The following is a 72089-nucleotide window of genomic DNA, read 5'->3' as shown; positions in this document are numbered from 1 at the left end:
TGATGGATTGTGGGAACATTACGGCTATCGTAGGCAGGAGCCTCGCGGAGTGATACGTACTGTGCTTCAACATAATATTACTGTATTGTGTGTGTATAACCTCTTTTTAAGTTTTGTGGATATTATACATGGTTATGCTGAGGATATGTCAGCCAATTTCCAATGGAAATGTCTTTTGGTTAAACTGTCAGCAAGGAATTTGCACTGTTACATTTTTATATAACTTAAATGCACATAAAAAAAACAGCTGCTTGTTTAAGTGAAAATACATTGATGGGGTTTTTTGCACCAATAAAGTTGTGGAGTTGTAAAGTATTTTGTCTAGTGTCAATTATATCGTTATCGCAAATTTTCAAATGTATATCGTGATAAATATTTTTGGTCATATCGCCCTGCTCTATTCACAATAAACTCTTAACGGACCGAGAAGAGCAACAGAAGAGCTCATTCAGGAGCTGTTGAAGTTCTTCACGGATTCTTTTTGATGGGAGCGACCAGGCGGATAATTTTATTTCCAAAATCAGACATCTTTATTAGCGCTGGAAGAAAACGAAATACAGATGCATCTGCAGATCATCCTATGAAGTCCTATTCTAAAGGCTGATTTCCCTCTCCCAGGCTTGTACCTGTGGCTTCATGTCCTGGGGGTTGGTTGTTCTCCTGCCCTGCACCCCATCCTTTTGTTCTTACCCTCTAGCAACCGTCATATTCTAACGTTGCAAGCAATCACAAACTCTACAGTCTGTCTAACTCCAATGTATACGAAGCAATCTATTATTCTCAACAGAGATAAACTCAGCATAAACTGAACCCACATTAAAGTTAGCTCGGTGCTTACCTTTAGATGAGCTCACAAACCGAGAGAGACTCCGTGATGAAGCTTAAAGTCTTTCCAAACAGGAAACAGATCAGGTAGCAGAGACCCACGTGGTTCACGCTGATCTCAGCTAGGATCCAGGAGCCAAGGGTGTGCAGATCGATGCAGATATCGATCCAAACGTTGGTAGTGGTATATGTTCCAGTAAGTTTACTACTTTACTCCCGTTTCATGAAAAAGCAGCTCTCTCTGCTCGACTCCTCTCCTGCACACACACTTTGCCCCGCCCCCTTTATTTGGCTCCGCTGTGATTTGTTGCTGTGCGACCACGTGACTCAGCTAAACAACGTAACCACGCGGGGTATTTCAAAATTAGGGCCTATCTCCTTTTCCTAAACTCTTTTCCGTGGCTCGAGGAAAACGTCATCGTGGGAAGGAGAATTGCTAAGGACTCAGGGAAAGAGAGGAGCGGTGCTGAGAATTGGAACAGCCTTACACTCGTCTCTCTGTAACAACGTGACACCGGATGTCCGCCTGTTGAAACTACAGAAGATGGCAAGGGCGTAGGCTGTGTCCCAATTCAGGGTCTGCACGCTTGAAGTACGCGCTCTACGCGCACTACGTACGGCGCGTACTATAAGTACGAGAAGTGCGGAAGTGAGAGGCTTGTGAAATGGGACGGTATACGCTTTGTCGCGCTGTTAGGGTTGCCTAGCAACCATGATACTAACCGCGAGACACGTTACATACAGCATTTGTTTGACAGAAATGAAGGAGAAAAATGTTTTGTTGGTAATTCATTTTTGTCATGACATCACTTTGATTAGTTGAGTATCTGAGGCTGAGACCACAGGACTGTAAAACATGATTGTTGGGCTTCATTTCTGTGCTGAACAGTCATTTAAGATTAGTTAGTAAATAACAATTAGTTAATGTTGTTCATGAGACTAAAGTCATCTCACTGTGGCAATGTGAATATAATATGGCCAATATTACAGTATTGTCAGATTATTATGATATATATCTATATCTACACATCTCTCTCTCTCTCTCTCTATATATATATATATATATATATATATATATATACATATACATATATATATATATATATATATATACACACACACACACACACACACACACACACACACATATATATCACTGACTTTCAGCTTGTTGTGTTTGTGGATATATAACTGACTTTAATTATTAAACATTCGCACATAAATAAGTGACATCATATTCAGTACTTTTGACAGTTCACTCTTCGGCTGCTCCATGTTATTAGGGAAATTCCAAATACATAAATGTAAATTTCAAAACTCAACCCCATCATTTAATTTGTTTTTGATTGAAATTGAATATTACTTAAAATCTCTTAAATTAACTTCCAATAAAAAAGGTTTATCATTGATTGAAATTCATTCAGAAATGTTTAACGAATGAGCTGTCACAACTTAACTTTCAAGTACAAAGTTGTTATGAAGTCTGTCACATTCCCCCCTCTTTTTTTCTTTTTTATCCTTTATTTATTTATCCTTCTTATTTCATTGTACTGTATATTGTTACTCTTATTTGCCTTGTATGTCTACTGTACAAACTGAACTGGAATGACTGACTGTTCGCTTTATGATTTCAATAAAGTTTGGCCGTATTTTGGCCGTATTTTGCGGCAAAATTATCCACACCCACTGCCGCGCTATGAATTGTGGGATATATGGGACCATGAAGCATGCACCGGACCACGCTTGATATTTGGGGAAATCGACGGCGCATTTGGAGTATGCATTTGAAGTACACTTCGAATTGGGACAGCCGTCGTCGCATGGCGATGACATAATCGCACTTAAAATGCGTACTTCAAGCATGCAGACCCTGAATTGGGACACAGGTGGGGACGGATGATTCAACCACCAAACCCTGCCCTATTTCTTTTTTTTCTTTTCCCCCCCCTTTTTGTCTTTGCTTCTTGATAAAAAAAGGAGAAATATACTTGCCTACATATGCTATTCTACATGCTTTTAAACCATTTAAAATTACAATTCATATTTTTTACATTTGAATTATCCCATATGGAAAAGAAATAGTAAAAACTTATATGTGATTACTCATGAAAGTGGCCACTTTCATGAGTAAATCATATAAGGCTTACATGATTTACTCATGAAAGTGGCCACGTTCTCATTACTTTCATACATTGTTTTAGTAAGTATCCAAAACATACAAGTTTCATTATATAATTTTTCAAGGGATCTTATATGTGTTTTTACTCTCATATGCTTTTCATACAAGTTTCACACAAGACAGATACAAACTTTATAAGATTTATATATATCTTTTCCATATGGGATATAACAAATGTAAAACTAAGTATTTTAGACTTCAGTTTACTTCAGCCATATTTCATATAAATCAGGTTTCATACAAACATAAAAATAGCTTCAAATACAGTCATGACAATAAAAGAATACGACTTTAAGGACTTAACAACATTACTTCAGTTATAGGACACCAACATCTGTTATATTTTTGCACTATGGGCAACTTTGCCTGTGGTAGAATGTATACAATGCATCAAAAAATCTTTACTGCAGATACTAATTTTGTGTTGTAAGATTTATGTTTGTGAAGGTTCCCAGTCATCCAGGTCATCATAGTCAAAGGAGCTTGCAAAGAAAAGCGTCTGGACTTCTTTAAGTTACTTGCAAGTAACTTAAAGAAGTCCAGACGCTTTTCTTTGCAAGCTCCTTTGACTGTAAGATTTATGAGTTTCATGCTTTCATAGTGGTCCTTGGGAGAGCTTGACATTTTTTAATCAGGTGGTCCACACTGTAAAAAGTTTGAGAAACACTGATAAGCGTATGTGTGCTTTTGGAAAACATTTAAAGCTGCAGTACAGAATCTTTGAAACAAGCTTAAAACATTTTTAGAATATAAACAGAGTACTCTGGTTCTCTCTACAGCTCCTCACTCCACCAGGGCTGTTTGGCACTTTCTGATAGTGTGCAAATGTGATGTACGTACTGCGGCAGTTATACAGACAACTGGACGGTCCAAAAGTTGGCCTACCTATTACTGGCTGAGGTTTTAGTAGAGTTGTGGCTGAACCACATAAAAATATATCATTAATTTTAATCTCCCCAATCAATTATAATGTTATACGAATATGAGTAAATCTGTTTTTTTTTTCCCTTTGTCAGTTTAACAGTTTCTGTTTTGCCTGTCACTGTTCCCTGTCCGTTTTCTTACCTGGTTCTTCCTGACCTTGCAGTTTCTCCTCACGTTCCCCTCTTTCCTCTCTCCTTCTTCAGACTGACAATCATACACAAATAGATTGTATTCAATTAGATGAAAAATTAAATTAATATAAAAAATACTATTAAGATCATGTTACGAGTTCAAAATTAGGGATGGAGACAAGAGAAAAAAACCACAATAACAACACTGGTCCGGCCGGGTTAAGTCAAACGATGATTTTAATAGTCACACGCGTGGGAGATGGACACTGTATGCAGACAGCCTCAGATCTCAAAATGGTGGAGCATTGATCAAACTCTTATAGCCTCTAGTGGCCCCCACCTTATCATAAAAGCCCAAACATTCACATGCTTTTCTCTCACACGGCGCCTAAGCTACGACCTTGGCTCCCTGTTTATCTGCTCCTGCTGAGATGGGGCAGAAAACTCCAGCATGTTCTGTTCTCTTCTAATCAGACAAATAAGGCGATGACTTTCTGCAAACAGTATTTCTTATAACATCATAAAACAATATCATTCATCCACAATAAATCAGCAGTCGAATGTAATGCAAATCAGTTTAACTAACGCAATAGTTATCAGCTTCTTCTAATTCAGGAGAATAATGCAAACTAAAACTACATAATAATTCACAATCTTTAATTAGGGGTATAACATGGCATAAAATAATATTATAATTTAACAATCACTAACAAAAAGTCATCTCTCAGTCTATTTTCAACCAAAAGGCAAATAACCAAACCACATGAACACCTAATAAAATATATAAATATTGAAACACTGATCCAACATTATTCTTGATTAACGGATCATTTGATTTTACACTTTTACCTGAATGTGGCTCCTTTTTTGAAAAAACTTCCTTATATCCATTATTAACCTGGCTGCCTCTCTGTACAAAACACACACACACCGGGAGTTATAAGGTTAATGGGCATTCAGTCAGTTAGCTAGTTAGTATCCATTTCAAACAGGACAGCGGTAACAACAGCAGGCTACGGACAATTCTAAGTTTTAGATTTTAAATAGGCTGTATACATTTCAATGGGAGCAACAGGATGGTCATATGTCGCTGATTTTACTACAGAGCAGGACGGATTGTAGGGTAGCAAACATCGTCGGAAAACGTGTTTTCAACACTGCAGGTTACCTGGTGTGTAATGTTCTTATTCCTCTATGAATAAAACATCAAGAATTGCTCCTGGTGCTAGCTTCAGCTAGCTGTTTATTATTCTTTCTACCACGATCACTTCTTCTTCTATTCTGTATATCTTATTGATTCCAGAGCGCCCCCTGTGGGTAGCTTCAACAATTGCAACTATCATTACATGGTGTAATGCTTTTCAGCTAAAAAGAAACATGATCTGACTCCTACCTAACTATATAAAGAGTAACTGAAGGTTAAATGCAGCCAACATGTCCTGTTTTCAGCCAGGCACTTACACCTCCGCTCAGCTGCGTCTCAGCCACCATCGCTCTGACAGCCAGGATGCTAGAGCCAGAATAGGGGAGAGGCGAGCTGGAACAAACCATTTTGGGAGGGGGGGAGGTTATCTATACTTTTGTTGCTAAAGTGTTACGTCTCAACCAAGTACTGTATGCTTTTTATATTTTTAGTAGTGTGTCACACAAACAGCAAATATTGTCAAAAAAGTAAGAAATCTTTGCGGGTGATTTGATTCATTTTGGGGGTGCTGAATGAGACACAGACTTTCACAATAAAACCGGAAACAAGAGATCCCTCTAGGTCGCAGACTAGACACAGAACTAAATACAAATACAGGCCATTTACCACTATAAATACATTTTACTTACTAACTATAAAAGAACAAACTGAGAAAATATTCAACTACTACTAGAGAATTATCTTGATTTTTTATAACAAGTTGAACAAATAAAAACACTTTTTCACCATGTCAGTGGCTGCTGGTTTGTTTCCAAACACAAACATCCTGCACTGAAGGTCAGACACTGAATGATGTGCCTGTTATCAGGCTGAGGTTGTGGTTTTATCTTTATTTTCATGTCAATTCAATAACCAAACCACAACAAAATAAAATTTCTGTCCCACGCCTTTATCCTGTACATCAATGATATATGTAAAAAATCTGAGATTTTACAGTTTACACTTTATTTGTGGATGATATAATATTTTCTGTGCTGGAGAGAATTTACAGCAGCTTTTGGGAATTGTCATAAGTACCGCATAGTTACAGAATTGCCTATGAAAAATAATGTTGACACCAGTTGACATGATAGTCAGTCACATTAAAATGTAAATAAAAAGTAGAAAAATAATCCTAAAAATGGTAAATGGCCTGTATTTGTATAGCGCTTTAGTACTCCCTAAGGCTTTACACATTCAGTCATCCACACATTCACACACAGGTGATGGCAAGCTACAATGTAGCCACAGCTGCCCTGGGGCGCACTGACAGAGTTCCTAAAAGCAGATGGCACCACATCACATTTACTGTCACTCATCTGAGAAAGAAAGTGTAACAACACTCAAAAGTATATGAAACACACAAGTTACAACTGAGCAAGATTTCAATTTTAGATAAAGAAGCAAAAATACAATTTAATGTTGTAACTTTGATGTTCACCTTCATTCTAACCTCATAAGAGGAAAAGGAAGAGAAAATATATCACATTTGACATTAACACCATCCTCCCTCATGGTTTACATATGGCCACTAGAGGGAAATGTTGTGCTTTAAACACTAACATGGTTACAAATAGATCATCAGTGTTCTCTCATTTCTCCCACTGTGACCCAAAAATCAGGGTCAGTAGGCCATGTTGTTGTACATGTTGTATTATGTATTAGAAACACATGTGCAGAACAGAGAAGACAGGAGGATGCACAGGTGATCCTTTCCAGAAGCTTCTTTAATGTATCAAAGAGGTGTGACACACCGGTACAGCATACAACCATGGAGGGAGAAAGGAGGGAGGAAGACTCTTTAAACAGCGTGTCAAACTGTCTGTCTTTCAAGGTCTGTAACTTTGGTTCATACTGTCAATTTAAAGTGAGCATAAAATCAAATGTGAAGAACACTGTAACACTTTGTTTCCTTCACTCCTCTCCTTACATCTCCAGTTAGTGGTTCCCGAACCTTTTTTTTTTCTTGGCCCCCTTTATTTTACAAGAAAAAATGCCTCTCTGTGCAAAATGGGTTTAAAAACATAAACAACTGTAGGATACTGTTTGTCATTGATTTGAACCGGGGGAACAAATCGTGGCAGGATCAGCCTGATATTATTTGTATCCCACTGTAACTTTACTGTATAAAGAGCTAACATCTCCAAAATGTCAGGAGTAGTTAGTCATTACAACAAGTGTTTGTGAACTAAAAATCAAGAATGTGGGATACTGTTTGTCTGTGATTTGGATAGCCCAGCATGTGCTCCCGACGAAGGGAAAACCAATTCTACAGGGGAGACCTACCTTGGCACTTGTGCAGGTGATCCAGGAGAGACAAACAACTGCTGTCTAAGCGAAAACCTGTAGTGATCCTGTATGTGTCAGGAGTATCAGAACATTTGAGACATTTTTTTTCTAAACACTTTGTCTCTGTGGGTTTTAACCCCAAAACATGCTGCACCAAAAATTGGTCTTTTTGTCTCTGTCACAGCTGAATTACAGATGTAAGTCCACACAGACTCCAGCCAGCCTAGTGTCTCCTTCACACACACTGAAACAATATGAAAATGGTTTTGTTAGTAACATGTAAAGCAGAGTTGTTTATTCGTCTTTATCTCAGAGACAGTTTAGTTTCTAACAATTAAATGTTACAAGAAACACGAAAAAAACAACAAACATCAAAGTGGAGCAGAGTGACACTGTTACAGCAGAGATACAGGTTCTGTAGTTCTGCTGATCTGACTCTTATTTTGTCATAAAATGTTTTTGTTATTTTCAGTGAATAACAGAATCAGAGTTTCAAACTTGACTCAATGGGATTTAAATAAAGTTTCCAGTAAAGCTGAAAATGACAGATGATGGTAACAGATCTCGCCGACCCTCCAAATGCGCAACACCAAAAAGAGATGATTAAAAGTGTTTCTATACGCTGCTGTTCTTTAACCAGCTCCATGGAATAAAATCAAGTCCTGATAACTGAATTTATTATTCAGAATATACAAGAGAAGGACTTTATTAGACTCTGAGTGACCCCACCCAGTCTCTACACACGGGGAAACTGAACCAGTATGAAAGAAACTCTGCTGCAAACTGTTTGTCTCACAGGAATCGCCCATGGCAAGCAGAAGCTTGTAAAACGTTGCTTATGTAATCAGCCTAGAACTACACTTGTAGTCAAGACCGCCTAATCCGAGACCAAGACAAGACCAAGACCAAGTTGAGACGAGACCAAGACCGAGACCAAGTCCAGATGAGACTAAGACCAAGACCGAGACCATGCTGCTATGTTTACGGGTGTCAGGTATATTTATGTGTTTTTGCTTTCGCACAGCCCTCCTCACCGCTGTTTACTGTGTCACTCACTTACTGAGAGGACAGACGGATGCTCCACTTGACTGTCGTGTCTCTCACCCTCTCTGTTTTTCACATAATGATATTATCCTATATCCTCGCATGTGATTGGCCACAATATGGTGGGATTGGAGCCCAACTGAGCCACTGTATGAGAGCTGAGCATCAAAAGGAAATTAAGTGAGGGTAGAAATGACTGAAAGATTATTAGGCTCTGTTTTGAGTTTTGTTCAAAAAAGAATGACTTCATATAGGAAAAAATAAATATCACCTTAAACTAGTTTTTAATCAAGCAGCAAGGCAGAACAAAGTCGGGCTGTATCAAGACACAGTGACTAAACTCCAATTCAACCAGACCCAGAACTGATCCAGAATTAAAACAGGACTTACACCATTTCAAAATCAGAACTACTTAGAACTTAACCAAAACCCAACCAGAATCAAAACTAGATGATAGTAGCACTAAAAATCATCATAGACCTGCACTACACTTATTTTTTAATTATACCAAAGTCCACTATTTAGATTCAGAAAAGTTTATATAATTATTTAGCCTTGTTGTGCAAACAAGCCTGCAGAACTTAATAAATATAGAATTTGAAAAGTAACAAATGGTATCTAAAAAGAAACACTAGGTACTAGATACATGTTCTGATGAGTTTTGGCAAACAACCATTTGACTAACATGTGTGTCTCACCTGCTCTTGTTCCACCTCTGTTCTTTCCTCATTCTCCATCTCCCTCTCTGCTCCTCTCTCTCCCTCTTTGTGCTGACAATCAAGCCAAACACCAACATCATCAAATATACAGTTGAAACCAGATATTTACACACTCTTCAGATAAAAACACAAACATTGTAACATCAAATCAGACTAAATGTTTATTTTTTTAGATTGATAAAAAACATTTGTTAACTTTTGTATTTTGTATTCAAAATTGAGCCACACTTATGGAGCTCCACAATCCTTTTCCTGGTGTTTTGGTTGACATCTCTTGATTTTCCCATGTCACAGAAACAGGCTCTGTGTTTTGCCTTATATGCATCCACAGCTGTGCCACCAATTTACTCACGTGGACTCTACTAACCTATCAGAAGCTTCTTCAGCTCAGAATGGAATCGTCTGGAGTTTTCTTATTAATTAACAATAAACTTAGTGTACATGTACTCCTACATTTGATGAAAGTGATTAAAATAGACCGCTCCCTCTTTTTATTTTGACATTTAACTTATTCAAAAGATATTTCAACATTTATCTATCTAAAATAAAACAAGTTTACTCTAAATTGATGTTTAACAGTGAATTTTTTTTAAAATGTTTTCTCCATAAAGTATATGTAAACATCAGTATATTCACTGGTTTATAAAACATCAGTATATTCACTGGTTTCAACTATGAATATACTGCTGTGTATTGAAATTCCTCTTGTTTTGCATAGACTGAACAACATACAAAGCATAATATATAAAATAACATCTACCTGAGTTTTTTCTTTGAAAGAAGCTCCTTATGTCCATTTTTGTGTACATCAGTACACCATTGAAACCGATTTAGAGTTTGTTTAGCCGTGGAAATGTAAGCTAAGACTCTAAAAAATCAGCATTGTCGTTCGTCTTTTGATTTATCCATTTGTTGATTCACTTGAAGAGCAAGTAACGCAACCAAGTGATCAGTTTGATATCAATCTTTTGTGATACACCGTCATACGAATTCGTCAATACGAATGATTTTCTTTGGTACCTGGTCAAACTTAAGCTCTCCTCTGTAAACTCGCAGGCAGCAACTTCTCTCCCCTCACTCACATGCGTAAGTGCTGTTCTCAGTCGGCCCAAAATTCTGACTCTGCAGGAAATCCTTCTACCCTCTCCAATCTTAGAAGAGGTTTACAAGTTTGTGGACAAGGCTCAGCGCGCCCAACACTCTAAAGGAAAAGAAAGACAATGCAGGAAATTTCACACCTTGCTTTCAAAAACACATACTCCTCGTTCTGAACCTACAAAACTCACAGAAGAAAACACACCTGAAGACAGTCAGGAGAAATGGGTAAAGAACTTTTCAGACCGGAGTCTCACTGAACCTGAAAAGAGAGTTTTAGCCAAAGCAAGGGGGTAAATTTGGCATGGACGGAAGGGACATGTCCCCACCAATAATTTGATCTCTTTGAGTAAAGAAATCAAACCCGATAGAAGGAAAAAAATGATCTGTCAGCGTCTCATTCACCCAGCGGTGCAGAAACAGTTAAATTACGTTCTCTACTGGAGTCCTACCTCATGTGACAAATATGGCCAATGTGATTGGCTGTGCCTTTCAGGGAGCTCTGTTTAGCTTTAGCAGTGGCAAGCCTGCGCTGCGAGGACCTGCGAGGAGGATGGCAGCAAAAAGGAAGAACCTGGATATAAGAAAGTATTTTTCAAAGAAACCTGTAAGTCACTTAAAGTCAAGTTCACTCATAAGATGTGTCCGTCATAATAACGTTACAGGCTATGCTAGGCTTTGGCCCACATCAGTCTAAAAGTGTATGTAACCATGAATAACGTATTTTGGACTAACTGCACAACACGCAGCACTATTAGTTATCTCAGTCTCAGAGCAGCATTTCTAATTTTGATTGAAACTTTCAGAGAAAACGGCTGCTTTGAGCAAGCCAGGATATTAGTTTACAGAGGCTGTACCATGTACACCAGGTGAGACTGGACAATATAGATGTATGCCAGCAGTTTATCTCAGTTAACGAGAGGAGAAGGCATGTGTTTGGCTCCTTCACATAGTGAACATACAGTTGTTGTGTCCATGTCTGTTGCTGTAACAGTAGTTCATGTTTAGAATAAAAAAATGCCAGCTCACTGATTTGATAGTGTGTCTAAAATGTTGCATAATTTTGCTGAGAGATCTTTTACTTTGTGGTAATCTTAGATGAGTAGTTTTATTGACAAAAACCACCAGATCATTCAGTTTTCCCTTAGTGCTAATGTATAAGACATGTTTGTGTATTATAACTGAAGTAATGTTGTTAAACCCTTAAAGTCATATTCTTTTATTGTCATTACTGTATTTGAAGTTATTTTTATTTTTGTACGATACCTGATTTATATGGAATATGGCTGAAGTAAACTGAAGTCTAAAATACTTAGTCATTTGTTTAATAGTAATTTAACATTATATAATTCACATATAAAACTATTAATTGTAATTTTAAATGGTTTAAAAGCATGTAGAATAACATATGTAGGCAAGTATATTTCTCCTTTTATCACGAAGCCAAGGAAAAAATAGAAGAAAATAAAAGAAAAAGGGCAGGGTTTGGTGGTTGAATTATCCGTCCCCACCAATGCCAAAACCAAATCTACGACCTTGAGCCAAAGGACTCAATTTTGCCATTTCTCCACAACAGTTGCCCATAGTGGATGTCATCAGAGCCACAGAAACCACCATATGGATTAATAAATTATCACAGACAGAAGCAGAGCAAATCAGGATGAAAGTCTCAGCCACTCTCTCAAGTGCCAAAGTCCCTCCGTCCAACCTCACAATACAGGAAAAGAAAGCCGTCACTTCCCCGAGCAAAGACCACAACATCACTATTTTACCAGCTGATAAGGGAGGATGCATCGTGGTCCTAAACACTACAATTACCACACAAAGATCACTACTCTCCTCAGTGACAACAATACCTATGGAGCCTTAAACCGAGACCCCACAAGCAGCTACAAAAAGAAAGTTATAGCTTGCCTCTACCTTGAAAAGGACAAAATGATTGACCGCCTTACATATCACCGACTTTATCCAGGGGATGCTATTAACCCCGATTCTTTTGTCCCCATGATAGAACAGAGGACCTACGATCCGTTGATTCATTGATTACTTTTAAAAAACAGCTAAAAACTTATCTTTTTAAAATTGCTTTTTGTTAACTTTGTTTGTTTTTTGTCTTTTAATCTGTTATATCTGTAAAGCACTTTGTGATGTCTATCTAGAAATGTGCTATATAAATAAAATTTTACTTTACTTACTAGAGAAAACAGACTCATAGCGTGTTAAAACATTTATATTTCTTTTTATTTAATCATCTTCCGGAAGACAGAGACCCCTGCACAGCCCAAAAACCAGTTGCAGGATCTCTAACATTAGAATCATAAACTGTGTTATTTTGGTACTTTATACGTCACAGTTTCGATACAAACATTGTTTATATGGCAAAATTTCTCTATTCTGTCTGGCTTCCTGTATTTATTAATATGCTGTACAGCTCTACACTTCCTGTTTGCAGTCTGGCTGAGCACTTAGTTTATGAGTCAAAAGTGGCCTTGCTTTACAAACCTTCATGATTAAAGTGAATAAAACAATATAATGAGAAAATAAGGATACTAAGGATAATAATTACATGACAATGCGATACCCTGCATTTACGGACTTCCTAAAATCCACAAGGAAGGTGTCCAACTCAGACCTATAGTCAGCAGCATAAACTCTGCCACTTCAAATCACCCATTTTTAAGTAAGATCATTGAAAAAGCAGTTTCTCAACAGCTCAGTTACTTCTTAAAACAGAATAACTGCTACGATGCCTTCCAGTCAGGTTTTAGACAGAACCACAGCACTGAAACTGCTCTGACCAAAGTGTTTAATGACATATGTCTGAATACAGACAGTGGAAAAATGTCAGTCTTAGTTTTACTGGATCTCAGTGCAGCATTTGATACAGTTGACCACAACATATTACTCAAACGACTGGAGAACTGGGGCCCGTTCTTCGTACCTCGCTAAGTAAGTTAGCTGGATTAGATTGTTGACGATTTCACGTGATCCTGGATCAGTCGGTTCCCCGAAGCTCATCCGGGACTTGCTGTCATAGCAACAGAGCCGTAAGCGTAAACCTGCTCGGGAGCAGGTTTACTTTATGTAAACAGGATTAGATCGCGGCCACGCAGGTATGTCCGCGTCATCATACGAAAGCAACAGCGACATTCCGCCACCGTTTCACCACAAATAAATAACATCAATGTAACCAAAGATAATGCAGCACTTGATCCTTTTATTGATGTCACACAGATACATACAGGTCATTTACTAAAAAAGGGAAATGTACTATTAACATTCTATTACATGTATGTGATTATTACAGATGTAATTCATATTTCAGAGTAGCAATTGTAAATTACTTCGTGTAATCAAGATGAGAGACCACGGCTATAAAAGCGAAGGTGGATTTGGGAAGCCTGTCGCAGCCATGTCCTGTCCGTATACGCGAGCAGCCCATTGCGGAAGGTGCAAGATTGATAAGGAGAGTCCTCAGAATTCAGCGTATATTGCGGGACAGACAGGATCCTTTAGCTCAGCGCGACAGTGTGCTCATAGAGAGAGATCGAGTTTCCCGTGAGGATATTATTTACTTAACCAACTTGTTGACGAGGGGGTGCAGGACCACCACCTGTCTTTTTTTGCTCTGCCCTTTTCTTGGTTGCTGTTATGAACAAACTAACAGATTATTTCAGGGTCTCTTTCCAAGAGACGAAAAGCAATATAAGTGATAAATATTACCATTCTGTAGCATATTCTTATATTTCACTTTTACTTGTTCCCATGTTCTAGTGGGTCCTGTTGTGGCTCTAATGTGAAAGGGGATATAATATGACAATATAATATAATGTAATATAATATTGGATAATATAGTGTAATATAATAAATCTATAAATAGGCTAAATAATAAAGTGACTGAATAGTGGTATTGTCATGCGCTTTGGGTGCCTTGAAAAGCGCTATATAAACCCACTCCATTATTATTGTTATTATTAAATTACTTACGAGTTTGATTTGTCAGCAACTTTCTGCCAGCCCTCTCTCCTTGCTTTTGCAGCCTTTGCAGTGTTCCCTTGCGTTTTAATTAAACTCTGAAACTCCTGAAATCCCGCACTCATGAGTTCTTGCTCTGCTGCCGGAAAATACCGAGCACGCCCCTTCGACATTTTCGCCGACCAATCAGAGGCTTGCCGATCACTGTTTCTGCTATCGATGCGTAGCCCCTTTTACGACACCCAGTGATCGCGCATTACTTCATCCAGCTGTAGTAATCGTCAACAGCAGGTGTGTTCGGGGAACCGGATTAGCGAGCTCACGGTTAGCGCGATGATTTGATCTTGGATGTGTCATTTGATCTTGGATGTAGTAAGCGACGTACGAAGAACAGGCCCCAGGACAGGTCTTTCAGGAACTGTACTAAACTGGTTCAAAACATACTTAGAAAACAGGAAATACTTTGTATCAATAGGTAACTTCACATCTGAGCAGACAAGTATCACATGTGGAGTTCCCCAAGGTTCCATCTTGGGACCCCTTCTGTTTAACATTTACATGCTCCCACTGGTACAGATTATAAAGAACAACAAAATAAACTACCACAGCTATGCAGATGACACACAAATATATATCACAATGTCATCAGGAGACAGAGGCCCTGTACAGGCTCTTGGTAAATGCATTGAGGAAATTAATGACTGGTTGTGCCATAATTTTCTCCAGCTAAACAAAAACAAAACTGAGGGTAATAGTCTTTGGCACCAAAGAAAAACAATTACAGGTCACCAGAGAACTTCAATCTATACACCTGAAAACCACAAACCAGGCGAGAAATTTGGGTGTAATGATGGATGCAGACCTAAACTTAGAAAAACACATTAAGACAATAACAAAGTCAGCTTACTATCACCTCAAGAATATATCAAGGATAAAAGATCTGATGTCTCACCAGGACCTGGAAAAACTAGTCCATGCATTCATCTTTAGTAGGCTTGATTACTTGTATGGTGTCTCTACTGTGTGGATTTGCTTATTCTTGTTCTTTAAGCTCATGTGCAGTGGTGACGGATGACCCACACTGGTCACAGATGTGCTTTTTGAACACACTGTGGAATAGTTCATGTATTTTTAATGCACGTGTGTGGAAACCTCTCCCACATTCTTTGCAGTAGTTCATTTTGTCTCCAGTGTGTCTACGTTGATGTGGTTTTAGGTCCCGTTGATGATTGGAGGTTTTTCCACAAAAGTCACAGAGAAACGTTTTCCCACCACCACAGTGACAATAGGGTTGAGAACTGGATCCATCTGTGTTGCTCTGCTTCTAAACAATGACAGCGTAAGTGATCTCTGCCAATGTCCAATTACGTTTTACTGTTTACATTAAAACACTCAGCTTACCGAGCGAAAATGATTTTTCATTTTCCAAAACAGTTCATTCAGAATAACTCCATAGGTTTACTGATCAGACTTGTTCCAAACAATCAGGTTAAAATTACAAGATAAAAAAATCAATACATCCTCACAGTAACTGCACTTGTAGAGTTACTTTCTGGTGTGGATCTGTTGGTGTTTTTTCAGGTAATGTGGAGATTTAAAAGTCTTCTCACACCGGTCACATTTATAAGGTCTCTCCTCAGTGTGGGTAAACATGTGTATTTGTAACTGTGCATCGGTTGTAAACAGTTTCCCACACTGATCACAGTAGGAAAGATCATTTCCAGTGTGAATGCGTAGGTGAATATTTCGGTACCTTTTTTCACTGAAAGTTTTTCCACAAAAGTCGCAGCTGTACGCCTTAATTCCAGAGTGGGTAACTAGATGCTTCTGTAAGTTTCGACTTTGACCAAAAGCTTTACCACACAACTCACAGCTGTAAGCTTTAACTCCACTGTGGATGAGTTGGTGTTTTTTTAAGTCTCCAGCCCGGGTAAAAGACTTTCCACACAACTCACAGCTGTAAGGTTTAACTCCACTGTGGATGAGTTGGTGTTTTTTTAAGTCTCCAGCCCAGGCAAAAGACTTTCCACACAACTCACAGCTGTAAGGTTTAAATCCACTGTGGATGAGTTGGTGTTTTTCTAAGTCTCTGGCCCAGGTAAAAGATTTTCCACACATGTCACAGCTGTAAGGTTTAACTCCACTGTGGATGACTTGGTGTTTTTTTAAGCATCCAGCCCGGGTAAAAGACTTTCCACACAAGTCACAGCTGTAAGATTTAACTCCACTGTGGATGACTTGGTGTTTTTTTAAGCCTTCAGCCCGGGTAAAAGACTTTCCACACAAGTCACAGCTGTAAGATTTAACTCCACTGTGGACGACATGGTGTTTTTTTAAATCTCCAGCCTGGGTAAAAGACTTTCCACACAAGTCACAGCTGTAAGATTTAACTCCACTGTGGATGAGTTGGTGTGTTTTTAAGTTTCTTTCCCGGGTAAACCACTTTCCACACAAGTCGCAGCTGTAAGGTTTAACTCCACTGTGGATGAGCTGGTGACTTTTTAAGGATCCAGCCTGGGTAAAAGACTTTCCACACAAGTCGCAGCTGTAAGGTTTAACTCCACTGTGGACGACATGGTGTTTTTTTAAATCTCCAGCCTGGGTAAAAGACTTTCCACACAACTCACAGCTGTAAGATTTAACCCCACTGTGGATGATTCTGTGGTTTTTTAAGTCTACAGCCTGGGTAAAAGACTTTCCACAAAACTCACAGCTGAACGCTTTAACTCCACTGTGGATAAGTTGGTGTATTTTTAAGCCTCGAGCCCGGGCAAAAGACTTTCCACACAACTCACAGCTGTAAGGTTTAAATCCACTGTGGATGATTCTGTGGATTTTTAAGTTTCCAGCCTGCAGAAAAGATTTTCCACACAAGTCACAGCTGTAAGGTTTAAATCCACTGTGGATGCGTTGGTGTGTTTTTAAGTTTTGAGCCAGAGTAAAAGACTTTCCACACAAGTCACAGTTGTAAGGTTTAAATCCACTGTGGATGATTCTGTGTTTTTTTAAGTGTGCAGCCTGCACAAAAGATTTTCCACACAAGTCACAGCTGTAAGGTTTAACTCCACTGTGGATGAGTTGGTGAGTTTTTAAGCTTCCAGCCTGGGTAAAAGACTTTCCACACAACTCACAGCTGTATGCTTTAACTCCACTGTGGATGAGTTGGTGAGTTTTTAAACTTCCAGACTGGGTAAAATCCTTCCCACACTCATCACAGCTGTAGGTTTTCTCTCCCTTTCTTCTGTGAGGTTTGTCGGCCTCCTGAGAGCGCTGACTTCTTGCTCCATGTTGGTCCTGCAGTGACAGAGATACAAACAGAGGCAGTGAGTGAAATGCAGTCCTGGGGCCCATTCTTCGTACGTCGCTTACTACATCCAAGATCAAATGACACATCCAAGACCAAATCATCACGCTAACTCTGAGCTCGCTAATCCGGTTCTCCGAACACACCTGCTGTTGACGATTAGTACAGCTGGATGAAGTAATGTGAGATCACTGGGTGTCGTAAAAGGGGCTACGCATCGATAGTAGAAACATTGATCGGCAACCCTTTGATTGGTCGGCGAAAATGTCGAAGGAGTGCGCTCGGTATTTTTCGGCAGCAGAGCAAGAACTCTTGATTGAGGGATTTCAGGAGTTTCACAGTTTAATTAAAACGCAAGGGAATACTGCAAAGGCTGCAAAAGCAAGGAGAGAGGGCTGGCAGAAAGTTGCTGACAAATTAAACTCGTAAGTAATTTAATAATAACAATAATAATGGAGATATAGCGCTTTTCAAGGCACCCAAAGCGCTTTACAATGCCACTATTCAGTCACTCTCACATTCACTCACTGGTGGAGGCAGCTACGGTTGTAGCCACAGCTGCCCTGGGGCAGACTGACAGAAGCCAGGCTGCCATATTGCGCCATCGGCCCCTCTGGCCAACACCAGTAGGCGGTAGGGTAGATTTATCATATCACACTATATTACCCAATATTATATCACATTATATTATATTATAATATGTTATATTATATCCCCTTTCACATTAGAGCCACAACAGGACCCACTAGAACATGGGAACAAGTAAAAGTGAAATATAAGAATATTCTACAGAATGGTAATATTTATCACATATTGCTTTTAGTCTCATGGAAAGAGACCCTGAAATAATCTGTTTGTTTGTTCATAACAGCAACCAAGAAAAGGGCAGAGCAAAAAAAGACAGGTGGTGGTCCTGCATCCCCTCGTCAACAAGTTGGTTAGGTAAATAATACCCTCACGGGAATATCGATATCTCTCTATGAGCACACTGTCGCGCTGAGCTAAAGGATCCTGTCTGTCCCGCAATATACGCTGAATTCTGAGGACTCTCCTCATCAATCTTGCACCTTCCGCAATGGGTGGCTCGCGTAAACGAACAGGACATGGCTGCGACAGGCTTCCCAAATCCACCTTCGCTTTTATAGCCGTGGTCTCCCATCTTGATTACACGAAGTGATTTACAATTACTACTCTGAAATATGAATTACATCTGTAATAATCACATACATGTAATAGAATGTTAATAGTACATTTCCCTTTTTTAGTAAATGACCTGTATGTATCTGTGTGACATCAATAACAGGATCAAGTGCTGCATTATCTTTGGTTACATTGATGTTATTTATTTGTGGTGAAACGGTGGCGGAATGTCGCTGTTGCTTTCGTATGATGACGCGGACATACCTGCGTGGCCGCGATCTAATCCTGTTTACATAAAGTAAACCTGCTCCCGAGCAGGTTTACGCTTACGGCTCTGTTGCTATGACAGCAAGTCCCGGATGAGCTTCGGGGAACCGAACGATCCAAGATCACGCGAAATCGTCAACAATCAAATCCAGCTAACTTACTTAGCGAGGTACGAAGAACGGGCCCCTGGAACAAACTGAAACTCCCTCCATTGGTGGAATCAAACATGTCAACAAACACCTTGTTTGTGTGTTACCATCACCAGAAGGTGATGGTGTCACATTACAATGATGTGACACAATGAGAGGTACAATTAAAATGACATTAGGAAATATTGATCAGCAGAGAAAATCTTTTATGTCATAAAAATTTTTTGAGTTCAACTGATGATATTGTTGTTTCAATGTGTGTAGATAAAATATGATCTTTGTATTTTCTTGTGACTTCTGTGGTTTCTGATTTTGAATGTAAATTCGGTATATATGGAGGAGCCCAGGATGTAAGCTGCTCTTAACAGAAAACTCTAATACTTTTCTCACCTTTTGTGTTGAAGACATTGTTTCCACTGTAGTGTGGCTGAGCTGAGTCCAAATGGCTGAAATTGTTCCTCTCCTGCACCACCAGACTCATCTCCTGTTAATCAGCAAAAAAGAAGTATATATATATATATATATATATATATATATATATATATATATATATATACACACACACATACATACACACAAACATACGTATATACACACACACACATATATTAGGGGTGCAACGATACACAAAATTCATAGTTCGGTTTGATACTTTGGTGTCAGGGTTCGATATTTTTTCGATACAAAAAAAATGTTTGTGCTTTTTTAATTTGTCATTTATTAAAATTATAAATATATATTTTAAACTCAAAAGTACAGTTTTTAAATTTAATGTTGCTGAAACAATAAAGTAATAAAAAAATAAATCTGATTGAGAAATCCCTCATCTTTGGAAAAGAGAGTTTATTACAGAGAAATGTCTCTTTCCAAAATAAAAGCTATACTATGCGCTTCTTCTGGGCTATACTCTCAGCAGCATATTAAACATATCAGGTCCCCATAAGGAGAATCATGTGCTAACGGCTGTCTAAATGACTCTGGTAAAGTTTGTAGCATGCGTGCTTGTTGTTTTTGTCTGCTTCCACTTGTCTTTGCACTAGGATGATGTCGGCGTAAATGTGCAGTCATATTCGTTGTGTTCCCACTAGTGCTGGCAGCGTTAATCTGAAATGACGTTAACGCCACAACAAGGCAAATCTCCGTTAACGAGCTACCGCGGATCGCCCCGTGCATGGGGCTGGACGGCAAACACGTTAACGAGCAAACTGCACTAACACACTAGCTCCCACCCATGTAATTGAGCAGTGCGTGGCAGATCCGACATACTGTTTTACTTTTGTCCATGACGCGCATACCTTCAGGGTCTGTCAGTGCGCCCCAGGGCAGCTGTGGCTACAATGTAGCTTGCCATTGCCAGTGTGTGAATGTGTGTGTGAATGGGTGGATGACTGAATGTAGTGTAAAGCGCTTTGGGGTCCTTAGGGACTAGTAAAGTGCTATACAAATGCAGGCCATTTACCATTTACCATTTGTCACATGAAGACCAAAATAGTTCCAAAGTCCAGATCTGAATGAGGGTGGGGGAGGTTCAATTTGCCATGTTGCAACCAATGACTGTATAAAAGATGGACGACGTGACACCGCCTCCTCCCATTGTGCAAAAATGAAGCCAAAATATCCTGTTTGTGGAGGCTGCCATCTTGCAAATTTGGAGCCAGAGTCTGCGCAGTAATGACTTGAGGTGGAGCGACTGTAACACTCCCGCCCACACACCCGCTGGACATGACCACAAACACGCCCCCCTACACTTTTTACGTAGCACCTGTGGCTCGAGTTTTTTTGCTGGTTTACCACGACTGACGACTCGTTTAATTAAGGTTAATACAACCATGTCACTGTTATTAGAAAAGACACACAGCTTATCATCTTATAGTTCTAAAATCGCTCTGTTGTTAATTCGTTTGCTAGATTAGCCGCTAGCATACGCACTGTGTTGGAGGCTTGTTGCTAGCTAGTTAGCGATGCTACACACCTGTTACTCTAATAGTCTGTGTTATTGAAGGATCAGCACTCCTTAGTTTTTTTAACCATTTTTAGACAGCGATGAGATCATCTGCACACTCTACAGAGGCCCAGAGTTACTGTTAATATCAAAAATATAATGCTGTCCTTTGAGATTTTAACATTTAAGACTGAGTGTAATGGATCTAAAACTGTTTAAATCTCTTCAGCCTGGTAACATGAAACTTTAAAAACAGCAGCAGAAGGTTTCAGTAGTGTAGTCTAATGTGTTCTTTTCATTTAATAATAATCCGTATTATGTATAACAGCTACATTCACCCTGGAGAGAAACTAGTGAGGGAGACAATCAGGACCAAGCTGGGTTTCTGGGTCCAGAGGTTTGGAGAAACTTCTTCCCTTTCTTTCATCACAGCTGTCCTGTGCCAGAAGTCCTGTTGACCCACTGAAAGAGGCTTCATTTAAGAAACACCAGGAACACTGAAGCTCATCGCATTGATCAAGCAGGACTCATGATCTTCACCAGCAGCTCCCTCACAGGGAAATCTTCAGAGCTCCTCTGTAGGCCCGCCCCAGGAGATGAATAAACCCAGCATTTCATGAACACTGTGATGGAGACCTTTGGTTTGTGTAATGTTATAAATACTCAGATACTCCCCAGAGGCTCCGGACTTTTACATAAAGATATTATATTCAGTCCTGTAGAAAGTTATATATTTAAAAATATATGATCCTCTCTGGTTACTCTGGTATGAATAACTCTGCATCACTTTATGGTAAATAACACACTATGTGCAAAAAACTGTTTGTAGCTCAACAAACAAGTGACGACCTTTGACCTTCATCAGGTTTTATTTAATTGTGTTAGAGAAACTCAAACGTGCTCTTCATGCAGCTGAGTACATCAAGTGTTTAAAACGGAAGCTGTGCAGGTCTGAGATCAGCAGCTTTGTGAAACACCAAACTGAGGTCCTGTTAATGCTGATATATAGTGACACAGTTACATGCGTGATTAATCCTTTAGGTTTTTTATCTTTAACTTTATCAATAAAACAGCTGCAGCTTTCACTACAGCACATGTGGTACTTTAACCTTTGTACTGTTTTCATCAGTTAATTTTGCAGTTAATATGTGAACATGTTGGATGATCTGTCTGCTGTCACTGGGTGGTGCTAAGGTCTGAATCTAAGGGCAGCTCCTGTAATCACAAAGACAACAGAACCATCAAACTCAGATATAAATTTTATCCCTCAAAATTGAAATACAGCTGATTCTTCTGTCCTCACACACTCAGGATGTGAAGTTCTTCTCTTACATTTTTTTCAGTATTACAGTACACTACAGTACTTTAATCCATAGTTCCTGAGTAATGAGGAGCTTCAAGGTACAAGCTTTTTTTTTTTTTCAAAAAAAGTTACTGTCTTTATAGATGTGGCAAGAGACTGAAAACATGGTGTTGTTTGCACATATTTAATAATCAGCTCTGCACAGGAGCTGGAGCAGGATGCAGCCTGTTGCTTTTACAGTATAATACTTGTAATAAAAGTACAGTAACAGTAATTAGTGACCGAGTAGCCCGGAGCGTTTCTCTTGATTTCTTTAGTCGGTGTAAATTCATTCACCTGCACGGGTTAGCTAAACGAACCCTGACAGCCGAGTGCTCATCTTAGCTAGCTAGGTCTCAGGACCGAGCTAAGGACGGTAGTTACGGATTAGCTTACAAACACGTTTAACTTACCGAAAAAGTGCAGCGGGTCCTTCTGTCGGGTAGTCCAGTTTACTGAAGAACACCTCAGGCTGTCAGGTTAAAACACTCGGTCGTGTTTTCGTAGCGTAAACGCTGGCCCTCCTCTCAGAGCCTTCGCTCTATCTGCTATTCCCGAGCAGAGATACGCAAGTTTCTCCGTGACTGCAGCTGCCAGTCAAAGCTGTAATGATGACGTTTCACCCCAATTTAACATCACCGCGGTAGGAATTAGAATCAAACTTATGGGAGAGGAGACCCCTTGGACATCAATCAGCGTGATGAGAACTATTGATAACAAAAGAAAGAATCTTTGGAAAAAAATTATCTGAGGAGAATAAATTTATTATAGTCTGACCCCAGTCCCATCCGCTAACATGGAGGAGGCGGGGTTTATGACCTATACTGCAGCCAGACACCAGGGGTCGATAGAGACATTTTGGCTTCGTTTTAGGGGAGCTGTCGTGTCGTCCATGTTTTATACAGTCATTGGTTGCAACAAGCTTAGCTTCTGTCTTGTTAGCGTGTGCTGCGCTCAGTGGATCGACAGTGCAGCATAGGCGGAGTAGTCGAACGCAGATCCACTGAGCTCTCAACAAGACGAGAAGACAGACAGCATTGTCAGAAGAAAAGCTGATTGCCCTCCCCCTGGCTCTACCCGTGGCTTATGTCCTGGGGTGGGGGTTGGCTGTTCTCTTGCCCTGCACTCCATTCTTTTGTTCATATTCCAAGATAATTTTTTCTATATGTACTCTTACCCTCTAGCAACCGCCATATTAGAATATTGCAAGCAATCACAAACGCTACAGTCTCTCTAACTTCAATGTATAGTAAGCAATCTATTATTCTCACCAGAGAAAAACTCAACATAAACTAAAACCACATCAAAGTTAGCTCCGTGCTTACCTTTAGATGAGCTCACAAACGAGAGAACTCTGTGATTAAGCTACAATCCAAGAGACAACGGTGGGCAGATCGATGCAGGTATCGATTGAAAAGTAGGTAGTTGTATATGATCCTGTAAGTTTACTGCTTTACTCCCGTTTCACGAAAAAGCAGCTCTCTCTGCTCGACTCCTCTCCTACACACACACTTTGCTCCGCCCCCTTTACCCAGCTATGTAGCGATTTTTTTGCTGTGCGGCCACGTGACTAAGCTGCGCAACGTAATCACGTGGTGCGTTATTTCAAAATTAGCGCCAATAGCGCTCCTATGGGATCAGAACATTTGATGTGTCTGAATTCAGGGGAAGGATGCTCATAAGGACACTACCCACCTACGTCACAAGGTAATGTCCTTAGACAAACTGGTAGTCAGAAAGTGAGCGGCTGTGGATCGCCCCCTTTTTTCAAGAGCGTCTGGCTGCAACCACCGGGAAGCGTCATATTGCGACTGCCACACTAACCGGAAACACGTGACCTCCACAGTAACCGGAAACACGTAACTTCAGTTAATTCGACTTTGACAGCTAAAACGAAATTGTGTTTTTTTACTATTCATGCAGCTGATAAATAAATTTGGTTCTAAGTGTTTGTTTTTTTTAACAATATGGGTTTATTAAAAAAAAATCCATCTCTTCAGCTTGTTCGTGGAAAAAGTGTCCATGTGTTATGTTTTTGTTTCTTTGCTACTTTTTCTGCATCAGGTTTTTTCATAAATATAAACTAGTCATTACTTTTTACATTTTTAATCCTTCAAACACCTTTTTCTAGTACAATGCACGTGTTTGAAGACAACCTCAAAACTCACCATTTTATATATCAGCAGTGCTACTGTAAATTATTGTACAGTGGTCCCTATATATATGTTCTAGAAACTATATATCCATAAAGTTAATGTCAAACAGGAACTTTTGATATTGCTTTGTAGATGCTGGTGTTGCATGTTGACTGGTTTAAAAAGTCAAGAGTTTTTGTCTGGGATCATTTTCTTATGTGCTACTAAAAAGTTCAAAAATCTCTGTTTTCTTTGTTATACTTAAGGATGACATTGATGCTCGAAGGGAGGCCCTCATCAAAGTGCTCCACATCTGTGTGAAAGACAATTGCAACATCTTGGTGCAGGAGTTCATGGTGAGTGTTTTATGAGTAGATTGTGGCTTTGCAACATTTAAAAATGCATTTAGTTATCCACTTGATCCTCATTGGACTGGTTAGGACCAGTAGTCGTCTTTAATAATTTGAAGTTCACATGAGGCCTGGTAGTGAAGTCAGCCGCCGGCCCTTGAGGCCCCACCCCCACCCTGTATTAGGGGTCACATCAGTGTGAAAAAACTTTAAATTTGTCATTCTAGTGAACAAAGGAAAATCCCACCAATATTTACATTAGCTTTTGTTTGAAAAAAAAATGACCAACTGACCAACAGCTAACCAAATTGTGAGGCTGAAAGTCTAAATTCTAACATCTTCTGAGTGACATAACCTGGATTTCTGATGGGCCGGTGTCTTTCTAACAAAAACTAATGTAAAGCATTTTAAATTATTATGTTTTTCACTCTCTCTTAGAAACTCTGTTAGACCATGAATGGCAGCATGGCAGGCCACTCTTTGGCTATAGCTATTTACTATGTTGCTTGCATTGGTTTAAATTACTCTACCATTAGAACTGGTAGATTAAAAAGAGAGAGTTTAAAAAGGAATCTTAAAGAAATGTTTTGTGTTTAACCAGGACTTGACTGTGGCCACTGCACAGATTGAGAAAACCACAATGAACATCTGTCTCCAGAGGATGCGCCAGGCAATGACTTTTATGATGTTGGCATCATCATCGAGGGTATAGTAGTTCTTCACGATCTGGATAACGTGACAGGGCTGTTTTTTTTGTTGTTGTTGTTGTTTGTTTTTCCTATTGCTCTGTACAAGTTCTCTGTTTGTCTGTTTGGCAGCATTTTTCAATTTCTGTTTGTATTTTTCTTTCTTTTACTAGTGAAGAGATGTAGCGTGAACAGTTATACAGTCTAAATATCCCATATGGGTCATGTGAAATGGTATTTTCAGTTTCATTCAGTTGAAGTAAAGAACGTTGAATATTTCTAAGTGTGCTGTTTTGAACCAAGATGTCACAGTATGATCAGTGCTGTAATTTTTGACAGTCACTGTATCAATGTTATTTTTGCGTCTCTTGAATAAAGGTTTTGACCTGCAAGTGCTAAATTCTTTAGTTATTGGGGTAAAATGGGTAATGTTAATAGGAAGGTGTTTGCCAATTCAGTAACCTAATTCAATGTTAATAGAAACTAACATTACCTCAAATTGTTTAGTTATAATTGTTGTTTAACTGAATCTTGATGTCACAGGCCTTAAATAGAATGTTTTGTATTGCTCTTTCCCAAGATGGTTAACTGCAGAGATGGGCAGTAACACGTTACTTGTAACGCGTTACTGTAATCCGATTACTTTTTTCAAGTAACTAGTAAAGTAAGGGATTACTATTACAAAAACGGTAATTAGATTACTGTTACTTTCCCGTAGGAACGCTGCGTTACTGCGTTACTAAAACCGTAATTTTTTTGCGAGAATGTCTCATGACAGTGACGTAAGCAAGTGCGACGTTCATGACAACAGCTGTGTGCAGATCAACAGTGGATCATATAGCAGTGCGGGAGAGGGTATGAGCGTGCAGCGTTTAAAGTGTGGAAGTACTGACCTTATTTTAAGTTTGATTCCATAAAAAGTGACAAAAACATTAGTGTCCGTTGTGCGTGGGAAGTGTTACGGATTCAAATATTGGGGATGGATACAAGAGGAAAAACCACAATAACAACACTGGTCCGGCTGGGTTGAGTCAAACGATGATTTTAATGATCACACGCGTGGGAGATGGACACCGTACGCAGACAGCATCAAATCTCGAAATGGTGGAGCATTGATCAAACTCTTATAGCCTCTAGTGGCCCCCACCTAATCATAAAAGCCTAAACATTCACATTCTTTCTCTCACACAGCGCCTAAGCTACGACCTTGGCTCCCTGTTTATCTGCTCCTGCTGAGATGGGGCAGAAAACTCCAGCATGTTCTGTTCTCTTCTACTCAGACAAATAAGGCGATGACTTTCTGCGAACAGTATTTCTTATAACTCAGCAGTATAATGCATCATAAAACAATATCATTCATTCACAATAAATCAGCAGTCTAATGTAATGCAAATCAGTTTAACAAATGCAATAGTTACCGCCTTCTTCTAATTCAGGAGAATAATGCAAACTAAAACTACATAATAATTCACAATCTTTAATTAGGGGTATAACATGGCATAAAATAATATTATAATCCCACAGAAGAAAACTTCTTTTTCAGCGAAAAAAAACCCCTAAACTTCCAAGCAAGCACCGAGTGCGCAACGACGTAATGGGAAATTCACAGAGAAACTCGCGGATTCTTCCACTGACCGCTGCGGTACACCTGCACCAGGATAAACCTCTGCCTACCCCACTCCTGCTTTACAGGTGAAAATAGAGCAACAGGACCGCTAGTCTTTGACTTTATTTATTTTCTGCTGTGTTTTACTTGCATCTATTTGAAAGACTGAGTGTAAACACACAAAAAAAAATTTATTTTATGTGCTGGAATGTGCAGAAAATAGGTTTAAATATTAAACAAATTTCTTCCAGTCAGAGAATGTTGCATATAATTACATTTTTGCTTGATGCATAAAGTTAAAAGGTTAAAACTAATAAAACAAGTTTTAAAAAGAGACTTTTCCATTTGATTACATTTTGTATGATGGATTATGCAGAAAAAGTAGAATTGGGCTGAAAGATCTATCGCTTTATCGCTGTAGTCTCTGCTCGTTAGCACATTTAAAAAGATCTCCATGTCCTCTGCAAACTGAAAAACAAAGAAAAAGAAGTCCCTCTACAAAAAAACACAGCAGATGACAGGCCAGGCAAACATCTATTGACCTGTTTGAATGCCTCCTCCTCATGTGAGCCTTGAAGTTTTTTTGTAAGAAGACTAAGACCACAGTGAGGGCGTTTCATTTCCATGGACTTTCCACAAGCCGCAGTTTCATTTAGCACAGAGGGTAGAGCACATGTATGTTCTACCGAATATTCAGAAAATGGTTTAGATGCTGGAGACAAGACATCGAGAGGGAGACGAGGCTCCACGGAGAGTTCAGCAGGAGCAGTCCTGAATGCTGACATGACAATACTTGACTTGCCATATCCCCACGCTGTATGACTGTCATGTTGCAGACAGAGCAGTGAAAGTACACCGGTATATCATTTTGTCTGTAAGAGAGAAAATAAACAAAGAAAAAGAACAACATGTAATTTAAATGTAGTTATATAGGGCTTTGGAGCGTGATGCCACAGGGGTGTGCGTGGAAAGGATTTTGGCCCGATCCGCCATTTTGGGGGTCTAGCGCAAGTGAAAAGGGAGCACGACCGGCAAGAGAATACGGTTGAAAATGGTTTATCTTTTCATTCTTTCCCAACCTGGAAGCAACATGAGGCAGCTCGTGTATCGATGTTACCAAACGAAGGTGTCTAGCCTGGATAGCAGCTGTGAGACGAGCTGACGTGCAGTTCTCTTCCATCTCCAAATATCTGTTGGTGCTCCAGACATTTTCATTCCGGTAAGTTCTAAATATGTTCATATCACTCTTTATAGCCTATTAGTTTTATTTTCGATGCGCTCTGAGGTCATAACAAATTAGAACAAACATCCAACTGAGTGATTTTGCAGAACTACCTTCTATTTATAGGGTTGCTAATTATTTGGCATTATTGCAGCAAACCAGCCTATGAAATGTATGAAACATCATGACTGGGTTCCAGCGCTACACAAGGGACCTGCTTCAAACATACCACCATGCCAATCAGATTACTTCTTCCATGTGAGAGTGAAGAGGTGACCCTTCTGGATAAGATGGTGAAGGTTTGCTGCGTTTTGGTGAACAGTGTGGTAATAAAAACAGGGAAAAATGAAACCTGCTCCTGTTAAATATTCTTAAGTATTGTGCTGTTAAAATTGCTGTATTTTTTCAAAAGATACAGTGAATAAAGTAATGATAGTAGTGGGTGATATCATGTAAACACTCATGATTTTGTGTAAACATTTTGTCATTTGTAAACTATAAATGACATGGATTCTACATTGTAACTGATGTGATGTTCTATAAGGTGGCTTCAATAAAAAAAAAAAAAGAGGCAAAAATTAGTTTGTTTCTTTATTCAACTTTTGAACAGTGGTACTCAATCAGTACATATTCAGTAAATGCAAATTATTTACACGGCAGTGCACTACAGGCATAAATCTAGACCCCTAGATAAAACATTATGGGTCATTCCCCCTGAGTGGATCCGGGGCAGGCGTGGGAGGTTTGGGGTTCGGGGGTGCTTCGCCTCCGTGCTGGGGCTCTGGCTGGGTCTTGGGGGCTTCGGTCCTCGTCGGTGTGTCACCGAGGTTGTGAGCGGGTGGGTGCACGGGGGCTCAGCCCTGGCGCAAGGAGCCTCTTGTGCATCGGACTAACTGGGGGGCTCTTCAACTGGCGGGAGGTTGTTCCATTCTTGCAGGAGTCCACTCTGCAGGTGGGGGAGAGACATAGGAGAGGTGGAGAATAAACTTAACCTGGGTGTCTGTTGTCTTGTCAAATCAAATCAAATCAAATCACTTTTAATGTCACATCACATGTGCAGGTACATTGGTACAGTACATGTGAGTGAAATTCTTGTGTGCGAGCTTCACAAGCAACAGAGTTGTGCAAAATACAATAATGTAAACAAGCAAAATACAAGAATGGCTACATCTGAACTAATAAATATATGTACAATATATAATAGTATATGCATTTCTGGATGTGTATACTAAATATTTTTCTACGTGTGTGTGTGTGTGTGTGTGTGTGTGTACACATATTTTACAAATTAAATAGAGTAAACAATAAATAAAATATATAAAAATATACAGAGTTGAGACATGTGCAAAACAGTGGCATTACTGTACAGTATGGAGTGCATAATGTTGAAGTTCCAGTAGTGAAGGTGAGGTGTCTATGACGTGTTCAGCAGTCTGATGGCCTGATGGAAGAAGCTGTCTCTCAGTCTGCTGGCACGGGACCGGATGCTGCAGAACCTCCTTCCTGATGGAAGTAGTCTGAACAGTTTATGGCTGGGGTGACTGGAGTCCTTGATGATCCTCCCCGCTTTCCTCAGGCACCACTTCCTGTAGATGTCTTGGAGGGAGGGAAGCTCACCTCCAATTATTCGTTCAGAGCACTGCACTACTCGCTGGAGAGCTTTGCAGTTGTAGGTGGTGCTGTTGCCATACCAGGTGGTGATGCATCCAGTGAGGATGCTCTCAATGGCACAGTGATAGAAGGTCCTGAGGACGTGGGGGCTCATGCCGAATCTTTTCAGTCTCCTGAGAAAGAAGAGGCGCTGCTGCGCCTTCTTCACTGTTTTGTTTGTGTGTACTGACCACGTAAAATCCTCAGCCAGATGTACACCAAGGAACCGGAAGCTGCTCACTCTCTCCACAGCAGCGCTGTTGATGGTGATGGGGGTGTGTACTTCTCTGCACCTCCGGAAGTCCACTATCAACTCCTTTGTCTTTGCGACGTTGAGGGTGAGATGGTTGTCTTGACACCAGTGGGTCAGGGCGCTGACCTCCTCCCTGTAAGCCGTCTCATCACCATTGGTGATAAGACCCACCACTGTAGTGTCGTCCGCAAACTTCACAATGATGTTGGAGTTGTTAGTGGCCGTGCAGTCGTAGGTGTAGAGTGAGTATAGGAGAGGGCTCAGTACACACCCCTGTGGAGCACCAGTGTTCAGTGCGCCCCAGGGTGGCTGTGGCTACAATGTAGCTTGCCATCACCAGGGTGTGAATGTGTGAGTGAATGGGTGGATGACTGGATATGTAAAGCGCTTTGGGGTCCTTAGGGACTAGTAAAGCGCTATATAAATACAGGCCATTTACCATTTACCATGGGGGATGAGGTGATGCTGCCCAGTCTGACCACTTGGCGTCTGTCAGACAGGAAGCTAAGGATCCAGCTGCAGAGGGAGCTGCTCAGTCCTAGATCCTGCAGTTTCCTGTCCAGCTTCGAGGGAACGATGGTATTGAATGCTGAGCTGTAATCTACAAACAGCATTCTCACATACGTGTCTCTGTTCTCCAGGTGTGACAGGGCAGTATGTAGCGTCAGGGCTATGGCATCATCAGTGGACCTGTTGTGGCGGTATGCGAACTGTAGAGGGTCCAGTGAGTCGGGTAGTGCAGAGCGGATGAAGTCCCTGACCAGCTTCTCGAAGCATTTGCTCACGATGGGGGTCAGGGCTACAGGTCGCCAGTCGTTCAATGAGGAGATGGTGGAGGATTTGGGTACAGGGACGATGGTGGCCATTTTGAAGCAGGCTGGGACTACAGACAGAGAGAGGGAAAGGTTGAAGATGTGCGTGAACACTCCAGCCAGCTGAGCCGCGCATGACTTGAGGACGCGGCCGGGAATCCCGTCCCGGACCAGTAGCTTTGCGTGCGTTCACCTTCCTGAAGCACTTCCGCACATCCTCCTCAGACACAGTGTGCGCACTGACGTCATCTGCGGTGCGCACACTGTCCGGTCTCATTGTGTTCGCTGTGTCGAATCTAGCGTAGAATACGTTTAGATCCTCACACAGAGAGGCCGTGGTCTGCGGTGTGCTGGGTTTCCCTCTAAAGTCTGCGATCGTGTTTAGTCCCTGCCACATACTCCGAGGGTTGTCAAACTGTTGCTCCACCCTTTCCCTGTACTCACGTTTGGCTGCTTTGATCGTCTTCCGGAGTTGGTAATGTGCGTGTTTGTAGTCCGATGTGTTCGCGGAGGCAAAGGCGGTGCTCCGTGCCGCGTGAACATCTCCGTTAATCCAGGGTTTTTGATTTGGGAAGGATTTAACTGTTCTGGATGGGACGACATCTTCCACGCATTTCCTGAGTCTGTGTACTCATCAATGTCCCTAGCAGCCACGTGAAACATTTCCCAGTCCGCGTGATCAAAACAGTCCCGCAGCGCAGACTCCGATTGGTCCGTCCAACAGTGCACCGCCCTCCGGGTTGGAGCTTCCTGTTTCAGCTTCTGCCTGTAGGCGGGCAGGAGCAGGATGGAGCGGTGATCTGATTGGCCGAATGGGGCGCGGGGGAGGGCTTTGTACGCATCCCGGAAAGAGGTGTAGCAGTGGTCGAGTAGCCGGTCTCCACGAGTGTTGAAGTGGATGTGTTGGTGGAGTTTGGGTGAGACTTTCTTCAGGTTTCCCTTATTAAAGTCTCCGGCTGTGATAAACGCTGCCTCTGGGTGTGCGGTTTCCTCGCTGCTGATCGTGCTGTACAGTTCCCTGAGTGCTCGGTCAGTGTCGGCTTGTGGGGGAATGTAAACAGCCGTAATAATCACTGCTGTAAATTCCCTCGGTAGCCAGAATGGCCGGCACTTAATCATCAGGTACTCCAGGTCCAGTGAGCAGAAGGATTTGACCGGGTGCACGTTCGCATAATCACACCAGCTGTTGTTGATCATGAAACACACACCACCGCCTCTGCTTTTCCCAGTAAGATCCTGTGACCTGTCCGCGCGATGCACGGAGAACCCCGGTAGTTGTATTGCGGAGTCCGGTACCTTGTCCAATAGCCAGGTTTCTGTGAGGCAGATCACGCAGCAGTCCCGCATCTCTCGCTGGAATGAGATCCGTGCCCGAAGCTCGCACAGCTTGTTCTCCAGAGACTGCACATTAGCCAGTAATAAACTGGGTAACGGTGGTCTGTTAGTGCGCTGTCTCAGTCGAACCAGAACACCAGATCTTCTCCCTCTGCGTCGGCGTTTGCGGCCTCCAGGGCCAAAGAACAAAGGCGTCTCAGGTGAGATGAATGGGGGGTCTGCGAACGGAGGGTCCGTGTCGCAAAACTTGAACTCCAGAAAGTTATAAGAAAGACCGTCTTTTATGTCCAGTAAGGTTTGTCGGTCAGGTGTTACGTGTTTTTCACAAGCAAACTCCACAAAAGTCTGATTTGCTGTTCTTTTGTGATTGCGAAAGCGTTGCCTATATGCTTCTGGAACAAGTTCATAAGCAGCAAGGATAGCAGACTTCACTACATCATATTTCAAACTTTCTTCCAAAGACAAAGCAGAACAGACTTCTTGTGCTTTGCCTACCAATTTGCACTGAAGAAGCAATGGCCAAACTTCTCTCGGCCAGTGCAATGACGCCGCAACACGTTCAAACACATTGAAATATGTATCAACTTCTGATTCACGAAATGGAGGTACCAACACAATGTTTTTACTCACATTGAAACCACCTGGGTTTACATGGGAGGAGGTTGTTTCATCAACAGATGAATTTGCAGAACTAGGTTGAGTAGTACTTCTTGAAGTCTGTGCCTGTAACTCCAACTGACGCAGTCTGACCTCCCTTTCAATCTGCAACTCCAGCTCCAACCTTTTCAGCTTTAACACCTTTTCTGTCTCTGTTTCCAACTCCAACCTGCGAAGTTCCAACTCTGCCTGACGAGCTTGGGCTTTATCCTGAGCCTCCAATTGTAATTTAGCCAAACGTACCTTGAGTAATACTTCTTGTCTTGAACGAGGAGAAGATGGAGTAGCAAAAGAAGGTGAGCCATTAGAGCCATTTTCCACCGTTTGTTGCTCCCCAGCAGCAGGGTTTTGCCCTTCTTCCTTTAACACAGCAGGCTTCACTCCTTCATTAGGGGACCTGTCAAGAGGAACTGGCAAACGAGGTGATTTAGAAACAGGAAGCAGGCCTTCTTCTACAAGTTTGTTTGAAACAACAGTTTTCAAGTCCTCTTTCACCATTTGCCTTGATACATTTAACTCAAAGTGTGCTGCTATAGCAAACAAATCATGTTTTCTACACACATGTAGCTCCTCCCAAGAAGGATTACTCAGAAATGCACTCAAAGTGAAAACACCAGTCGCCATACTAACTACCTCTGCCAAATACACCAGCAGAAACAAACAACTCCAAACCTTCACCATCTAAAAATGGATTAAACAGGATTTTATCCCGGACGAGCTCCCAATTTATGTTACGTCCCCTGGCTAGTCTAGGGGGTTGAAGGGACGAACATAAATGTGGATAGAGAAGGAGGGGCCAAGATGGTAATTTTAAAAGGTTTATTTAATACTGGTGATGGGGTTCAGACCGAGGTGTAACATCAGGGAGAGCCAAGGCCAACATAACAAACAAAACATCCCTGACGTAGAAATAAAAAAAACTTACCTAACTCCAAAGAAACAAAATATACAACCTATAACCATAACCTACCTAACAACACATAAACAGGAGAAAACAGGGTGTCAAAACAAAAGGCAGCTCTCCCCTACAAGCAGTCTGAACATAAAACAACAATGCTCACACAAAATACAAAGGCATGCAAGCCTGTACAAGTATGGCAACCAAAATGGCCAGAGGGCACAGAAGCACGGCTCCACAGGCCTTAAGTAGTGCTCTGCTAATTACCAATTAGCCGGACTCTGTGGACACAACATCCAATCAGGACAGAGGAGGTGGAGCCTGGACAAAACAAAGGGTTAATAGGGAGAAGAGACATCCTCCTGGGGGATGTAACAGTCGTACACAAGGAGACATGTGCTACTCGCGAAAAAATGAAGGGAAAGTAAAATTAAACACAGAAAAAAGCTGTTGCTTGGGGGAGCTCGCGACGAGGCTGCCATACTCGGCGCCATCTTGGGTAAACATCTTGTGTAGTCTGGGAGACAATTGAATGTTGGGGTGGGTACAGTTTCCTCTGCGGTGGGGTAGGGTGGGCTGCCCCGGGTCCTGTGGGGCTTGGCAGTGCTACCGTAGGCCCCGGGCTGGATGGACCTGGGCTCCCTTGCCTTGGTGGGTACCAGAGGACGGGGGTGCCTACTGGGGTCAGCGGGGGAGCTAGCCCTAAGGAGGGGCATCCTCCCCTCCTTCCTTTTCCTCCCCATCCCCGGCTACCTCCCTCTCCACCACACTCACCCACACAGGTAGGGCCTTGGGGTGCGGGTGTGTCACGAGGGTGCAGGGGAGACATTCCCCCCCTCTGTCCCCTTCTGGCCACCTGTGCCTCAATTTTATCTCACAACTTAGACATCCACATTACTTACACTCTCATAACACACACATATATATAGGGCCTTGAGGGTGGGCATGTTAACGGCGTCCAGTGGATGGTCTGTGTACTCAAACCTACCTCTGGCGCTGGTGCCCACCTCTCAATTTTAAATCCATGTAGACATTGAGGGTTCTCGGGAGGGGCCGTGCTAACACCTGCTGCTCTCTGGCATGCTCTCCCTTGTTTTAAATGCACTTTAGAACAGGGGTGTCAAACTGAAATACACAGTGGGCCAAAATTCAAAACTGGATCAAAGTCGCGGGCTAACATTAATATTTATTGAAAAAAAAATCTTCCTCCAAATATAACAAGGAATCTTTTCTTATGGACTCAAACAAGTTTTGCTGAAAAACTGAGTATGGAACAAGCAAAGCTTAATACTAAACAATACATATAACTTATATAAACGTATATATAACTTAATATTGCACACATGCAAAATCGAAATTCCAATTAAATAACACATCAGTGGAATTCATTTCTTAAATAAAAATTGTATTTGCAGCCAAAACAACAACAGAGCATTCTGGGAATTGTAATATTAGCAGTACATGAACTGTATAATACCAGCAGGCCAGCTCTAATAGTAATTTTGTATGGCTTCGCGGGCCAAATGTAATTAGGCTACAGGCCAAATTTGGCCCGCGGGCCAGAGTTTGACACCTATGCTTTAGAACAACACGCAGCAACACTACACATGAGCGGGAGGAGGGAGGTATGGGGTCTTCACACACCCCCGTTCTCTGCTAGCCGTCGGGGTGGGGGGGCTGGGAGGAGATGTTGGCTGTCCGATTGGCCTCCCTGCTGCTGCGGAGCCTGGGACGGTCTGCTTGCCTCCACCCTGGGGGGAAGGGTAACATCTCTTGGGTCTGGGTTCTGTTTCCCCCTCTGGGGGCGAGGGTACCTGGGCCCGGGGTGTAGAGTATGTTTGGGGAGTGTGATTGTGTGTACATGTCCATTTATGTCAGTCCTTACGTTGGGTGAGTGCTGAGTGTTTGTATATGTGTGCATGAGGGTGGGAACGCATGTTTGTGTCTGTGTGTGCCTGTTTGTCTGTGTCTATATGTCAGGTCAGGTCTTAGACTCCACCTCTCTGGGAACTCCCAGGCCCTCCAAGGCCTATCTCCCCTCACCACACTCCCTGCCGGTGACTGATGCTCTCAGGGGTCGGTACGTTGGTGGTTCTTGGTGTCCGGGGCTGGGCGCTCAGGTATGTACCAGCTCACTCCCGGGGGCTACTTGGTGGGGCCTGGCGCCTGTTGCTCGGTCAGGCCTCCTCCGGGGTGCGGGGGGCCCTCGGGCCTCCGGCCTCTGGGCCTGCAGCTCGGTTCACTCTGGCACACCTGGCTGCCGGCAGAGCCGGCGGGCACGCCGGTGCAACCCCTCTAGCTTCTGCTCGGTGGCTACTGGGTGACGCCTCGTCTGGGGATCCTCAGCCCTTCCCATGAAGGTGGCACGGATGCCCCTCCGGTGGTCCTCCTTGGGTTCTCGTGCTCTGGGGCCTCTGAATGTCTGGGCCCTGGATCTCCTCCATGCCTGCTTCATGCCCTGGGGGACGGGGCTATGGCTCGCTACATCCTCTTGCAGACCATTACATGTGGAAACCATTTGAATACAAGCGCGCTGATCCACACAGGTATGCACACGGGTGTTCACTGCTCGTAGACTTAAATTACACCTTTCTTGGCTGCTACTTCAAAGCACATTGTGCGCTGTCTGACCTGCGTGCTGCACAACAACATTGAATATTTAATATTTACTGCTGTTTACACTTAGCTAGATTAATGCGATGGTGTTGTGTTTAGTATGTTGCTTTGTTTTTTTTTTGTTTTTTTTTTTTGCTTGTTTTCTATTCTTCTTCTCTCAACAGGTGATCCAGGAGATTTTTTTTCTCCCCTCCTTTCTCACTGTCCCTCTCCCCTTCTGTTTTTCCTTTCCTTCCTCTTTCTCTCTCCCTTTCCTATCCCTCACTCATGTCTGTCCCGTCTGTAACAACTGAAAATAAAACAAAATAAATAATAAAAACAAAGGTCGATCAAATGGACCAATACGGCAATGCCACGATGATCCATTTGGCAAAGTAAATCCACTGGGTATCCTTGTTGGTCTCTAGACAACAATTCTGATGGCTAAAGAACCAAATGGGACAGGCAAAAAAAAAAAAAGGAATAGAGAGTATTAGTATTTATAAAAGTATAAATCTCTTTGTGACAAACTTTACAATGTTGATGCAGGTGGAATGAGAGACATGAATAAAGCACAATATGCAGTAAATGGAACAATGTGCATTGATGTCAGATAGTGAAAAGCAGTGAAGTGAATTTGTTCAATAACAAGCAAAAATCAAATATGTTTGAAAGGGACCACTAAATGCTAGTCAGAGGTGTAAAAAGTGCACACATTCCTTACTTAAGTTTAGATACCTCGGGGGTATGACCCATATGGAAAAGACACATATAAATCTTATAAAGTTTGTATCTGTCTTGTGTGGAACTTGAGTGAAAACACATATAAGATCCCTTGAAAAATTATATAATGAAACTTGTATGTTTTGGATACTTACTAAAACAATATATGAAAGTAATGAGAAAGTGGCCACTTTCATGAGTAAATCATGTAAGTTTTTACTATTTCTTTTCCATATGGGGACTGTTGTTGTAACGCTAACAAAGTGCCAGTGCCAGCGGTCCATTGCAGAGGGATTCCAGGAGCTCTGGAACTTTCTTCTCTGCTGTGGAGCTCTGGATGGGAAGCACGTCCAGACAAAAGCACCCCATATATCATATAGAGATTGAAAATGTGACGTCATTCAGGGGTAAAACTGCAAAGGATTATGGGAACTCGTGGCAAGAGGTACTAGCGCACGCAGGCTTTCAATTTAAATCATTTACACAGCGATAAAAAGGTACACAAAAAATGGCAAGAAGCTGTTGTATTATTAACTGCAATAGCCGAGAGGAACAGAAGACTGCCCTTAACAGCCCTATAACTAAGACCGAAGTGTTTAAGGCTATTAAATCACTACGAAGTGGAAAGTCACCAGGGCCTGATGGCTTCTGTTGTGAATTTTATAAACAGTTTCGGGATATTATTGTGGAACCGCTTCTTGATATGTTCAACCACTCCTTCATTACGGGTGAATTCCCGCAGACACTGAAGGAAGCCAACATTTCCCTAATTCTAAAGAAAGGGAAGTGTCCTGATTTGTGCGGATCCTATAGACCTATAGCCCTCTTGAATGTGGATAGGAAACTGCTTTCTAAAATTCTGGCCTCCCGCTTAGAATTTTTTTTACCTGTGCTGATAAGGGAGGACCAGACAGGCTTTATAAAGGGTCGAAACTCAGCCACCAATGTTAGACGCTTACTGAACGCTATTGTAGCTTTCAAGCAAAAATCTATTGACGGCCTGGTGCTTTCTCTCGATGCGGAGAAAGCATTTGACAGAATTGAGTGGTCTTATTTGTTGTATACTCTGGGCAAATTCGGCTTAGGGGAGAATTTTATAAAATGGGTCAAAGTTATCTACAATAATCCACAGGCAGCAGTCCTGACTAATGGACTTAGGTCTGATTACTTCAACACTCATAGGGGAGTTATGCAGGGCTGCCCCTTATCGCCCCTTCTATTCGCTCTGGCCATAGAGCCTCTTGCTGAGGCCATAAGGGCGACGCCCACAATACGTAGTTTAGAGATTGGACAGCTGTGTCATAAAATAACCTTATACGCGGACGACATCTTGATTCTTTTGACTAACCCTGTAACATCCGTACCCAGTCTCATTGAGGTGATTGACAGGTTTAGTCATTTCTCTGGCTATAGAATCAATTTGGCTAAGTCAGAGGCCATGCCTCTCGGTACTCTTTTCACAATGCCGGCTACTGTTCCTTCTTTTCCTTTTAAATGGTCTCCTAATGGATTTGTGTATTTGGGGATCTTTATTACCCCGTCTCTCGACCAATTGTACAAAGCCAACTTCACACCCTTATTTGGCAAACTCAAACAGGACCTAGAGCGGTGGGCGTCACTTCCTGTCTCCTGGCTAGGACGCATTGCCCTGATCAAAATGAATGTGCTGCCCAGGCTATTGTATCCTATCCAAATGATCCCCGTCTTGTTCTCTAAGAGAGTACTGAAGGACATAAATGGTTGGCTTACCTCTTTCATCTGGAACAAGCGCAGACCCAGACTCAAGATGGCAGTGTTGCATCTGCCAAGCTCCAGGGGCGGCTTGAATCTACCTAATATTAGATTGTATCAGCTTTCTGCCCATTTAAGATTTGTGAGCGACTGGGTTAGGGGTAAAACCTCAATCTGGTCGGATATTGAGACAGCTCTGTCACAATGCAAACTGAGCGATCTATTATTTTGTAATGATTTTAACGGAATTAAGGCCCTTTGTACAAATCCTGTAACAATCAACACCCTAAAAGCGTGGCGAATTGTCCGCCGTCTTGAGGGAAGATCGAGAATAACATCAACCTTTACCCCTATAATGAATAACCCTGCTTTCCCTCCGGGTTCCTTGGACCCCAGCTTTCAACGATGGTCTGATAAGAATATTAAGTCTCTTGGTGACCTTTTCTCTGGTGGTGAACTCATGTCGTTTGAACAACTTACCAACAGTTACGGCTTGCCTAGACAGGATTTCTTTCGTTTTTTGCAAATACGACACTATATCACTCACAGTACAACCCTTGCTGAGCACCCTGAAGTATCTGATGTTGAGAAGGTTTTGTTTAGGCAACAGCTGAAGGTGTCTCTGAGTTCATTTTATCATGTGCTTAATGCTTTGACTACCACTGATGCGCAGGGGATTAGAGGTGTGTGGGAGAGGGAACTGTCGGTAACCATAGATGAAGATAAGTGGGATACCGTTTGGTCTCTCGCAAAAAGGATTTCAATTTGTACTCGGACAAGAGCAATCCAACTTAAGATTTTACACAGATTACACGTATCCCCTCACCGCAGACACCTCTTCAACCGCTCTCTTTCCCCTGTGTGTCTTGAGTGCAAAACTGATGTAGGGACTTAAACTCACTGTTTTTGGTCCTGTTACAAGCTTCAAGAATACTGGGCTGACATTACAGGTGAACTGGGGAAAATCTTCCACGTTGATATAGAGATGGACCCTTTATCCCTGATTCTAGGTCTTCCAAGTGACCGCCTAAAAGCGGCGGCCAACAAAAGATTGTATAACACTCTAACATTTGCAGCCAGGAAAAATATCCTCTTACAATGGATCAACGATAGGACTCCCACTGTCTGTGGCTGGCGCAAAATAATTTTTGAACTGATTCCTCTGGAATACCTCACACACGTTATACACCACAGTGTGGGTCAGTTCTATGGGATGTGGCACCCCTTTTTGGACTATATTGGACCGGACCTTTCCGCTATCTTATTCAAAGGACTACTACGCACATGATCACCACCCGGGCGCTGTAAGACTGACTCACCACCTCTTGTATGTTATATTTTGTATTTTGTATCTTGTATTATGCCTTATTTAAGAGCTGTGTTGTACGTTTTGTGTTTGTACTGTTTTGTTGTTCTGTGTCTAATGTCAAGACACTGTCGTGTTAAAGGAAAATCTGCAATAAAAACAATGAAAAAAAAAACTGCAATAGCCGGTGGCATGACAGCCACAGGAAGCCGACGGGTAAAGAGTTCGGTTGTTATCGGATTACGTCGTTGAAGAGAAATTGTTCGAGCCATGTTTCCGAAGTAACAAAGAGCCACGGATGGCCTGGATTGCAGCCGTTCGAAGACCAAATATAACATCCCAGAACACTCCAGCTCACATGTTAGTCTGCTCCAAGCATTTCCACAGAGGTCAGTCTGCTGTTGTAGTTAATGCGTCATTTTTCTTAACATAATTGGTGATATAGGTTACAAGCAAGTCTGGCACTGAACAGAAATTGTCGCGCTTTGCTCCTTTGTTTATTGCGCGTAAATAGTGAATTTCCTGACACAATATTGCGTTTCGCTTCTGTTATTACCATGGTACACTGACAAAAACATATACTTTTATTCACAGGATAAAACAGGGTTTTTTTTGTATCATTAATTGCCCAGTACGATTACAGCATACAATATTATTGTCACTGCTACTGTCTGTAACACGTACTGTTAGAGTGAATTGTTAAATGTTGTCATTTCTATGCTTGCCAACTCTGATGAAAGGAATTCCACTGTCCTTCCCCCCAGATTCTTGAGGTTCTGGATGGGGGGCTGTAGTGTTTTATTGCAGATACATCCTATCTGGAAGATCTGCTTCTTGTGATGTTGCTCCTGCTTTTATGACCACACGCACACTGTTTTGAGTTTTGTTCAAAAAAGAATTACTTCATATAGGGAAAAATATATATCACATATGCAGGACACCTTAAACTAGTTTTTTAATTAAGCAGCAAGGCAGAACAAAGTTGGGGCTGCATCAAGACACGAGGACTAAACCCCAATTTAACCAGACCCAGAACTGATCCGGAATTAAAACAGGACTACAACAGTTCGAAATCAGGACCACTTAGGATTTAACCAAGACAGAACCAGAATCAGATGATAATGGATTGGATTTATATAGCGCTTTTCAAGGCACCCAAAGCGCTTTACAATGCCACTATTCATTCACTCTCACATTCATACACTGGTGGAGGCAGCTACAGTTGTAGCCACAGCTGCCCTGGGGTAGACTGACAGAAGCGAGGCTGCCACATCGCGCCATCGGCCCCTCTGGCCAACACCAGTAGGCAAGTAGGTTAAAGTGTCTTGCCCAAGGACACAACGACCAGGACAGAGAGCCCAGGAATCGAACCGGAGACCTTCCGGTTACAGATGCGATTCCCAAACCCCTGAGCCACGGTCGCCCCAAATGATGATAGTAGCACAAAAAATCATCATAGACCTGCACTTCACTTATTTTTTTAATTCTACCAAAGTCCACTATTTAGATTGAGAAAAGTTTATATAATTATTTACCCTTGTTGTGCAAACAAGCCCCCCCCCCCCAACCCCCCCAAAATAAATAAATAAATAAATAAATAAAATAAAAACATCCCACATGCATACTACCTTTAGGGCTAAGCCCCGGGTGTTTCAAATGTCTGGCTCTGCCTCTGATACAAAATATGAGTAAATGTATCCGTTACAGTTACCGCTCAATAAGTGATATTGAGAATGCATTTACTTTGTTGAAATAAATGGATTACATGGCAGTATTTTCCTGTTTCATATGTTAGGCTATGGCCTCTCTATTTTTGGTAATTCCACACCGGTTGAAACCCAAACAAAACACGCAATAAGAGCCTCTAAAAATTATTATATAAAAGTGATTTAATATGAAGGCAATAGCAGAGTGTTACAGGCATCGCCCTAAACAATGTAGCCTCATGGGCAGTGTAGTCCGTGCTGCAGGGAGAATGGACTGCCATACCCGTTATGTGTCTGTGAGTGAGGGAGGGAGAAAAAGGAAAAGTACGAGCTGTCATGGAGCAGAAACGGGAGCTGGAAGCATGTAAATATAATAATAACCACTAAAGCCAAGAAGAGTGCCTGACGAGCCCAGCTGTAAGTAAGCTGTTAAGATTCAACTGTACACCGTGTTCATGTTTTCCTCCGAAACAATAAGTTCCGTTGGAGCAGCCTTTCAATGCCTCTCTCTGTCTCTCGCTAGCTAACTTGACCCAGACAACAAAGTAAAGCTAGTTTTCAGCTACGAGCCCGACACGAACCCGACGTATTAGCCAGAGGTCCCTTTACGGTTCGGAGCCGCTGACCTGTTTTATATACGCGCTGAATAGTTTTCTACACGAGATCGCTGCAAAAAGTGCAGCCTTACCTAATGTCCACCTACTGTTACTCATTTATATTAAGATTTTAACATCTAGTTGGTATTGGTATGGCGAGTAGCCTTCAGTAATAGTAATAAATCACACAGCAATAGGACATTCATGTAGTTGTAAAGTATTCAGAATACATTACTTCTATAATCTTTGGTGGAATACATTTTAAAATTAACCTTCCCAACACTGTCAACAGGTTAGCACCTCATACCACAGTGCATCAAAGCAGTCTCATGAGCGCTGGGAAGGACGAGCCCAGAGCCCAAAACAGACAGTGCAGGAGATGACAAGGTTAGTAATTGAATGGTGAAAATTATACTTTGTTATCTTGATTGGCAAAAGAAAAGTAAATACAAAATCTGCTTCTCACATTTAGGGCATTTCCAAGATTTTTTTTTCAAAACTTCTTCAACTTCTTTCATTACAGCTGTCCTGTGCCAGGAGTTCTGTTGATCCACAGTGAGAGGCATCATTTCAGAAACACCAGGAAGACTGAAACTCGTCGCCAGGATCAAGCAGGGCTCGTGATCTTCACCAGCAGCTCCCTCACAAGAAGGATAAACCCAGCATTTCATGAACACTGATGGAGACCATTGCTTTGTGTAATGTTAGAAGTACTCAGATAATCCTCAGAGGGTCTGGAGTTTTACATAATATAATAGCTTTAAGTCCTGTAGAAAGTTAAATATATGTTTCCTTCTGGTTACTCTGGTATTTATGACTCTGAATTACTTACTAAATAACAAACTATTGTCAAAAAACAGTTTTCTGAAACACCAAACTGAGATACTGTTAATGCTGATGTATAGTGACACAGTTACAGGGGTGATTAATCCTTTTGTCTTTAAATTTATCAATAAAACAGCTGCAGCTTTCACTGACAGCACATGTGGTACTTTAACCTTTGTACTGTTTTCATCAGTTAATTTTGGAGTTACTACAAAGATTGAAGATATAGGATGATCTGTCTGCTGTCACTGGGTGGTGCTGAGGTCTGAATCTGAGGACAGCTCCTGTAATCACAAACAGAACAGAATCATCACAAACTGAAATATAAAGTTTATCTCTCAAAACTGAAATAGAGCTGATTACTTCTCTGTCCTCACACACTCGGGATCTGAAGTTGTTCAGTCCTACAGTTCTGCCGACAGCTTTTTATTTTTTATTTGTTTTAAAGGCCTTACTAACACATTTTCTAATATCATGTTTACCTTTGAGTTGTTGATGCTTTATAAATGGACATCTGCAAAGATGAGATGATGGAGCAGGTTTCAGTCGAGGTTCAGTCTGCTGCTGCATCCTGGTCACAACATACGGAGGTGTTATCAGCGGTGGTATTGAACCAGAAATATTAATGCTTCAAATTATTTGTCCTAAAGGATGCAAGCTGTACAGAGTACTGCATATGTGACTTTGTGAACATAACTCAATAAAACTAATTCGGACAGTTTTTTAATCTGAATATTAAATAATATTAAATATAACAAACTCAGTAAAAAAAAAAAAAGCTAAAATAATCAGAGGAAAAAATTTAACATTTTAACTTAAGCTGACAAGCGGAAGTAGTTGGTTTCAGTACATAAGTATCGGGCTTTGCTATTTAATCCGTAGCTATTGACTAATGAGGGTTTACTGAAGTGACAGGTTTTTAAAAGTTGGCGCTAATGTCCTTGCACATGTGGAAAGCGACAGAAAACATGCTGCTGTTTGCACATATTTAATAATCAGCTCTGCACAGGAGCAGAAGCTCTTACAGTATAATACTCATAATAAAAGTACAATAACCGTGGTTAGTCACTGAGCAGCCCGGTGCGTTTCTCTTGACTTCTTTAGTCAGGGTAAATTCATTCCCCTGCACGGGTTAGCTAAACGAACTTTACAAAACAAGTTTCCCCTACAGCCAAGTGCTCATCTTATCTTCCAGCGCCGCTCTGAGCTGGCAACCAGCAGCCCCAACCTGACCGAGTCCTTTTTTCTCTTTAATATATGTTTCTCTGTTGTTTTGTGTTTTTGTTTTTCTATTGTGGACTGCTTTTCCCCACAATGGAGCTCAGAATTCTATGGACAATGGTATTCTTAATTACATTTTTTACGGCGTCTTTGTCCGGAGAGCGCGTGGAGGTCCGATCTCCCAGATCACAATCTGGTTCATCTCCAGCCTGTGTATAAACCTCTAGTACACAGAGAACCAGTTGTGAAACGTACAGTAAGGAAATGGTCGGCAGAGACTGAAGAGGCCCTGAGGGACATTTTCCGTTCTACTGTGTGGGACAACCTCTGCAGCCCCCTGGAGGATGACCTCAATAGCATCACAGACTGCATTACGGATTACATGAACTTATGTGTGGACAACACCGTAACCATCAAAAAGGTATGTTGTTTTTCTAACAACAAGCCATGGATAAATCCTAAAATTAAGGCTCTCCTCAAGCAGAAGAAGAGAGTCTTTAGATCTGGAGACAAACAGGAGCTGAGAGTTGTTCAGAAGAAGCTGAAATGGAAGATAAGGCAAGGAAAGGATAACTATAGGAGGAAGATGGAAGAGAAGCTGCAACAGGACAACATCAGAGGGGTTTGGAACAGCCTGAAGACAATCTCAGGACAAAAACCAACCCCCCAGGCTGCAGGAGACTTGGGGTGGGTGAATGACCTAAATAAATATTTTAATAGGTTTGATCAAACACCCACCCCTTCCACAGCATCGTCCCCCCTGCTGCAATCTCCTTCATCTTCAGGTACTGCCTGTCCTTCATCTCAGGACTTCACACCTCCCAGCTCCTAGTCATTACACCCACCCCCGGCTTTTGTGGACTCCAACATACACACCCCTCCCCCAAAATCCACTCTTTCTATCTCAGCACTTCAAGTGAGGAACGAGCTTCGCAAGATCAAGGTGCGGAAGGCTGCAGGTCCAGATGGTGTCAGCTCCAGACTCCTGGAGATGCTGCGCAGATGACCTGTGTGGCATCCTAGGTTATCTGTTCGACCTGAGCCTGTCACTGGGGAAAGTACCACAGCTGTGGAAGACCTCCTGTGTGGTACTGGTACCAAAGACCCCCCATCCCAAGGACCTCAGCATCTGATGAAGACCCTCGAGAGGTTGGTTCTAAACCATCTGCGCCCCCTGGTAGGTCTTCATTGGATCCGCTGCAGTTTGCTTACCAGCCTGGCATCGGGGTGGAGGACGCCATCATCTACCTCCTGCACCGAGCTCTGACTCACCTGGAGAAGCCTGGAAGCACTGTGTGGATCATGTTCTTTGATTTCTCCAGTGCTTTTAACACCATCCAGCCACGACTTCTGAGAGACAAGCTGGAGCTATCAGGAGTGGACCACCACATGTCCCAGTGGATACTGGACTACCTCACAGAACGTCCACAGTATGTGAGGTCACAGGGTTGTGTCTCTGACAAGCTGGTCTGCAGTACGGGGGCCCCACAGGGAACTGTGCTGGCACCGTTCCTCTTCACCCTCTACACTGCAGACTTCTCCATCAACTCCCCACGCTGCCACCTACAGAAGTTCTCTGACGACTCTGCCATAGTCGGCCTCATTACAGGTGAGGACGACTCAGAGTACAGACAGTGGACTCTGGACTTTGTTGACTGGTGTCAGCAGAACCACCTGCTGATCAATGCTGGGAAAACGAAGGAGTTGGTGGTGGACTTCCGGAGACGCAGACCCACCACACTGACACCGGTGAACATCCAGGGAGTGGACATTGAGATAGTGGACTCTTATAGGTACCTGGGTGTTCACCTGAATAATAAACTGGACTGGAGCCACAACACTGATGCTCTTTACAGGAAGGGTCAGAGCAGACTCTACCTGCTGAGGCAGCTGAGGTCATTTGGAGTCCAGGGAGCGCTTTTAAAGACCTTCTATGACTCTGTGGTGGCATCTGTCATTTTTTACAGTGTTGTATGTTGGAGCAGCAGTTTATCGGCAGCTGAGAGGAAGAGGTTGGATAAACTCATCAGGAAGGCCAGCTCTGTTCTGGGATGCACCCTGGACCCAGTGCAGGTGGTGGGAGACAGAAGGACTCTGGCCAAAATAACATCGCTGATGGACAGAGTCTCCCACCCCATGCCGCAGAGCTCCTTCAGTGACAGACTGCTGCATCCTAGATGCATGAAGGAGCGTTTCCACAGGTCCTTCCTCCCTGCGCTGTCAGACTGTACAATCTGAACTGCTCCCAACAAACATAGATGTTTACATCAATGCTGTAACGGCAATAAGTTAGTTAACCAATTCACACTACAACCTGGTTTGCCTCTTAGCTGTAATTATTTTTATTTAATTTAATAACTATAGAGTAGGCTACTCTCTGTTTATAGTAACCATTGTCCTTAATGTAAATATGTAAGAAAAATTGTGTATGTTTCTGTTCCGTGTCCTGTGTACTGTTTGTTTGTATATTTGTCTTTTTGGCTGCTGTTACAACCAAATTTCCCCTTGTGGGATAATTAAAGGACTATTCTATTCTATTCTGTCTTAGCTAGCTGGGTAGCTAGAGGACCTGAATTACGGATTAGCTTGTGAATGTGAAAAAAGTAACACCCCTGCTTGTGTCAAAATTTGATTGATGACCCTAGCCTTGACCTTTTGACCCTACTGGAAGTACTCCGGAAGTGTCTAATCGATTCCATATGTGTGACTAATCGCATCCGGTGGGAATCGCGGAAACGCGAGGCAGCTGCTGAGTTTGGGCAGGCTGGGCTGATTATAGTTTATCATTTTAATGAATTATAGTTGATATAGAGGAGTCCGCGGGAAACAGCTTCATCACATCATCACTGGAGACGTTCTTACCATGGGAACATCGGACGTACAGCTCACCTGTGAGAAGCTGTGGTGGATTTTTTGTCGAGCTTGTCCAAGAAGTTTGTGCTTTGGTTTTGTGAAGTGCACTTGAGGCTGCAGCTGGAGTGCAACTTAACCCTGAAAAAAGACCGGGCTCCTCCACCAGCCTGAGAGGCTAGCTGCCAGGCCAGGGCAGGCTCCACCACCACCAGCCAGAGAGGCTAGCTGCCAGGACACGCCAGGTTCCACCATCAATAGGTGAGGCCAGCTGTCAGAACATGTCAGCCATGAGCACCAGCCAGTGAGGATAATCGCCTAACCCTACCAAGCTCAACCACCAAACAAAGCTCAGAGGCAGGCTGGGCCACGCACCACCAACAGCCAGTGAGGCAAACTACCAGGACAGGCCCGGCTTAGGCAAGCCACAAGGGTGCTTCTCAACTAATAGGCCTTAACACCGAAAAGATGGAGCAAAGTCAACAAGGAGGAACTGGAGGACATAAAGAAATCCCCCATTGAAGCTTCTCGGAAGAGAGGTGAAATGTCTACAAGCAACTTAAAGAAGTCCAGACGCTTTTCTTTCCAAGCTATTTGGAGGACATAAAGAAATCCCTAAACTTTATGTCAGAAGAACAACATTTTAAAACAACAAAAACTGATACTTAATTTAATGGAGGACATTAAAGAACTAAGAAGGCAGAGTGAGGAAAAAGACAAGAAGATTGCTATGCTGGAAGGAAGGGTGTCAGATCTGGAACAATATTCAAGAGTAAATGATGTGATACTGACTGGACTAATTAATTAAAATGTGAAATAAATAAATAATCATAAATATTTATGTAATTAATTATTTCCAATTTTAATTGATTATTGCCATATTTAATTAATTATTTAATGGTGTATTTAACTAATTCATTATGGCAGTCCTGCCGTTCCATAATATTGTGGTGGGGCTTGTTTATTTGTTTTGTTTATTTGTTTGTTTGTTTGTTTTGTCTTTGTTTTACTTTTCCTTTATATGTTGTTTGTTTAATTTAAGGTTAAAAGAAAATAAAATCAATGAGAGGTAAAATTTGAGGGGTAGTGACTAATAAGTGTATACTTCTGCCTACTCCTTTTCAAACAAAAGAATGGAACTATATTTGTAATGATTGTGAATGCACATGTTTGAAATAAAAATGAATTGAACTGAACTGAACTGAAAAAAGGAGGGGTTGTTCCTGGGGGGATGATTCTGATCAGAGAGGGAGGGGTTCCTGGGGCATGGAGCATTTGGAGGGGTGATGCAGCAGATTTCTGTTGAGTCAGTGCTATATAAAAAGACAGAGCAGCAGTTAGTTTTTCCACAGACAAACTCATAGTTTGATTTCTGTTTAAATGTTTCAGTATTATGACAATGATCTTGATATCCTTTTTTTCGGTAAAGAGCTATTTCTTTTTTCAATAGAAATAGCTTTATTTCAATAGCTTTATTTTGCTTTCTTATATTAACCTTATTACAGACGCAATAAAATAAAACCTTTAAGATTATCCGACTAGTAACGGATTGCATTAATATAACGCTTTGTGGAGGCAAGCTACATCCTTGTATGTGTTAAAACAATAATATCCCTTAGTGAAAAGAGCACCGCGCACATATTCAGAACACTGTCCTACTTGAACAATTAAAACACCCTGATGAGGTATTTTGGTTTTGTGCAGACACTCCTTCCCAGACCAAAGTAAAGAGTTTTTCTTCATTTTTGAGCTACTTTTACAACAGGGTTTCTCAATAGAAAGAAAAACAGAAACCCTAAAAGAAAATGACATCAAGATGTCAGACGACCGTCGGTTCATCCCAGTCAATTACCTCCGAGTGCTCAGGATGCTTCAACTTCCTCCATAGGATACCATAAGCACATAAGAAAAAATCCCCAGAAAAATTATTATTTTTCAAGACACAGAGCGAGAGAGAGAATCAATCAAACTTTTCTACAACACGTTATACCACTCCGGGTCAGGAGGGGCGATATAGCACAGACCACTCAGACGACTACGCCAGATGGAAGCATAACCGGAAGCGTCCCGAGGACTGTCCCTTTGATCCTGCTCCATGATAAGCCGTTAAATGTTTCCTCAAAATTGCTGTAATGTAACAACAAAGTTAGGTTTTTAAGAACAGACAGGGTTACTGTCATGGTCTGGGTGAATACGGGGTGTTTCCACTCTGCTGGGCTCCACCCTCAGACGGAGACTCCAATCAGCTTCCACACCTGGTTCCAATCAAGTCACCTGCATATAAGACCAGCGTTCACGACAGACCCCTGCCAGATCTTCTGCTAACACATGTTAGTGCTAGGCCGCCAAGCCCTTGCGAGAACTCTGGATTACTGTTTTTTCTCCTCACCGTGTTTTCTTTCCTTTTTCGCCATAGGACCCATCTGCCTGCCTCCCTGCTCAGCTCCCCACTCCAAGCCTATTCTGGATCTGCTTTGGACACTCCTCACCCGGAACCCCCTGGACACTCCCTCCTCGATTGACACTTCAAATCTGCAACGCGTAAGCCCAAACCACCATAGCCTAATCCTCCAGCTGTGATTCATTGAGACTACCACTGACTACTTTCCTCCTCTCATCATAGTGACTTCACACCTCCCTCCAAGCCGCTGCCCCCTTTCTCCATTCCCCGGATCCCTCTGTGGAATCCAGCCCTCAGAGTTTCTCGTTCACAGTTTTGCCTCACAGTTTTCCGCTCATAGCTTTCACTAGTGATGGCCAAATGAAGCTTTCCGAAGCACTGAAGCTTGTATTGAAAAATGGTTCATTACTCGAAGCTTTTCAACACAGTCCTCTCCGGTGACATCTGGTGGCGAATATTTTGAAGAGCAGCTTGAATCTGCAAAATGAAACGGACTCCTCAATTATCACTGCTCACTCAAGAGTGGAGTTCTCTCTGATATTGGGCCACCGTTCCGTTGCTTTGAACATGTAATTGGTTTTGTTTTCTCGATTGGGGGGCTGAAAAAAATGTAATGCGTATTTGCGTAATACATTTTGATCAATAAACTTTCCCTGTTTAAACATGCACTATGGTGTGGCCTTTCTTTGCTCATAACTCCTTTATGTTGGTAAATACAATAAGTGAGCAACATATACAATATACATATGAGACTGCACAGCACATTATGGAGTATGCCCCTGCTGTGGAGTCCTGCCCCCATCTACTTGTCGTTTAATCACTGGACAGCTGGACAGGTTCATACAAAATATTAGATTAGGCCAATTGTCCTATACATATTTTTGACCTAGGGGTGGGATTGATTGTGAACTGGAAAGGGAAAATGCTTAGGGGCTGAGTACGGCTGCATCGTTACTGATTTGTAGAATCATTTTGATTCGATACAGGATCCGATTCAATTTGATTGGAATCTTGAAAGTTTTGCCTCAGTCAGAAATATTACAATTCTGGTCATGTATCAGAATATATCCATAATTTCGTATCTATTAAAAGAAAGCTGACACATGTGAGACTTAATTAGAGATGTAAACAGAGAGTTATGAACCTGCAGCTGCAGAAGCCAGCGAAAAAAAAAGAGGCAAACACAGCGCGGACCCGACGACGCACCAAAATCTGACTCTGACGCGTCGGGTCCGCGCTCTGTGTTTACGTTTGTATGCAGAATCCGTAAACCTGCTCCCAGTTACTGTTTTAGCTGCATGGTGTTTGACGACATGTTGTGAGGTTTAACCTGAGATGCTGGCGTTTCAGGCATAATAACGTTAATTTACAAATCGACACAGGATTGTAATGAATCAATATAAATTTATTCAATTTAGCATGGATTGTAATCAGAAAAGCGATAATCAAAACCCACCCCTAATCAAGAACTTGCAAAGTAAAAACATGATCTATGTCAGGTAGCCCTTTTGTTATTTACAGTTAAAAAGAGGATAGTGTTACTGTGTGCTGGCTGAGTCTGTTCCTTTTCTTAGAAATAGTTTCTCCTGCCTTGGAGAAAATCCACTTGCATGGAACAGAAGAGGCTGTGGAGTGCAGGAACTACACTGCAAGCTGGTAGATATGCAGGTATTCCTGGGTCTGCAGACTATCACCTTAAAACAATAAACAAAATGATTTTCTAAAGTGTAGCAATGTAATGTACGTATAGTGTCAAATACATTTTTGTAGTCTTCATCAGCTTTAATTCACATTGGAAGTGTTCCTGAAGTCATATGCTGTAATGATATTTACATTATGAAAACATGATTTTGGACATTTCAGGTTTTTCACTTCGGCAGATAAAATGAATTGAGCAAAATCAACTCAAAATATTCCCACACGCCAGAACGTCCTCTTTTCCTCGCTGGCTCCATATCTGTCAGTGGAATGATCACCTCTTCGCTCTATGTCACCATCAACACACTCCACGAATCCCGTGGATGATTCACTTCCTTATATCCGTTTGAATCAGGTACCGAAGCAGTTACGTGCGTAATGAAGCTTCGGACGTCACTGGTCACGTGACTTTTGCCAAACGAAGCAAGCCTCGACACAGTGCTTCTGAACCAGTGTGTTGTTTTTTTCGACACACGCTCCGGAGCGTCAGCTTCAAGCGGGCCATCACTAGCTTTCACAGTTCATAGCATGCATAGGTTATAGCATTCTTAGTTTTCTGTTTTGTAACTTCGCTCAGCTCTGTAAATAAACTCTGTGCTCACGCCCGTTTTGCCTCCCTCTGTGTCTGCATTTGAGTCCACACCCACTGCCTGGCCCTCTCGGCCGTAACAGTTACAGTCCCAAAACATTCCTTACACATTCCCACAGTCACCTAATTAGCATCTGTGAGACAAATAAGCTTCAGGGACTGACTTGTTTTTTAGAACCGACCTTAAGAGGCCTTTGACACATGGATGCTGGCTTAATTTTTCCCCAAAGAGAAATTTGACCCCAATGAAAAAAAAAAAACCCTCGATACTGTGGTAACCACTTACCTCAACTTTGATGGATTTTTTTCACAGCTATTTATTTTGAAAAAAAGTAAACATGTTACAAGGACACAATGCACATTGCAGAGTACATGAATAGGATGTAGGAATTCCTCCTCTCTGTACTTACACTCCTCCCTAACAAATGCCAAGTCATCATTTCTATATTGTGTGTCCCACTCTTCAAGTTTCATTGGAGTATACTCAAGTGCACAAGATGTAAAAACAATGTATTAGTTTTTTAAGTCATTCACCAAGTCCCTGTCAAGATGCCATTCATTTAAGAGACTAATAATTTTTTGAATTTAAATTGTGCCAAATTCAACGCAGTAACATTAAAAATAAAAAAATATCAGAACTCATTTTTGTTGGACACAAGAACAACTCAAGCATCTTTTTCATTTGTGAATTTACTAATTTGTTTTTTAACTGCAGTTTTCACAAACTGCAGATGATGAAATCCTCTGTATTGTAGAAAATATCTTTAAACTATCGCTCTTCCTACTTACTCAGTTTCTGAGCTACTTCTTTACTATGTGAATAAACAATTTGAACAAGAAAGGATTTAAAGACACATCTGAATTGAAGCAAAGACAAAAAAATTGTAATGAAATTTATGTGACCGTTCTTCTGAAATCCGGCAGAGAGTGAAAATCCAAGAGCTGCTGCAATCCCCTGCATTAATGATCTTTCTGTTTCTCTCCTTCTGTGTGTGTGTGTGTGTGCGTGCTCACAGAGGGGAGGTCACGGCAGGAGTTCCCTGAGTTGACACGTATGAACCATAAAGTCAGTTTGGACTGAGGAGCATTTGGTAAACTACATTTAGTGTATACAAAATTACTTTTTTATCCAAAGCATGCACAAGACGGTGGAAAAAAGATGTATGTCTCTAAGGAAGCTCTTAAGACTAGCTGGAAAGTCTATCAGAGAGCAGTAAAGGCTGCCAAGCACTCCTATTTTTCCCAACGTATTGCTGCCAGCTCGCATAACCCTCGTGGTCTATATAACACTATAAATTCTGTACTTAATCCGGAAGGCTATATTCTTTTGCACTCTTCTGCGGTTATGTGCAATAAGTTTCTTACTTATTTTGTGGACAAGGTTGCTAGTTTGAGACATCCGACTCTATCTATTGCCGACCCAGCCATGCATGGTTCTTGCTCAAGTTTGTTCTCTGCCTTTCTACTAATTGTTTTATCTGATTTAGAGAAACTTGTGTTGAATGCTAAACCGTGTGGCTCTCCAAATGACGTTGTTCCTCCCAGTTTTCTTAAAAAGGTATTTCCTATCATCGGACCACACATTCTGAACATTATTAATACTAATCTTTTGTCTGGTCAAGGAATTTAAGTATGCAGTCATACATCCTTTACTTAAGAAACCGGGCTTAGACAGTTCAGTCATATCAAATTTGTTGAAGCCCCATGTCCCCACTCGTTCCCTTTGGTCAGCTGAGCAGTTGCTGCTTTCGGTGCCAAAGTCACGGCTGAAACTTAGAGGAGACCGAGCGTTCTCTGTTGCAGCACCGATGCTTTGGAACAACCTTCCTCTCCATGTTAGACAGGCTACATCAGTGCCAGTTTTTAAGTCTTTATTAAAAACCTATTTTTATTCTCTGGCTTTTAACTCTGTGGGTAACTGATATATATATATTTTTTATTGCTATGTTTATCGCTATGTCTGGTTTTTATTACTATGTGCATATTAGTATTGTACAGCACTTTGGTCCACCATGTGTGTTTTTTAAAGTGCTACATAAATAAATAATGATGATGATGATGATGATGACAAGAGTCCAAATCTCTGTATCACAATGATTTCAATAAAGCCTTATTATTTTATGGGGGCAATATCACAAATTACCGTAGATCATTAATAGGGAACAGAAAAGGAGGATCACATCAGCAATGGGAGACAGAAGTCTTGACACGTGTTTATAACTTAAAACACAAAAAAAAAAACAGTTACACCTGGTAAGATTTATGGTTTAAAGCAGACTTTCACAATCTGCATCTTTACAGGGGTTTTTCTGCTTTTGTTCACTCCTGGTGTGATTAACAAACAACAACCACAAACACAGAGCCCACTAACTATTAGCCGTTTTTTCCCCTTAACAGTCAGTTGACTGAGAGAAATGCAATCCATTATTCTGAACGCTGAAGGAGATGTGCTCCATAGTCAAACTTATATTTCCTTCTTGTTATATTTATTATCATCACAGTACCGTATAAAACCGTGCGCTCACTTCTTAATTACCTGGAAGCACCTTTAAGACAACCAGCCCCTCTCAACAGCTGGGACAAATCATCTGGCAAACAGATAAGCATAGGAGACCAAACACTGAGGAACAAATCCTCATTACATCCTATGATAACAGCATTTTCACCATTTCAGCCAATTCCTTTTGCACAATTTGTCTCTTCTGCTCTGGCAACTTGTAGGGCCATGAACGCACTTTCACGCCAGGCTGGGTTTCAAATTGGTGCTGCATGAGAGTCATGCAGACACGCAGGGGGGAGAACACATCTGCAAATGGCTCTTGCAATGCATGACCTTTTTGTCCTTGAAGATCATTTCAGAGTTTTTAATGAGCTGCAGGAACCGTGTTCACTGTGAGTGGAGAACAGCCAAGTCTCCTCCTCTGATAAACCTCCACATGTACCACTGAAAACAGTTAAATTAGTTTGAATCTGAAATCATGGCTCAAACTACTTGTTGTGAGATCATTTCTTTATTTTTCACACCAAACTGTTTAATAAGACAAACTATACACCGAGTTCATCAAATATAAGTAACACTTTAATATTATCAGGATTTCATTATAAAAACTTCAAATCAACAGGAAAACAGCTGCAGAACATGTGGATCAAAATGAATTCATTAAAAACAACATGTGTAAATATACACACATTCAAAAACACAGTAAATATACTAAAGTGAAAGGAGGAGTCAAAAATAGAGCTTTAATAGAATTTGAATTAACTAAGAGTAGTCACCTGTGAACTTTAAAATGGTCCTGATGTGTGCTGCTGTTTTTAACTTTTAACAGTTCTTTGCTGCCACTGTGAATAAGGTGTTTTTTTCACTAATTAAACAAAGGTTACACAGCCTCACTGCTCCATCTTCTGGTACAAACTGGTATTACATGGAAATACAGCCCCAAACCAATTTAGCTTTTGTGGACATGAAGTCACAGCAGGTGTTGTTTCAAAGATGGTGGACAGATTTAGTTCATTTTAGAAGTTTTAATTGCAACTGCTGTGTAATTATTTGCAGTTTTTGGAGAAAAGGATTTAAGAGAAGATTTTACCACAGCAAAAGTTTAAATATGAATGAAGGATTGAAATTTAACTGAGGTGAAACATAAAATGAATACATACAAAAAGAAGTTAATTTGGAAAAAATAAGAATGTTCAAATAAAAGAAATTGACATACATATCCATATCTGCAATTTTGATACAGTATCAGTTTGGTAAACAAGACATACCTATAACTTTAATAATACAGTAAGTACAACTACAAAACACTACTGTGTCCTAAGGGAACAAATATTAAACTGTAATAGGGATAAAATTTTAGAGAATTAAAATCCCTCAAAGGAAAAACCATAAACTTGATATACATATCTATACATGCAGGTAGGGCTGGGCTATATCATACCATTCACGGTAATACTGGTGTAATGTTGGGCAACAATAAGAAAATGGAATATCGTAATAGAATATGGGTAAAACGCGCATGCGCAGTGTCTTTGTTTACATACACACATGGCAGCGACGCAGAATGAGAAGGGCGAAAGTGGATCGTTAACTGAAATGGATGAACTAGAATTGGTTTGTAAAAATGCTGCAACTTCAGTGGTGTGGAACTGGTTTAGCTTTCGTCCCTCAGATACACAACAAAATACTATTTTTGGTAGAGCATGCTAGCGGGCCATCATTATTACAGTGTTTTTTGGAAAATATGTCACACTTAAAATCAATCCTTTGATTTTTCTGAAAATCGACAGTGCCCCTTATAATCCTGTGTGCCTTATGTATGAATTCTGGTTGTGTTTACTGACCTCGAAACGATTTTATGTACACGGCGCTCGAAAATCTGTCAAATGTTTCAGTACGACTCTGCTAAGCTACGAAGCCGCACCGCTTGATGGATTGTCAGAGCATTACGGCTATCGTAGGCAGGAGCCTCGCGGAGTGATACGTACTGTGCTTCAACATACCGTATTTTCACAACTATAAGGCGCACTTAAAAGTCTTAGATTTTCTTCAAAAAGTACGGCGCGCCCTATAGCGCAGTGCGCCCTGTGTGTTGTAATGAGGACGTAGTAGAGAACACCATGAGAACGCTAAAGGGTGAAGTGCGTGCGTTGACTTTATCGCACATACCTGTATAAAAGAACAGGTATGTGCGTTATGCAGGACATCGTTGTTTTAACAACCCTGAAAATGGCAAAGAGACACGCTTATGAAGCACAGTTTAAACTGAAGGCCATCAGCTATGCGGAGGAACATGGAAATCGAGCAGCGGCGAGAAAATTTAAGATTAACGAATCGATGGTTCGCAAATGGAGGAAGCTAGAAAACAAGATCCGGCAGGTCAAGAAAACGCAGCTGAGTTTCCGCGGACATAAGGCGAGGTGGCTCGAGTTGGAGGAAAGACTCGAGCGGTGGATCATCGAGCAAAGAACGAGCGGGAGAAGCGTTTCGACGGTCACCATTCAGCTAAAGGCAGTTTCACTAGCTGAAGAGATGAACATTGAACATTTCCAAGGAGGTCCGTCTTGGTGCTTTCGTTTTATGAAACGGTGCCATTTTTCCATCCGGACCAGGACTACGGTAGTGCAGCAACTTCCAGCGGATTATAAGGAAAAGCTGGCCATCTTCCGCTCCTACTGCAGCAAACACATCGGTGACAAAAACATCCAGCCCAGCCACATCACAAACATGGACGAGGTCCCGCTCACTTTTGACATCCCGGTGAGTCACACTGTGGAGAAGAAGGGGACCAGCACGGTAGCGATACGCACAACGGGGTATGAAAAGTCTTCTTTTACTGTTGTGCTTGGCTGCCATGCTAATGGACAGAAACTGCCGCCTATGGTGATTTTTAAGCGAAAGACTTTGCCTAAAGAGAAGTTTCCAGCAGAAATCATCATTAAGGCAAATGAAAAGGGCTGGATGGATGAGGAAATGATGAAAGAGTGGCTGAGGGAGGTGTATGTAAGGAGACCAGGTGGTTTTTTCCACGCATCACCATCGCTCTTAATCTGTGACTCTATGCGTGCCCACCTCACAGCCGATGTGAAAAAACTAGTGAAACAAATGAACTGTGAGCTTGCTGTTATTCCGGGAGGCCTGACAAAGGAACTCCAACCGCTGGACATCGGTGTGAACCGCCCGTTCAAAGTAAGGCTGCGAGCGGCCTGGGAGCGATGGATGACCGATGGAGACCACAGTTTCACCAAGAGTGGAAGGCAGCGCCGGGCGAGTTACGCCACAATTTGCCAATGGATTGTAGATGCTTGGGCTAACATGTCTGCTGGCACTGTTGTTCGAGCTTTCGCAAAAGCCGGCATCATTTCCGAGGAGCCGCACGGCACGGAAAGTGACTCTGACAGTGAAGAAAGTGAACCTGGCATGTTTGATGGAGATTTAGCGCAGCTGTTCAATTCAGACACAGAGGATGAGGACTTCGATGGGTTTGATTGATGATAAAAATGTGAGTACCAAACTTTGTTTTGCTCCTGCTTAATTTTTAAATACGCACATTTGTATGCTTGTGTGTTGTTGATGATGACGATTACTGGTAATAAAAATGTGAGTACCAAACTCAGTTTTGCTCCTGCTTTATTTTTAAATATGCACACTTGTATGCTTGTGTGTTGTTGATGATGACGATTACTGGTAATAAAAATGTGAGTACCAAACTCAGGTTTGCTCCCGCTTTATTTTTAAATACGCATACGGTACTTGTATGCGCCTTATAATCCAGTGCGCCTTATGTGTGTGTTAAATACAGTAATGGCACACATAACTGAGACTGCGCCTTATAGTACAGTGCGTCTTATGGTCGTGAAAATACAGTAATATTACCGTATTGTGTGTGTGAATAACCTCTTTTTAAGTTTTGTGGATATTATACATGGTTATGCTGAGGATATGTCAGCCAGTTTCCACTTGAAATGCCTTTTGGTTAAACTGTCAGCAAGGAATTTGTGTTTGCACTGTTAATTTTTATATAATTTTAATGCACATAAAAAAACAGCTGCTTGTTTAAGTGAAAATACATTGATGGGGTTTTTTTGCACTAATAAAGTTGAGGAGTTGTAAAGTATTTTGTCTAGTGTCAATTATATAGTCTGTTATATCGTTATTGCTAATTTTCAAATGTATATCGTGATAAATATTTTTGGTCATATCGCCTTGCTCTACATGCAGCTTCCTAAATGTAACATTCAGGATTATTCACTGCAGCTCCAGAAATCAGAGCTACCTCAGATCCAAGTGTGGCATCAGCTGACACTCTTTGCAGGAGATTCCATCTGAACTCTGTGGAGCCTGATCTCAAGGTTTTTAAGTCTGAGCCTGAAACCAGAAGAGGATCTTTCTCTCTCTTCAGAGTCATTGTGATCCAGTGATTTCAGTCCTGCATGATCAGGCTGATGTTTGCACAGAGCCGATAATGAAGTGAATGTTTTTGCACATTGGTAACAGTGAAACAGTTTATTTACAGTGTGGGATCGTTTGTGTTCGGAGTATGAACTGAGATTCCTGAAGCTCTTGTCACACTGGTCACAGCTGAAGTTCACTTTCATGTGTGTACGTTCATGTTTGTTACGATGACCTGATTGTGAGAAGCTTTTGTCACAGTGTCTGCACTTGTATGGTGTCTCTCCTGTGTGGATTCGCTTATGCTTGTTCTTTAAGCTCACGTGCAGTAGTGAAGGATGACCCACACTAATAATAATGGATTGGATTTATATAGCGCTTATCAAGGCACCCAAAGCGCTTTACAATACCACTATTCATTCACTCTCACATTCATACACTGGTGGAGGCAGCTACGGTTGTAGCCACAGCTGCCCTGGGGCAGACTGACAGAAGCGAGGCTGCCATATCGCGCCATCGGCCCCTCTGGCCAACACCAGTAGGTAAGTAGGGTAAAGTGTCTTGCCCAAGGACACAACAACCAGGACAGAGAGCCCAGGGATCGAACCGGCGACCTTCCGGTTACAGATTCGATTCCCAACCCCCTGAGACACGGTCGTCCCACTAATCACAGATGTGCTTTATCACCACACTGTGGAAGAATTTGTGTATTTTAATGTACTTTCTGTGTGGAAGCCTCTCCCACATTCTTTGTAATTGTTCATTTTGTCTCCAGTGTGTCTACATTGATGTGGTTTTAGGTCCCATAATTGATTGGAAGGTTTTCCACAAAGCTTACAAAGAAACTCTTTCCCACCACCACAGTGACGACAGGGCTGAGAACTGGATCCATCTGTGTTGCTCTGCTTCTAATCAATATATTATAACACTGAGCTTACCGGGCGAAAATGACTCTTCATGTTTCCAAACAGTTCATTCAGTATAACAGTTCATTCTGTATAACTCCATAAGTTTACTGATCAGACTTGTTCCAAACACTCGGGTTAAAATAACAAGATAAAAAAAAAATCCATACCTCACAGTAACTGCACTTGTAGAGTTACTTTCTGCTGTGGATCTGTTGGTGTTTTTTCAGCTGATGTGGAGATTTAAACGTCTTCTCACACAGGTCACATTCATAAGGTCTCTCCTTAGTGTGGGTAAACATGTGTTGTTGTAACTGTGCATCTGTTGCAAACAGTTTCCCACACTGATCACAGAAGTAAACATCATTTCCAGTGTGAATCCGTAGGTGAATATTTCGGTACCGTTTGTCACTGAAACTTTTGCCACAAAAGTCACAGCTGTAGGCCTTAATTCCAGAGTGGGTAACTAGATGCCTCTGTAAGTCGCTATTTTGAGCAAAAGACTTTCCACACAACTTACAGCTGTAATTTTTAACTCCACTGTGGATGAGTTGGTGTATTTTTAAGTCTCCAGCCTTGGTAAAAGACTTTCCACACAAGTCACAGCTGTAAGGTTTAAATCCACTGTGGATTAAGTGGTGTGTTTTTAAGCTTCCAGCCTGGGTAAAATAATTTCCACACAAGTCGCAGCTGTAAGGTTTAACTCCACTGTGGAGGAGTTGGTGTCTTTTTAAGCTTCCAGCCTGGGTAAAAGACTTTCCACACAAGTCACAGCTGTAAGGTTTAACTCCACTGTGGATGAGTTGATGTTTTTTTAAGTTTCCAGCGTGGATAAAATACTTTCCACACAAATCACAGCTGTAAGGTTTAACTCCACTGTGGATGAGTTGGTGTTTTTTTAAGTGTCCAGCCTGGGTAAAAGACTTTCCACACTCATCACAGCTGTAGGTTTTCTCTCCCTTTCTTCTGTGAGGTTTGTCGGCCTCCTGAGAGCACTGACTTCTTGCTGCATGTTGGTCCTGCAGTGACAGAGATACAAACAGAGGCAGTGAGTGAAATGCAGTCGTGGAACAAACTGAAACTCCCTCTATTAGCGGAATCAAACATGTCAACAAACACATTGTAGGTGTGTTACCACCACCTTCTGGTCATAGTATCACATTACAATGATGTGCTTCAATGAGAGTTGAAAATGACATTATTGAAGAAATATTGATCAGTGGAGAAAATCTTTCACTTCATAAATAATTGTGAGTTGAACTGATGATATTGTTGTTTATATGTGTGCTGATAAAATATGACCTTTGTATGTTCTTTTAACTTCTGCGGTTTTTGGTTGAGAATGTAGATTCAGTATAGAGATTGAAAATACGACGTAAAACGGGAAGCCGACGATTAAAGAGATCGGTTTTTATCAGATTACATCATGGAAGAGAAATTGTTTAAACAAAGAGCTGACGGGTGGCCTTGATTGCAGACCAAATATAACGTTTCAGAACACTCTAGCTCACATGTTAGTCTGCTCCAAGCATTTCCACAAAGGTAAGTCTTCTGTTGTAGTTATTACGTAATTTATAATAACATAATTGTTGATGTAGGTTACAAATAAGTCTTATATTGATTTGAATTGAATTTGTTGCGCTCTGCTGCTTTGTTCACTGTGGCTTTGCGGGCTAAAGTTTGTTGTGTTTTGTAGGAAAACCAGCCTACAAAGTGCAGGAATGTACAAATCACCAAAGTAAACTGGACTTGGGCTTGTTGCAGGGATCTGAAGTTACTAAACATTTTGTGAGTGTATGCACTCACACTTAGGACTATATAATAATAAATATGTGCGTGATGAAAGTTGGGCAGCACAGTAACATCCTTATTCCACTCTGTATGCTTGTATGGGTCTAACCCTTTCACTCAGATATTTTCCTTGTACTTTTTTTATGCCTTTTCGTCAACTCTGTCTTTGTACGGACCTGCCGTGTTCACCATCGTTTTGTACATAACTGTTTTTGAGGCTAATAAAATGCAAGTTGGGATTAAAAGCACAAAATTTATGATTACAGGTGCTGGAAATGCTAGTGCTTGATGCGGTGTATTGATTTTATTGCCACTCGTACCCACAATGAAATGCGCAAAAGTCACATGGTCTGTCAATCTCTATATATGGATGAGCCCAGGATGGAAATATAAAGCTGGTGTTAAAGGGTTTTTAAAAACCAACCAGCTGTGCACACAGTTTCGATAACAATGTAACTGTGATATTTTTCTCACCTTTTGTGTTGAAGTCATTGTTTCCTCTGTAGTGGCTGAGCTGAGTCCAAATGGCTGAAATTGTTCCTCTGCTGCTCCACCAGACTCTTCTGCTGTTACTCAGCTGGGGCACAAAAAAGTATATATATTTATTTTATTCCTGATAAAAAAGAAGCAGAGCAAATAAACATTACTACACTCCTTAGTGACAACAATACCTATGAAACTTCAAGGTGAAAGCCCAGAAGCAACTACAAAAAGAAAGTCATTGTAGGCAATTGATGACTTTTTCTTGATGACTTTTTCCTTTTCAGGTGCTTGTAGGCCCTACAAGCACCTGAAAGGATAAAAGCCACTGACTACCCTGCACATCACCGCATTTACCCAGGGGATGCTACACCCTGTATATACGGACTTCCATAGTTCCACAAAGGAGTCCCGCTCAGACTCATTGGTAGCAGTATAAACTCAGCCACCTACAACATTTCCAAGCACCTCATAAAACATTTCAAAAATCTCTTTGTTAATGTTGAATTCAAAAATGTCTTTACAAATGCAGAATTTATTCTACAATTCATTATCTAAGCACAGAATTCTGTTTTTTGAAGTGTGTGGTTATTGTATTCCTCCATATAGGGGGAGCAAAAATCAGATAGGAAGTGGCACACATCATGAGGGGGTACCTGTTAACAACAAACAGTGTGGTTGGCTAAGTTAACTCGCAAACAGGAGTTAGCTGTGCCTGACTACGATAGAGACTTCTTTCTTTTTTAATGTTAATGAAACAACAAGCTAGCTGTAGAAACTTAATTCGAAATAAGAAGTTCTGCTATCAGCAATAAAGATATAGAGACTAACTGGACTGATAATGGGGACAAATGTTTGACTGACTTTACACCGATATGCAAGATTGCAACTTCTCCACCCAGACAAGGAAAAGGGTGGATGTATGCATGTTTTTCAGGAGCAGGAAGATGACAGCAACATCCTAGGGTCGCATGAGCTTGTGGGCCATGCAGACTTAATCTTGTAGTTGTTCATTTCTGTCTGTATTTACCAGCGGTATGTTATTCATGATGTGGTGGCAGATTTCTTTTCTTATGTATTAATCAATTTTCACATTAGTAATAGTGCTATTATTTCCTCACTTTAGTGTTCACCAGTTGTATTCATGCATGTAGAATGCTATCACAAGTGGACCCCTTGTTATTGCACCTTCACGGTGGACCCATTGTAGATCTCCAGACATCCTGCTTTAAGGGAGGTTACGGGTGGTCATAACCTTTCTAAGAGATGGAGAAGGTCAAGGATGAGCTGGACTGAAAAACCCATCTCCATAGAGACTGTGTCAGCTCCCAAAAAGACAAAAAACAAACTAAAAACCAGCAATAAACAACTTAAACATAAACAATTACAAAGAAAGAACAATACAGTATCCACATCTGAACCAAAGACTAAAACAGTGAAATGTGGATTATTAAATATTAGGTCTCTCTCCTCCAAGTCTCTGTTAGTACATGACTTAATAATTGATCAACAAATTGATTTACTCTGCCTTACAGAAACCTGGTTGCAGCAGGATGATTATGTTAGTTTAAATGAATCAACACCCCCGAGTCATTCTAACTACCAGAAATCTCGAAGCACAGGCCGAGGGGGCGGTGTGGCAGCAATTTTTCACACCAGCCTATTAATTAATGAAAGACCAAGACAGACTTTTAATTCATTTGAAAGCCTGATGCTTAACATTGTCCACCCCAGCTGTGAAACTCAGAAACTAGTCTTACTTGTTATCATCTATCGTCCACCTGGGCCTTACACAGAGTTTGTCTGATTTTTCAGACTTTATATCTGATTTAATCCTCATCTCAGATAAAATAGTTATTGTGGGTGATTTTAACATCCATGTAGATGCTAAAAAGGACTACCGACAAACCAGCAAAAAAAAAAAAAAAAAAAAGACGCCAAATGTGTCATCTGTGGCACTTGTGAGGTCATCTCAAACACACTCCGTCAGTCTTGATGCTGTTGAACAACACAATGTTTAAAAATGTGGCGAGTTTACCTGGTAATATCCTCATGCGCGACGCAATCACGAAAACAGCAAACAATTAACACCACTCTGATGTTGTCCACAGGACAGCAGGAGTAAACGAGCGGGAGACTCTTGTCGTCGTAATCGTCCCCTTCGCACGTTTTATTTCTCCGGTTTCAGCGTTTTTGCTTCACAACTAAAGCGAGCAGGTTGCTTTGTGCACTAACATGGAGTCGAGTCAACCAGCGCCACCTCTGGCCAAGTGCCACAGCCTACAGCCAGATCAACCTGTGACACATCTGCAGCACGTTTGAATTCATTTCTTGCACATTTGTACCTTTCAATTGTGTCTGTTTGTGCGTCATGCAAATAAACCTTTGAAAAGAATGAAATGATATCATATATTCCTTATTGGCCTACATTTGTACAAAATTCCAAATTAGATACACAAAGTCATAGAAATCACCACTCCAGTTGGTCATCATGATTTTGATATTCTCTTTTCCCATAACAATGAAATACACCTTGGACAAATATGACACATCAGTATTTCATTAGTGTTGTCACATCACATCCTGTAAGCACAGTCTGTCTGTCCTTTCTCTGGAAATGAATATTTCCAGCCAATATAGGCAATCCATCAACATGGCTGGAGAGTTGGTAGTTATATACAGTCTGTATATGTGTGGTTAATCTAATGAACATTTGTAAGGAGATGGCAGTTACTGTGAATTCACAGCAGTTACACAGTGATTAGTAATAAACAGCCAGTGAGGGTGAGTGGATATAAGAAAGTCAGTGATTCAGGTGTGTCGCTTGGTTTGTCATCTGTTTGTGAGACTGGAGGAGACGTAGAAATCTTTTGTTGTAAATCTTAGTTAGGAAGGTTCCTGTTTGAAAACAAGCACTTTTTGTGAGAAATGCAAGAAGTACATCTGCAGAAAGCACACAGTTACATTCTGTCCATCATGTGGACAAAACTGAAAATGTTGAACATTGAAAAACTGAGAACGTTGGGCAAGTTCAAAAGAAATGTGTTTGTAAGAACGAAAAACCAAATTGTTCCTAAAATAGTTATGGAAAGTCTAACTGTTGTATGTCTGTGTTCTACATGTTTATCTCATGGGAAATAAAGTTGCTATTGTTTCAGTGCAGTTTGACAATTCTGAGTGGATTTACACAGTACGGATCTAAATGACCCGCAACAAAATCAATGTCACTTTTTTGTTTGTCAACATAATACAAGGGTTCATTTCCAAAACTTACATATGATCTTCAATTTGTAGCAGATCCACTATCACATAGCAGCTGGAGCAGTCTACAATGGAGGTCAGTCCATTGCTGCCACCTGTGGCCAAATACCATAGCCTACTACTAGATTAACTTGTGACACATCTGCACCTGCTGCTCATTTCATTCATTTCAAAGGTTTATTTGCATGACGCACAAACAGACACAATTGAAAGGTACAAATGTGTTGTGCAAGAAACGAATTCAAACGTGGTGCAGATGTGTGTCACAGGCTGATCTGGCTGTAGGCTGTGGCACTTGGCCAGGGGGGGCGCTGGTTGACTCGACTCCATGTTTGTGCACAAAGCAACCTGCTTCGCTGTAGTTGTGAAGCAAAAACGCTGAAACCGGAGAAATAAACCGTGCGAGGGGAACGATAACGACGACAAGAGTCTCCCGATCGTTTACTCTTGCTGTCCCGTGAACAGCATCGGCGTGGTATTACTTGTTTGCTGTTTTCGCGATCGCGTCGCGCGTGAGGATATCACCAGGTAAACTCGCCAATTTTTTAAACATTTTGTTGTTCAACAGCATCAACACTGACGGAGTGTATTTGAGACAACCTCACAAGTGTCACAGGTGACACATTTGGCGTTTTTTTTGCTGGTTTGTCGGTAGCAGCTCCTGAAACGCAAGACTGCCACACATCTGTTCGACCAACGCCAGTTGATCTAAACGCCAGTTGATCTGGAACAGCGGTCCTATTCTAAAGGCTGATTGCCCTCCCCCACGCTTGTACCTGTGGCTTTCTGTCTTGGGGGTGGGGGCTGGTTGTTCTCCTGCCCTGCACCCAATCCTTTTGTTCATATTCAAAGACTGTTTTTCTGTATGTATTCTTACCCCCTAAAAGCCGCCGCATTATAATGTTGCAAGCAATTACAAACTCTACAGACTGTGACTCCAGTGTATACCAAGCAATCTATTATTCTCAACAGAGCTAAACTCAACATAAACTGCACCCACATTAAAGTTAGCTCCGTGCTTACCTTTAGATGAGCCCACAAACCGAGAGAAACTTCGTGATGAAGCTGGAAGTTTTTCCAAACACAGGAAACAGATCAGGGAGCAGAGACCCACGTGGTTCACGCTGATCTCAGCTACGATCCAGGAGACAAGGGTATGCAGATATCGATCTAAACGTTGGTAGTGGTATATGTTCCTGTAAGTTCACTACTTTACTCCCGTTTCATGAAAAAGCAGCTCTCTATGCTCGACTCCTCCGCCTCCTTTCTTCTTCTTCTGTCTGTTTAACGGCGGTTGGCAACCAACGTAAAGGAGCATTACCGCCTCCTACTGTTCCGGAGTATGGGTCAGACCAATGGCTGTATCCCAATTCAGGCTCTGCAGCCTTAAAGTACGCAGCCCCAACGATCCTCAAGGGCCGCGTACTTAAAGACCGCTAAGGCCGGAAGTCCGAGCCTTGTGAAATGGGACGGTCTCCGTTGCGCTGCCCAGGTTGCCTAGCAACCATGATACTAACAGCTGAAAACGTGTCATACAGCTTTGTTTGACAGAAATGAAGGAGAAAATCTTTTGTTCATTTGTTTGTTTGTTTCTACATGAGCTTTGATCATTCTCTGTAGGATTAAGCTCAGCTATTGAACGGCGTGTTAGGTTTTGTATTGTTGATTGTCATTTATGCTTAGAAATATTTAACCATATATGCTTAGAGGTGTATAATCAATTGTGTAGTGATAGGACTGTGATCTTTAGCAGGCTGCAAAGGCTTGGTGTGCATTCTAGAGTGGAATGCACACCCACATCCTAGGAGCATAAGAGAGGTCCTATCTTCTCTTTGTTGATATAGCAAACACACGTATATCTCTTTAAATATAAGAGCCTTTTGTTCAGATGGACCCGCTAGACTCCTGGCACCAGCTTTGGGGAGTCTTCACAGGGTCACATCTTGACCTCACACAAATCACTTACACACACACACACATACACACACACACATACACAGTTTTCTTTGTTCACATGTACACCTATGTAATATGTTATATGTTAATGACCCTATGCATATTCATGTCACCACAATAAAAGGAGTGCTATGGGGAACCTGGCTGAGAGTCTGACGGAGGTCAAGTGGTGGAACGACACTTGGCTCCAGGCAGGTCTCCCTCATGCATGAGTAACATGAAGATCTTTGCCTACTTCGGGTCTTGCTTGCTGTGTAATTATATTGTCCTCAACGTTCCAGCGAATAGGTTCAAGCTACAAACCTATCATTAATTGGTCCTTCGAGAGCCGGAGCCCTGGAATCGACATTCACCGAGGGGAGAAGAGACATACTGAAAGACTGACGTCAGCCAGGAAGTTCCTGTGGATTAACTGTCTGTCTTTTCTCCTCGATGAATGACGATCGGCGGGATCCGAGGCTGATATTACACGCTAAGCAACACCAAGTAAGTTTAAGTCTTTGCCACTGTGTGCGGCGAAGCACGCGACCACTGTGTGAGGTTGCGTTGAAATTCTTTATCACTTTGTGCGATAAAGCGCGAGATCATTGCGTTGTAAGTCTTTGCCACTGTGTGCGGCGAAGCACGCAGTCACTGTGTGAGACTGCGTTGAGACAATAGGCCTAATTTTTGTTGGTTGTGAGGATATTTGTTGTTGTTGTGTGAGTGCGTGCAGAGCAGAACACGTGGTCTGTGACACCGGCTGCTGTTGTTATCATGGGTTCCTAAGCAACCAAGAGTGGGTCAGAGGGTGACAGACGTTTATGCTGGACTTTGCTCCTGGCAGCACAAAGTATTTAAAAAAAAAAAGAGAGAGCGACGGCTCCTTAGCTGCGCGGGTTCACGCGAGCACGGTCGCGCGGGTTTCACGCGGACCTGAGCCGTGCGGTTAATCGCAGGCTTATAAATGGAAGAGATTCAAATGTCAGAAGTTTTCAGAAAACACACCAGCCTTGAAGAGCGTGTGGAGAGGGCCAGTCCACATCAGCAGCACTTAAGATATGCTCTGGGGAATGGCTTTCCCCCACCCCTTGCTGACATAAAATGTTTATTCTTTAACTTGCCCTGATCGACAACAGCCTGTGTGCCAGACCATAGATTTAATTGAGGTGGATAATTGTTAAAAGTTGCTCAAGTTCAGTACAATGACATATGAGGTGAAGTGATATAGGTAAATATTTTAACTAATGATGTGCATAGAGGCACTTGACCTGTGTGAAAGACTGTCGTCTTATTATGAGCTATTGTTGAGATATAGAGCACACCTGTGAAAACAACTGAACCTTGTATGAAACAGCTGAAAACTACATGATGGAGAAGCTGAATTGAATATGAAAGTGCAAGACTTTGCCACTGTGGGCAAAGCATGCAACCACTGTGTGAGGTTGCGTTGCGGTTTTTTCTGAGCTGATGAGCAAGCTACACATCATCAGATCGAGAGCTGTCTGAGAACTCCTCAAAGAGAGGGAAACAGAACTATAACTGTGATAACTGCAGTGTGCAGCGTTTCCGTGAGCAGTTTTCCTGCATCTTGACTCATGTGTGTGGAGTGTTCATAGCATCAGCATCATGTTTCTGTTTATTTGTTTTGTTGGGTTGAAAATAATTAAATAAACTTGTGATCATGCCTATGGATCACCATGGCACATATCATCAGCCATATAATTTATTTATGCAGATGAAAAAGTGAGTGTGAATGTGTCTGACGTCACAGTGTCTTTGTGCGCTGTGTAAAAGTAATTGCCTCTGATTGTGAAGAGCGGTGATTCTGCAGGTCACCAGCTATTGTAAAGAAAAAAAAAAGAGTGAAAAAGAGAGAATTTATATTGTAGATAAAAAATAAGAATAGGAAAAAGGTTTTGTGTTGATCAGCCAAAAAACAACTACAATTTCATTTTCTGCTTTTAAGAAAGGACTGTTCACAAAAACAGAGAGAGAGAGATGTGTGTTGATTAAGCAGTGATGATAATAATGAAAATGTCTTAGTTTGTCACTTTCAGGTGAAAAGCAGACCTGAATCAATTTTCCACATGCAGCGGTCGGAAGAAAGTCATAGTTTAACATCATTGGAAACATGCAGGCCAAGTTTCTGGTTAACTTATTTACAGCACCGTGTGTCTCTCAAACTCACAAGCGAGCTTTCACTCCTCCCTGAAGACAAGGAATGCAGCTCCAAAGAGCAATAACATGGCAGATAAAGACAGCAGCAAAGTCTTGAGCAAAGAGTCCCAACAAGCAGCAGCAATGTGGATAAACAGCATCAGAGAAGAAGAGCAAACCCATTATCCTGCCTGATTGGATGAATGGCACTGTGTTTACAACAAGCTGCAAATTCACTATGCATGTGAAGAAAACTTTTGAGGAGAACTGAGGAGACTGTTGGAGTTTGACATTTGCCACCTTTGGAGTAAAATGGCAAGAAGAGACAGTGGAACACAGGACAAAGCTGAAGGGGAACTGCCGGCTGTTGGACTGTTGAAGTGGGAGAGGACAACAGAGTGAGAGGACAACAGAGTGAGAGGAGTGGTGATAACACATAGGAATTTTGTTGTTTAATGTGGGAAATCTAAATTTGGGTTAGCAAATCCTTACATACACCTCCCTCAGCCACTCTTTCATCATTTCCTCATCCATCCAGCCCTTTTCATTTGCCTTAATGATGATTCCTGCTGGAAACTTCTCTTTAGGCAAAGTCTTTCGCTTAAAAATCACCATAGGCGGCAGTTTCTGTCCATTAGCATGGCAGCCAAGCACAACAGTAAAAGAAGACTTTTCATACCCCGTTGTGCGTATCGCTACCGTGCTGGTCCCCTTCTTCTCCACAGTGTGACTCACCGGGATGTCAAAAGTGAGCGGGACCTCGTCCATGTTTGTGATGTGGCTGGGCTGGATGTTTTTGTCGCCGATGTGTTTGCTGCAGTAGGAGCGGAAGATGGCCAGCTTTTCATTATAATCCGCTGGAAGTTGCTGCGCTACCGTAGTCCTGGTCCGGATGGAAAAATGGCACCGTTTCATAAAACGAAAGCACCAAGACGGACCTCCTTGGAAATGTTCAATGTTCATCTCTTCAGCTAGTGAAACTGCTTTTAGCCGAATGGTGACCGTCGAAACGCTTCTCCCACTCGTTCTTTGCTCGATGATCCACCGCTCGAGTCTTTCCTCCAACTCGGGCCACCTTGCCTTATGTCCGCGGAAACTCAGCTGCGTTTTCTTGACCTGCCGGAGCTTGTTTTCTAGCTTCCTCCATTTGCGAACCATCGATTTGTTAATCTTAAATTCTCTTGCGGCTGCTCGATTTCCATGTTCCTCCGCATAGCTGATGGCCTTCAGTTTAAACTGTGCTTCATAAGCGTGTCTCTTTGCCATTTTCAGGGTTGTTAAAACAACGATGTTCCACATAATGCACATACCTGCCCTTTTAGACAGGTATGTGCGATTGTCCGGTATATACGATCAACGCCCACTGTTACGTCCCCTGGCTAGTCTAGGGGGTTGAAGGGACGAACATAAATGTGGATAGAGAAGGAGGAGCCAAGATGGTAATTTTAAAAGGTTTATTTAATACTGGTGATGGGGTTCAGACCGAGGTGTAACGTCAGGGAGAGCCAAGGCCAACATAACAAACAAAACATCCCTGACGTAGAAATAAAAAAACTTACTTAACTCCAAAGAAACAAAATATACAACCTATAACCATAACCTACCTAACAACAAATAAACAGGAGAAAACAGGGTGTCAAAACAAAAGGCAGCTCTCCCCTACAAGCAGTCTGAACATAAAACAACAATGCTCACACAAAATACAAAGGCATGCAAGCCTGTACAAGTATGGCAACCAAAATGGCCAGAGGGCACAGAAGCACGGCTCCACAGGCCTTAAGTAGTGCTCTGCTGATTACCAATTAGCCAGACTCTGCGCAACATCCAATCAGGACAGAGGAGGTGGAGCCTGGACAAAACAAAGGGTTAATAGGCAAGGCAAGGCAAGTTTATTTGTATAGCACAATTCAACAACAAGGTGATTCAAAGTGCTTTACAGAGACATTAGAAACAAGAACAAATAAAAAGCATGATTTAAAATTGATTAAAACAAGCAAATAAACTAATTAACAAACAAACAAACAAAACAGTATATAAAATCAAAACAGATAAAATCAGAACAGTAGATAAAATCAGTAGTTAAATGTAAGTTTTGAAATTTAAGCTTAAGGTGTGGATTTGGTGCTTTATTCAAATGCAGCTGAGAACAGGTGAGTCTTCAACCTGGATTTAAATAAACTGAGTGTTTCAGCTGATCTGAGGCTTTCTGGGAGTTTGTTCCAGATATAAGGAGCATAAAAGCTGAATGCAGCTTCTCCGTGTCTGGTTCTGACTCTGGGAACTGATAAAAGACCGGATCCAAGAGACCTGAG

The 72089-nt window shown here is 41.7% G+C and overlaps 7 long non-coding RNA genes across 8 annotated transcripts; 3 read left to right on the top strand and 4 right to left on the bottom strand.

Moving 5' to 3' along the window:
• Positions 1–4929: 4929 nt before the first annotated feature.
• Positions 4930–5688, bottom strand: LOC120729338. The gene is made up of 2 exons (XR_005694900.1): positions 5228–5688; positions 4930–4969 (listed from the first exon to the last, which is right to left on the bottom strand). It is a non-coding gene; the product is annotated as an uncharacterized LOC120729338 (long non-coding RNA).
• Positions 5689–17459: 11771 nt separating this feature from the next.
• LOC120729334 lies at positions 17460–24078 on the bottom strand. Its single transcript, XR_005694895.1, has 3 exons — positions 23834–24078; positions 19615–19708; positions 17460–17658 (listed from the first exon to the last, which is right to left on the bottom strand). It is a non-coding gene; the product is annotated as an uncharacterized LOC120729334 (long non-coding RNA).
• A 7-nt stretch (positions 24079–24085) lies between these two features.
• LOC120729339 lies at positions 24086–26071 on the top strand. The gene is made up of 2 exons (XR_005694901.1): positions 24086–24999; positions 25595–26071. It is a non-coding gene; the product is annotated as an uncharacterized LOC120729339 (long non-coding RNA).
• Positions 26072–43783: 17712 nt separating this feature from the next.
• LOC120729336 lies at positions 43784–44129 on the bottom strand. Its single transcript, XR_005694898.1, has 2 exons — positions 44077–44129; positions 43784–43878 (listed from the first exon to the last, which is right to left on the bottom strand). It is a non-coding gene; the product is annotated as an uncharacterized LOC120729336 (long non-coding RNA).
• A 5874-nt stretch (positions 44130–50003) lies between these two features.
• Positions 50004–51762, top strand: LOC120729340. The gene is made up of 2 exons (XR_005694902.1): positions 50004–50206; positions 50289–51762. It is a non-coding gene; the product is annotated as an uncharacterized LOC120729340 (long non-coding RNA).
• Positions 51763–61142: 9380 nt separating this feature from the next.
• On the bottom strand, positions 61143–67139 carry LOC120729335. 2 transcript variants are annotated; one of them, XR_005694896.1, is made up of 4 exons: positions 66706–67139; positions 63543–63746; positions 62416–62518; positions 61143–61169 (listed from the first exon to the last, which is right to left on the bottom strand). It is a non-coding gene; the product is annotated as an uncharacterized LOC120729335 (long non-coding RNA). The 2 variants fall into 2 exon arrangements; XR_005694897.1 differs by lacking the exon at positions 63543–63746.
• Positions 67140–67756: 617 nt separating this feature from the next.
• On the top strand, positions 67757–69480 carry LOC120729329. Its single transcript, XR_005694893.1, has 2 exons — positions 67757–68178; positions 68281–69480. It is a non-coding gene; the product is annotated as an uncharacterized LOC120729329 (long non-coding RNA).
• The last annotated feature ends 2609 nt before the right edge of the window (positions 69481–72089 follow it).

The sequence above is a fragment of the Simochromis diagramma genome, unplaced genomic scaffold, assembly GCF_900408965.1.
Source record: "Simochromis diagramma unplaced genomic scaffold, fSimDia1.1 OVJJ01000383.1, whole genome shotgun sequence".
Taxonomy (NCBI): domain Eukaryota; kingdom Metazoa; phylum Chordata; class Actinopteri; order Cichliformes; family Cichlidae; genus Simochromis; species Simochromis diagramma.
Note: the sequence above shows the minus strand (reverse complement) of the source record. Positions and strands in the feature narration are given on the sequence as shown.